The sequence below is a fragment of the Phyllobates terribilis genome, unplaced genomic scaffold (assembly GCF_046119375.1).
Source record: "Phyllobates terribilis strain yellow unplaced genomic scaffold, ASM4611937v1 Scaffold_4166__1_contigs__length_64352, whole genome shotgun sequence".
Classification (NCBI taxonomy): Eukaryota; Metazoa; Chordata; class Amphibia; order Anura; family Dendrobatidae; genus Phyllobates; species Phyllobates terribilis.
Genome location: NW_027366918.1, coordinates 1 through 64,353, shown reverse-complemented (window position 1 = coordinate 64,353; position 64,353 = coordinate 1). Strand labels below are relative to the sequence as shown.

General features: G+C 40.2%; 1 pseudogene; it reads right to left on the bottom strand.

The window, feature by feature from the left end:
* Positions 1-9,964: 9,964 nt before the first annotated feature.
* LOC141248940 (uncharacterized) lies at positions 9,965-20,457 on the bottom strand (annotated as a pseudogene).
* Between the last annotated feature and the right edge of the window lie 43,896 nt (positions 20,458-64,353).

Below are 64,353 nucleotides of genomic sequence, written 5' to 3'. Positions count from 1 at the left end.
AAGTGCAAGAATGTGAGATTAAAGGGCTCTTAACGAGAAATCTCATGCTAAATAAATATCTAAGCCCATCAGGTTTTTTATTTGAATGAATCTTCTTTTTATCAATCTATTACACCTTCTAATAAAGCTAGACCTAGAAAATCTATCTTAGGTGGAGCTTCCACTAATCCTTCCATGAAGCCTAAGCTTCGATGGATTCCCAAAAATTGACTCTTCTTGATTGCAAGTTGAAGCGAAGAGCAAGTTGTACATAGACAGTGGTTGCTCGTGTCACATGACGGGTGACCCACAGTATTTGCTCTCTTTTAAAGACATCGAAGGAGGTATTTATCTCCTTTGGCGACATGAAACAAGGAAGGATTAAGGCCACTAGAAGTTTACAACTCACACCGGATATACACGTCAAAAACGCAAGATTGATGGATAGCTTGAAGTTTAATCTATTAACCATATCTCAAATATTTTCCTAGGGAGAAATGATGTTACATTTACTACAATAAACTGTGTGGTCTAAGATTCACCCCAAGAAGTTATTATGAAGGGTAAGAGGGTTGACAACACTTATGACATTGATCACTCATTTACTCTTCCAACAACCTCCGTCTAGCAACCATACAAGAGTAGTCAAACCTCTGGCATCAGTGGTTAGGATACGCCAGCTTGCATCTCCTACATAAGCTTCAAAGAAGGGAGCTCGTTTGAGGACTCCTAGAGATCAAGCAAGATTCCATGAAGTACTTCTCAGAGTGCGCTCGCTCCAAGATCACTTGCCAGTATTTAGCTCACCTAAAGAATGTAGTCACCGCCGAGCGACCCCTTGAACTACTTCATATGGACCTTTGTGGTCCCCTTCCAATTCAAAGCACTGGAGGTAATTGATATATCTATGTGCTAGTTGATGACTTCTCTCAGTTAACATGGACGCTTTTCCTTAGAACTAAAGATGAAGCTTTTGAATAGTTCTCATCTTTAGTCCTACTTCTTGAAAAGTCTCTAGATCTCCCTCTCCGTTCCATTCGGTGAGATCATGGGCTAGAATTCGAGAATGGAAAGTTTCTAACATTTTGCAATGAAAAGGGCATCAATCATTACTTGTCAGCTCCAATAACACCTCAACAAATGGAGTGATGGAAAAGAAAAATAGGACGCTGGAAGATATGGCACGAACTATGCTTCTAGCTAGTAGGCTCCCTCAACATATTGGGCTCAAGCTGTAAGCACAGCTTGTTATCAAATCAATCGAGCCATGCTAAGGCTGATTCTGGAGAAGACACCATATGATTTACTCAGGGCACGGACACTAAATCTGTCACATTTGTGTGTATTTGGGTGTAAATTCTATGTGCATAATAATGGTAAGGATAACATGGGTAAGTTTGATGCACGTAACGATAAGGCTGTTTTTCTTGGTTGTTCTCCCCGCTACAAGGCGTATAGGGTGCTGATCAAAAGGACCAAGAGAGCTGAGGAAATCATACGCGTGACATTTGATGAGCTTCCATTCCTGAGGATGATGACAATGAAGCTGATCCAAGTGAGGCCCTTACTAAACATTGTCCTCTTCATTATACCTCCTCAGCTACTCTTTCTGAAACTTAGAGTGATGATGATGAGGACAACCACCAAGTTCCCACATCCCACCATGATGGCGCTCAAGAAGACGGCCCACCAATGATCCAGATCAAGTCGACGTTCACGAAGATCTAGAGGAAGAGACCCTTGAAGAAAAGCTACGATGTACCAGAGTTCTAGTCATGCTAAATTTGAGGCGGGACTCCCCATTGCTGACGCGGGCTCTCAACCGGTTGAAGCGACCACCTACTCTTCTTCAGCGCCCCCTCTGGAAGATCCGGTGAAAACCAAGCGAGGTCCTTGGAAACCTCCAAAGGGCAAAGCGTATTCTCCCAAGGTTCCAGCGACCTTGAAGTTGGCTTCAGCGACCCCTAACAATGATGCTACACCATCTTCAACATCCTTAGCTACCCTCTCTAAGACTTCAGCAAGCTCCTCAGTGGCCTCCTCTTCTCAGACTACTTCAGATTCGCTTGATCATTTCCCGGAAGCCAGTACCATGGTAATGAGAAATTATCAGCAAAAGGGTTCTCATCCACCAGACCAGATTCTCAATCCCTTCTCCGACAAGGTCTTCAAGTGTTTACATCTCAAAAATATAGATGTATTCCATTCCTTTGTTTCCCTCATCGAGCCAAAGAACGTCCAGCAAGCCATCTTGGATTCAGACTGGATAGCGGCGATGCAAGAAGAGCTTTTGGAGTTCAAGAGACATAAGGTTTGGATATTTGTCCCCAGGCCTCTCAAAAAGACAGTAATTGGCACGCGATGGGTGTTTCAGAACAAGCTTGATGACTCAGGGAACGCTGTTAGGAACAAAGCAAGGTTGGTGGCTCAGGGTTATAGTCAACAAGAGGGGATATATTACGACGAGGCCTACACTTCAGTAGCTCTTTTGGAAGCTATTTGCTTGTTGATTGCCTTAGCCGCTCTCAAGAATTTCAAGCTAAAACAGATGGACATCAAGACAACATTTTTAAGTGGTAGCTTGAATGAAGAGGTGTACGTGAAGCAGCCTCCATGATTTGAATACAAAGCTTACCCAGACCATGTGTTCTACCTAGACAAAGCACTCTATGGTTTGAAAAAACACCTAGAGCGTAGTATGATTGTCTATCTGACTTCCTCACCAAGCACAACTATAGGCGTGAGATAGTTGACAAGACACTCTTCATAAGGGAGCTTAAGGGTGATATCATCATCGTACAAGTGTACATTGATGACATTATCTTTGGGTCAACTAATGAAGGTCTGGTTCGCGAGTTCATGGAAACTGTGAGCTCAGGATTCAATATAAGCGTCATAGGTGAGCTTACCTACTTTCTCTATTTGCAAGTTGTACAGAAAGTAGATGGGATACAAATCCACCAGCAGAAGTACCTAGGGTAGATACTTAAGAAGTATTCCACGGATTCAATCAAACCCTTCCCAACTCCCATCTCAATGACAACCAAGCTTGATGCTGACTTAAATGGAGAAAAGGTAGATGAGACTACCTATAGAGGAATAGTTGGCTCCCTTATGTACCTTAAAGCGTCTCGTCTAGATATTATCTTCGCAACGAGCTTATGTGCCAGAGCTCAAAGTGACCGTCGAGCAAGCCACCTCGTCAATATTAAAAGGATAATGTGTTACCTTAAGGTCTCACATAATCTTTGTCTATGGTACCCTAAAGGTAGCTCAGTCTCGCTCGTTGGGTACACAAACGTAGACTATGTAGGCTACCTAGTTTATCGCAAAAGTACATGTGTGATGGCTCTGTTCGTAGGTCCCTCACTTGTATCATGGGGATCTAGGAAGCAAAATTCTACAACGACCTCAACTACAGAAGTCTAATACATTGCAGCGGTCTTATGTGCATCTCAGGTAGTCTGGCTAAAGCAACAACTTGTAGATTATGGAGTCAAACTGGGAACTATAAAGATCAGGTGCGAGAACACTACTGTGATTAATGTGTCCGAGAATCCAGTACATCATGCAAGGACCAAGCACATCGACTTATGGCACCATTTCCTGAGAGATCATGTTGAAAAGAAGAACATCAAGATCACTTTTTGTAGAACAGAGGAACACGTAGCCGACATATTCACAAAGCCTCTAAATAGGTTGCCCTGCTTACACTTGAGATTATTACTGTGGATGCTACCCCTTGACTGAGGTAACCTTGTTAAGCACGATAAGCTCCCCTAACTTTGACTAATTCATGCACAATTTTACTCATTGGGGAACTTAGGAATGAGGATTAGTACTTTCTTCTTTCCATTCATTATCTACTCCGAAAGGGTCATTATAAGAATGGGTTTCATTTATCTATCTTCATGATTAGGTGATTATCCATTTACATGCTTATTCATTTCTATCCCATAGTAGGAACATGATGATAGCTTCTAGCTCATATGTAAGCCAAAACGAGAAATAATTCATGCTTACGCTTCCCACACTTTAGCTTACTCCTATATAATGCTTCCTAACCCTATTAGCCACACATGGAAGTATTCATAAGTGAGATTATATATTAAGCCTACCATGTATGTGTGCTTATGTGTTCACTTTTTGTCCCTTGCGTGCAAATCATGTTACATTGTATGTACATTTTATGCTCCATATTTTTGTTACACATTTTGTGGTATATTAGACACATTTTATGCTCCACTTTATGATACTCATTATACATTATTTTATCTTCCTTATTACCCAAGTCACACACTTCTAATTTCTTCACTCGTAAAACATGGAAGTAATTAGTCATGCTTAACGTTTCACTCTCCAAGGGATGCTAAAGGCATGTGGCGCTTCAGATCTCCACGCGTCAGATTTATTGTGGTACGCGTCAAAGTTAAGAGACCGTTCAACTAGCCATTGTACAAGCATATCAGATTACGCTGAAGCAAGCACGTTTGTGCAAGAAAAGAGCCATTTGAGTGTCAAATGTATCCATTGGAATTGTGACCATTGCTAATAGAGCCGTTTGGGTGATCAGAGGTTGGGCAAGCCTATATATAGGTAATATCACCATTCATAGTGACATTATCCTATCTTCCTTACTCTCTAATCTCTGAATCTACTATCCCTCACTCTCTATTCATATTCCCTAATTCATACGCTTAATCACTCTCCCTTTCACAAATGGCCTCGTCCGACCTTTCACTTCATCCGGTGTTGAGCAAGCTATCTCCACAAGAGCGCGAAAAGTACCTAAACACAACTCCCTCTCCACAAACATAGGCCGTACCCACAACGCCCTCTGATCAACCTCAATTCACCCAGGATAAGCTCTCCCAGGCTCAGTCGGTTGATAAGGAAGCTGAGAAGACGGGGAAGACAGAGAAGACAGAATCCCTTAAGAAGAATCCTCATCCACCTTCTTCAGAGACTCCACCCAAGCTATACTAGGTAATTGATGAGTCACCAAATAAGCCCAAGAGCAAGGTAGCTTTCTCTGGCTCCGGCGAGTCCAGTCCTAGTAAAAGAGGAAAAGAGATCGTTGTGCACAAGCTAGACTTTGCCACAAAGTTTGATCCGATCTTTCACGAGTTAACCAAACAGATGAAAACTCTACCTATTCTTCAACCGGGCGAACACTAGAGTGCCTCAAAGAAGCGATCCTACCACATGATTGAGGTGTCACCTAGAGAAGAAGATGATGAATAAGAGGCATAAGATGAGTTCAAAGAAGAGGAAGAAGAAATAGATTCCCCGAAGAAAAATCGACCGCATCACCACCGAAAAAGACAGTTGTGAAATATCCTAAACGGGTGATGACAACTACTTCTCTCTCAACTTCATCTCAGCTCCTCCTTATCTCTTTAGCCATGGCCTAGGACCAAATGCTCCCTCCAGTAATCATAAATCCCGAGACTTGGAAAGGTCTCCAGGCCAAGTTTTAGATTAAATACGCCTTCGACGTGCTCAATCTACAAGGTTAGGATAAACTAGAGGTCGATCCACCTCAAGCAAACCCAGACATGATCAAGGCATTGTACAACAACATGAAACCATACGGGCCAGTTGATCCTCACAACCCAAGCGAGATGGTAGTCCTCAAATGGAAAAAGAAGCCGATTTTCATCCCAATCACAGAGTTTGCCGATGCAATCAATATGAACACTGGTGATGAAAGATTCAATTATGTTGCTAAGAAGAATTGGCGAAGAGGAGCGAGGCAGATTAAAGATAACCTATTCGGATCAAGATAGAATGAGAAAGAGCTTAAGGTAGACTTGGTTCCCTATTCTCTGAGAGTTATTCACTACATCATATTACGCAATATCATGCCAAGAATGGACCGGCACGACGTAGTAACTATCGTTGATGGAGTCCTGTCGCACAAGTGCATGAAGAGCGAGTTGATAGATACGCCTCAGATTATGTACACTCATATGTACACATGCATGGAGAACACCAAGGATGACATGCCCTTCCCTCACATAGTGAAGAAGTTGATGATGAAGCATGTTATCTGTTCAGCTGACATTGAAGAAGTTTTTGATGAAGTCTTATCTGAAAGCGTACATGAAGAGTTGGAAGATATGGATGATTCTGATGCATATGAAGAAGAAAAGCTTGAAGCGAAGAAATAGCCGCAAAAAGAAGCACATGCAAGCTCGAGTATAGGTAACTTTGCAATAACTCAAGCTTTAAACATAATTGAGACCACGATTAGAGAAAGATCAAAGCAACAAGCCAACATATTAGTGTTGATAGCATACCCTCACTAAGATAGTGAAGGTAGTTGGTGAAATGTTGAAGATTGAGCGCAAGCTCACTGAAAGAGAAGAAAGATCATCCTTAAGCCAGTCTTGCCAAGTGTATTTTTTTGCTTTCCTTTTGTCTAAGCCAGCCTATGTTTTCTTAGCCTATTTTTCTTGTGTGATGAAAAGCTTTATATGAATATAAATTTATACTTATTTTTCTCTCTCTGATTGTGATTGATTGCCTACTTGATTTTTGTGCTTAACTTGACTTTACTGACATTCATGCATGTTTAAGGAGTTAGTATACTAGTAGTTCTGATAGTTCCCTATATGATGTTATTCTCACTGCATTTTTGATGATGTCAAAAGGGGGAATTTTGAAGTGTTCATGTAGGCATGCTTAAAACATTCACCAAAGTCAAGGATTCATACCCACATCATGATCTCAATGGGAATGAGAGGTATACTTAACTTAAAGGTAAAGTGAAGTGTAATTGAAAGTTCAGCTGTCTAATATTTTCAGCGATATATGATTCAATTCGTAATGATTTTTTTGTGAATGGCTCAAATAAGTTTGAAATCATCATCAAAAAGGGAAAATTGTTAGTTCAGCTAAGGTAGCTTAACTCAGTTTCTTAAGTTTTATGTATTGAAAACGTGGTAGCTAATGGTTTCACAAGCGTACACAGTTTACAAGATGTGAATGGCTATATTAAAATTCCATCTTGTAGCATACAAGTCTCGCTTCAACGTTTATACAACCATTATATGTCACTAAACACTTATAAGGGTACCTGAATCAACAAGAGTGTTGTGCTGAATATTACAGAGTAAGAAGAAGCCTGATATTGAGCTGAAGAATATTCAGAGCCAGAAAACGACAAAGAACGCACTTTGGCAGCTTTTATCATTAGTGCATGTTTTAAATATGAAAAATGTGGCAGAGCAAGTGGCAACGCAAGCTAAAATATCCACCATACACTTGGAGTCATTTACGCAAGTTGGAAGCGCGCTACCAAATTCTGTTAGGAAGCTTGTGTACGTGTCGCTTCGTAGTTCAATGGCGAATTCCGTTCAACAGAATCAACAAGGGGATTCTTGATAGTCAATTAGAATTTAGGCACGTTGCTTAATTGTTTTGTATGTTAAGCTAGCTTGTAGCTTTATCTATATATAAGAAGAATTAGAACTAGGAAATAGTTACTGATTTTCTATTGATATAAAGTGTTGAGGTTTATTGTAAAGGTAGCTTTTAGAGGGGTTTGTACGAGAGAAGTGAGATCACAAGTTCTAGAGAGAATTGTGAGTGTCATTTTTGTAAAACACAAGTGTAAAGCGACCTTGATCAATAAAAGTAGTAGTGAGTTTTATCCTAGATTCATTAGGAATAGAAGGTTCTCACTGATTCGAGTATTTATTGTTCTTTTTCGTTAAGCTTCTTTATTCCGCAATTGATCAAATTACAAGTTCTAGAAACTTGATTTGTGAAGAAGCTCCCTCGATCCAACATTACCGTCTACACCCAACTCAATAAACATTTAAAATATTAACTGACTTTAAAAATATTTTTTTATTCGGTACTTTAAAACGGTTAACAGTTAAATCATTTTAAGTATTTTTTAAAATATTTTACACCCATTTTAAATATATATAATATATATTACAAGCATCTTGAATGAGCATAAAAATTTACTATGTTCATTCTAATAAATATAAGGGTTTTCTACACGAATATTAGTTGCGTACTTGTTATATGATTAACCAGTATAAAATTCAAATTTTATTTTTATTTATTTAAAACAATTTTCTAACAGATTTTTAAATCCTTATAGAAAAAATGGTAGGAGGGTTAAACAAAGTTGAGTTTGTATGCCAGATCCCTTCTTTTGTAAAGGATTGTTATATTTATCTTTGTTCATCTCTTAAGACGTCTCCTACATAGCTATAATATTTTTTAAAGTAAAAATTCAATCCTATAATCTAAATATAGCATATTGGGAAATAATCAAAATATACATCTGGAGATTCTTTAATTTTCAAGAATTTGATTCAAATTTAACAACTCAAATAGCATTAATCGCTGACTTGTATGAGTCTACGAGTCAAGGTGTGGGCATGGAGTCGACTTGGATAGAAAAATGATTTTCTATCAGACTCGCAATAGACTCGGTTAGATTCATAGACTCGAATCAGACTCGAATCATTATGCTAAATCGTTCAATTTTATCAATTCCGACTCATATATGGATCTCATATTTGGGTCTAAAAGCCCAATTTTTATCTCATTAAGCTTTGGGACGAAAATTTTCATAATTAATTCATTAACAAATCAGATATAATTGACAAATTTACTATAATAGTTTATTTACTAATCAAGTATTAAGTTTTATTAACATAATTAGTCTAGAAAGATTTTCTAAATTTCATCAAAAATATCAAATAAATTTTTTTAGGTTTTCATTATATATTTTTATATCGTATATTTTATATTTTATATTTTGTATTTATATTTTGTATTTATTTATTTATTATTTTAATATTTTAGTAGACACTTACGAGTCAACGAGTCGAGTTAGGGACCCCTCTCAGTCAACAATAGACTCTCGAATTTAATAACCTTGGTCCAAAGCATAATATTTTCATAAGAATAATTTTATTAATGTACATTTGTTGCCATTTATAGATGAGAAAAAGACAAATAATATAATTGGATTCTAGATGATTCACATGGTATTGTTACGTAATAAGTTTTCAAGCTCAGTACTTCACCAAAAACTTAAATATTAGTCCAATAATTTTAAACTTGAGGACCAAAAATATGAAGTGAATTTCTAGTGAGATTTTAAAGAATTAGTTGGTTAGTAATTCATGTCATTATAATTAAACATGATTTAGTTAAAAATATTATTATTATTTTAATAAAATTCCACTATTAATATTATTTTATTCCTATAAAAATAATTAAAAAATATAATCTTGATCAGTTGATTCAACTCAGTCCGACTGAACCCAAATCCGATCTACCGACCTTTGTGACAGGTATATGAATCATTATGGAAAAATAGTTATTGATATGCATATATTAGTATTTTTTTATGGAAGAGGCAGTGCAGAGAGCACTACCTAGATATATTTCCTGAATCAAGCTCCACAACGTAAGCTACAATGGAAGATAGAGACGACCCCAACTATGGTTATTATATTCTCTCCTTGGAAAAACCGAGTTAACTCATGAGCAACACAATTCCCTTTCCTAGGAATAAAATACCATATTTCATTCACGGAGTCAAATATTAGCAAATATAAGGACAATTAAGCTAGGCCAACGAGCTTTGTCTCCATTAAGGGCGTTGAAGACGGAAACTGAATCAGACTCAATTTCCACAGCTTCCACATCTCTAAAGAGGCATTGTAGGGAAGGAACTCAAAAAATCAGCAAGAATAAAAGAGGAAGATGAACGAGCAGAGGATGAAAACAATGCAACAACAACTTTCATTGAAAAATAAACTGCTCAAATATAGAGCTTACAAACCTCAAATGACTCCCACTAACCACGTTCCTCTAATGGACTAAATCATGTCTTAATTAATCAAAGAAAATAATAAACTAAATGCTTAACAAACTCTTTAACAATAGCTGAATTAATCTGATTCAATTAACCGAACAGTTCTTAATGACACATAGAGTAAGTTTGTAATCATATTTCAACACCTTCCATTGATTCCAACTTGCACATACCGATCATCCGTAAGAAGAACTTGTGCTTCACTTGACACAGAGTCTTAGTAAACAAGTCTGCATCCTGATCATTTGTTCCACAGAATTTGAGCACAATTACCTCATCCATCACTAGCTTCCTGGTGTAGTGATACTTGATTTATATATGGTTTGTTCGAGTATGGAATGCGGGGTTCTTTTCCATTGCTATGGTAGATTGATTGTAACACCAGATCATGGTTGACTCCTTTTGATCACAACACAAATCAACTAGCATCTTCCTCTACCAAACAACCTGTCTTGCAGTAGCACAAGAAGCTACATATTCTGCCTCACTCAATGACAAAGTAATAGTTTCTTGCTTCTTCGAACTCCAAGTAACTGCCCATGATCCCAAGCCAAACACTGAGCCTGAATTGCTCTTGCTGTCATCAAGACTTCATGTCCAGTCAGTATCTGTATGCCCTTCAAGCTTCAACTCATTCTTGGCAATGTACATAATTCCATACTCAGATGTTCGAGAGACATACCTGAGTATTATTCTTGCAGCTCCATAATGCTTCTTTGAAGGAGAATACATAAACCTTGACACCACACTCACACAATAGGCTATGTGAGGTCTAGTTTGAGTGAGATAATTCAGACCTCCAACTAAGCTCTTAAAGAGCTTGTCATCTCCTTTCTCAGTTCCGTCAGATCTTTGCAGCTTCTCATTAGTGTTCATAGGTGTGATTTCTTTGTCACAATTCCCCATATCAAACTTCTTAGACATATCCCTCGCATACTTCTCTTGACATAGAAATATTCCTTCTTCTCTTTGCTTTACTTCCAAGCCTAAGAATTATTGAAGTAATCCAAGATCTATCATCTCAAATTTAGCAACAGGTGAGTAGGTTTCCTCATAGTCTAAACCCTCCTTTTTTGCATACCACTTTGCTACAAGCCTTGCCTTGTGTTTTAGAACACTCCCATCTGTGTTGAACTTAGTTCTGAACACCCATTTGAGTCGAATAACATTCTTCCCATCCGGATGTTCAGTAAGTTTCCATGTTTCATTCTTTTGAATTGAAACCATTTTTTCATTCATGGCTTGTTTCCATTCCTTCTTGCAGCCTCTTCATATGAGCAAGGTTATGTTGCACTTACAGCAAAGTCACAATTTTTATAAATCTCAGTGAGTGACCTATACCTCCTTGGTGTAGAACCACTCGATGAACTAGAAGATGAGATGCTTCCTCCAGAACTAGGACTTGAACTCTCTAAGCTTGATGAATTATTGGTTGCAGATGTTGATGGAGATTGACAGGCGTTAAACGGTCATTGGCCCTATCAAAAATAAATCCAACTAACTTCCACTAGTAAAGTGGCAAGTCGGAGTCGAGTCCCAAGGGAGCCACAACGATAGTCTAGTTCAATTTGTGTTATCAGCAGTAAATGGGGGGTTTTTGGTTTGGAAAACTATTGAAATCAATAATAACTGAATGCGTTGGATTTTTTAAAACTTATAATAATGAAAAGCTCACTCTTTCGGTCTCAGCACATTATTGTTATGAAAAGTTGATCATCGAATTCTAATAAAGTTATTTTCTTTTAAATAAATAATCTAGTTGTCCTACTCTTTATTTGTAAATAGCAACTAGTCCAAATAGTCCTAGAAACCCTTGTTGTATGCAATAACCAAAGAAATTCTAAGGTTCAACTACTCAACAGCATAAAGATGAAAGATATGTAGGCATATGTAATACCATTGGCAAATCACCGATACTCGACATAGGTTTATAATCTCTACAAAATAAGCACTCGCAAATAGTCTATGCTAATTCTGATTGCTACCTAAAAGACAAGACTTTTCAAATCGAATTATCAAGCCTAGCGATATGAATGAATAATAATCAACCTAGTTTCGAACCTAGATAAAATCAATATCAATCAATGACAATAACTTCAAGAGAAAATAAAACAATGATGAAATTATTATTAGAACATAAACAATAGAATTCTCACAAACAATTCGTAGAATAATGGTCTCAACCTAAGAGTGAACTCGTAGGAACATAGCCAGACATAGCCAAGAGAAAGCTATACAAAATTATGAATGAACTAACCAGGGATGAAGGTAGAAGATGGCACAAAGGTGGGAGCTTTCTTCTTGGCTGTTGAATCTCTAAGAACTAATTGTGAAAAGTAGCAAAAAGAATAACTAACTAATTCTAACCTAAAAACTTAAGGTTTATATAGTATCTATCCTCTAGGAAATAAAATAACCGAAAATAAAAGATAAAAAAGGGAAAAACTGATAAATTCTCGGGCTTGGATCTGCAATTGGACCGGGTATAACGCCGAGTCGCGATCGAGACGTTATAGTCTCGACCGAGACATTTTCCCAGTCACTCAGAAACGGCTCTAGACTCGATCGCTACTTTGGGGTCATGATCGCTACTTTCAATTCGAGGCAAAGTCTCGATCGAGACATTATAGTCTCGACCGCGACATCTTCTTCGAGGGCAAATCTTGATCGAGACACCAAAGTCTCGACAGAGACATCTTCTCCGTAGCTCTTCTTCGTCTCAAAACCTTCTCTCGGACTGGTCTTCGGTCTTCTGTAAGCTTGCGAGGCTGCTCGGCTTCGCCTCTCAGCTCCTCCATGGGTGTAGGTGTGGTAGTCTTCTCTCTAGCTCCGTCCCAAATGCACTAAAGGTGAGTACAAATAGGATCTCCATAATAAATACCACAAAATAACGCTTATGAGCATCCCGCAAATCTATAAGTGAACAATCATACCAGATTCCGGAATACCACTCAATAAGTACCTAAACATCACTAATCCTAAGCTAATAGTCGCTAGTTACACCATATAATAAGTTCCTATCAAACCTCCCCACACTTAAACCTTGCTCGTCCTCGAGTAAGCAAATTAAAACTCACTCCTCCGAAAAAGCACAAAGGTCTACAGTAAGTGTAGAGAAAGCCTGCTAGCGACTATACTTCAAACTCCAAAGTGTAAATAAGCACTAACCTACTCCGATATATCTCCTTATGTCTCCGAGATGTCCTACCCAAAACCCTCCTTATTTCTCCACCTTCATATGTCACCACTCCAATACAATAGTAATAATCGAACCAAGTGGTGTGCTTTTAAGCACATATGGGATCCTAATCTCCTCTAAGGGTAAGGGTACATAAATATGACATAATAAGGATAAAATCGAGTCTCCCACTCGCTTATACACTTCTTATTCCTCCTTTTCGAGTAATGTCCTAAACCACTAGATAATATGATAAATCCACACATCACAACCACCAATCCTAATTTAAAATTCTGCATAATACAACCACAACAATATGCATCAAACTACAAGAAACAGAAATCTAATCCTAGGATCTAAAACAACCGCCAATAATATGTAGCAAAACTAATAAACTAATGGAATGGTAGCATGCAAAGTGTGGATAACAATAAGCTCATAAATAGAGATAAAAGGCTAAAACTAACTCCTTATCCCTCCTTGGTGAATCCTAAAACCCGAGACATCCTTCAACTCCCTTCTTATGTCTCCTGCGCCATTAGATATGCAATCAATAAAATCAATCACAAAACAAAGTAAATCTGGCGCCCTTTCGGGTTTTCACCAAATTATAAGTGGTAGGATCTTTTTCTATTTTATTCTTTAATTTTCAGGCATCAACCTTTTCCTTTTTATCCATTTTTGATTGCCTGGTTTTTATTCTTTTATTTTTCGTATTTTTTTCGATTTTTTCGTTTCTTTTTCGAATTATTTTCGATTTTTCTTAAAACAAACAAATGCAATTGTTCAAGACGCAAACATAAGTTAGTACAGACTCGATCCAAATACGACACAAACAGTTCATCAAAAAATAAGCAAGAAAGAATAAAAGAACACATAAAACTCCTCCTCGGTACGGTAATTCCTCGCCCCACACTTAAACAGCGCATTGTCCTCAATGCAGCAAAAGAGGACCTCATAAAAATAGGGAAGAGGGGGAATTACCGCAATCACTCCACAACGTCGATGCCCCGGTCGCGGTCGAGATATAAAGTCGCGGTCAAGACCTTTTTCGGAAATTTTTCGCAAAGTGAGGTACCGTCGTCTCGGTTGAGACATTTATAGTCGCGGTCAAGACTTCTTCTCGGGGATGAATTCTCGATCAAGACCCTGTAGTCGCGATCACAACTTGAGTGATTTCGGTTGATTTCGTCTGTTTTACTCCTCCAATAACTTCCTTCTTGCTTACTCTTTAGACTTCCTAATGAAAATAACAAAAACAAAACAAACAAATGGGATTAAAGTTAGTAAAAATCCCTCGGGTTGCCTCCCGATCAGCGCCTTTGTTTAACGTCTTTGGCTCGACGTACGATCTGTCATTCATTGTTTTTCCAATCCTTTCCGGATCGCATCGTCCAACAATAATTTCTTAAACCATGGATGGAAAGGTTTGAACCTTAGACCATTTTCCTCCTTCACTATCCATACTTGCTTGGGCTTCTTCTCCTTTTTGTTCTCCCCACTCTTATTTTTGGCTTTACCTTTCGCCTTTGCTTTTGCTTTCTTGGGGACCTGCACAATAGCTTTAGCAGGTTTCTTTTCATGTTTGGTTAGCGAGGTGGGGCCAATGCCCAAAACAGCATTAGAGCCTAGCTCGGAAATTTTAATAACATCAATTATGCAGAATACTGAGCTATCATCTAGGGGTTGAGTCTTACTCCCAAATATATTAAAGTTGACAACTTCCCCATTAAATTCGAGCGTAAGCGCCCCGTTATCTAGATCTATCTTAGTCTTAGATGTCAGCATAAACAGTCTACCTAGAAGGACAGGTGTAGAATGCGTCTCATATTTATCATCTAGCACATAGAAATCGGCAGGAAATATAAGGTTTTCTACTTTAACCAACACATCTTCGACCAACCCTCTCGGGTAAATCGTGGATCTGTCAGCTAATTGCAAAACAATCCCTGTTTTATTCATGCGCCCTAGACTTAATGATTCATAAACCGAGTAAGGTAAGACATTGATAGAAGCTCCTAAGTCCAGCATAGCCCTGTCTATCCTAGTTTTACCTATAGTACACGTGATACTTACCATACTTGGGTCCACGCACTTTGTAGCCATCTTCGGCTGGATGGCTACAGAGACCCTTCCACTTACCTGTACCTTCTGCCTCCCTTGCAGCTTCTCGTTTGCTTTCGTAGTGCACATCTCCTTTAATCGCGTAGCAAAACGGGGCACCTTCTGGACGAGTTGGAGTAGATAGCTATTCCCCTGGCATTTCCCGAACCTCTTGAGGATCTTGTCGTCATCCCGAACATCATCTTCGAGAAGTCGCGGTCGAGAGTCAGTATCGCGGTCGAGACTTTTTTCGGAAAAATTTTCGAAGTCTAGATCACCGTCATCTCGATCGAGACTTTGGAGTCGCGATCGAGATTTCTCCTCGAAACCAATGTTGCGGTCGAGAGTTTCATGCCGCGGTCTCGAGTTTCTCTCGGGGTTAAAGTCTCGGTCGAGACTTTCATGTCTCGATCGAGACATCTCTGCAGATTCGTCCTCCTTGTCTTTTTCATGACCCTTCTCTTCTCCCACAGTCGAGAGTACACTTACATTCTCTCGCGGTGCTGCTACAGCCTGAGATGGTAGCTTTCCCGAGCCTTGCTATTGAAGATTGTTGACCGCCTCCACTAACTGAGCAGCCTTCTTCTCTAAACTCCTTATGCTCGACTCCGTCGTTTGCACGTGTGCTGTAAAATGTTTGGACAAGGATTCGAGCATCTCCCTCAGCAATGGTTCATCGTTCTTCGGTTGGTATGGCGCATGGTACTGATTATTGTATTGGTATGGCCTATTCTGCGCTCCAGATGAATCTCCCCACCTAACTCCGGGATGATCATTGCCTCTCAGATTATAGTTGTTCTCTCGCTGGTTATAATTGTTGTTATTGTTTTCAAAGCGAGGTCGGGGAGGTCCGAATCCTCCTACATAGTGCACTTCAGCGATAGTCTGGTCCTGGAGCTGTGGGCACATGTCGGTGGGATCAGTCTCGTCCGCACAAATGCCACAAACTCTCGCAGGCTTCGCATTTCCGACGGCGAGATTCTTTATCATACTTTTGAGCTCGGCTATCTCGTTCTTCCACCCAGCCTCTCCGGAGCTTACCACATTGGCTCCCTTTCTTGCGTACGTCCTCTCGAAGCTCCTCGTTCCTTCCGCGATCTCGTTCAATCGTGCTATAGCTTCGATGGGAGTCAAATTCAGCACACTCCCATTACACGCAGCGTCTACTAATCTCCTCTCATTGTCTAGCAACCCATTATAGAGGTGGGTCACCAAGTCCTTCACCTCAAACCCGTGAAACAGGCAGCTCGCACACAGTCTCGCGAACGTTTCAACATAATCATACAGCATCTCAGCGTCCTGCTGTTCCACCATAGTTATCGCCCTTTACAATGCAACCACCTTCTTGGACGGAAAATACTTATTGAGGAAGGCTTTGTGAAGGTTCTCCCATGTGTCGATACTCCCGGTGGGCAGCAAGTAATACCACTGGCGCGCGGTATCTTTCAGCGTGAGACCGAAAGCTCTCATCTTGATTTGCTCATCTGTGACGTTACTCGGCTTGCTGCAGCTGCAGATGTATGATCGGGTCCTCCCCAACCAAGCCATGAAATTTAGGTAGCAAATTGATGAAACCGGTCTTTAGTTCGAAAGTGACACGGACATTCAGGGCAGGCAGCGTCACTCCTAGATGTTGTTGCGTCAGATCAGGGTCTGTATGCTCGCGCAACGTTCTTGTCGCCGTTGATTCGATTACTAGATTCTGTAGAGATTTTCGTAGAATGCGTAGATGCGTCCGCTCTATCTCTGGGATAAAATCAAGCAAATCGGAATTAGTAGCGCGGGTGTGGACCATAAGATAGGTCCACACCAAGATAACACAAATAGTAACAAACTATAATAGTTGGCTCCCCGGCAACGGCGCCAAAATTTGACAGGTGTTAAATGGTCGTTTCCCTATATAAAAAAATCCAACTAACTTCCACTAGTAAAGTGGCAACTCAGAGTCGAGTCCCAAGGGAGCCACAACGATAGTATAGTTCAATTTGTGTTATCAACAGTAAATGGGGGGTTTTTGATTCGGAAAACTATTGAAATCAATAATAACTGAATGGTTGGCATTTTGAAAACTTATAATAATGAAAAGCTCACTCTTTCGGTCTCAGCACATTATTCTAATAGAAAGTTGATCATCGAATTCTAATAAAGTTATGTTCTTTTAAAAAATAATCTAGTTGTCCTACTCTTTGTTTGTAAATAGCAACTAGTCCAAATAGTCCTAGAAACCCTTGTTGTATGCCATAACAAAAGAAATCCTAAGGTTCAACTACTCAACATCATAAAGATCAAAGATATGTAGGCCTATGCAATACCATTGGAAAATCACCGATACTCGACACAGGTTTATAATCTCTACAAAATAAGCACTCGCAAATAGTCTATGCTAATTCTGATTGCTACCTAAAAGACAAGACTTTTCAAATCGAATTATCAAGCCTAGCGATATGAATGAATAATAATCAACCTAGTTTTGAACCTAGATAAAATCAATATCAATCAATGACAATAATCTCAAGGGAAAATAAAACAATGCTGAAATTATTATTAGAACATAAACAATAGAATTCTCACAAACAATTCCTAGAATAATGGCCTCAACCTAAGTGTGAACTCGTAGGAACTTAGCCAGACATAGCCAAGAGAAAGCTATACAAAATTATGGATGAACTAACCAGGGATGAAGGTAGAAGTTGACACAAAGGTGGGAGCTTTCTTCTTGGTTGCTGAATCTCAAAGAACTAATTGTGAAAAGTGGCAAAAAGAATAACTAACTAATTCTAACCAAAAAACTAAAGGTTTATATATTATCTATCGTCTAGGAAATAAAAAAATAGAAAATAAAAGATAAAAAAGGGAAAAACTGATTCCCGGGCTTGGATCTGCAATTGGGTCGGGTATAACTCCGAGTCGCGATCGAGACTTTATAATCTCGACCGAGACATTTTCCCAGTCACTCAGGAACGGCTCTAGACTCGATCGCTACTTCGGGGTCGCGATCGCTACTTTCAATTCGAGGCAAAGTCTCGATCGAGACATTATAGTCTTGACCGCGACATCTTCTTCGAGGGAAAATCTCGACCGAGACACCAAAGTCTCGACCGAGACATCTTCTCCGTAGCTCTTCTTCGTCTTGAAACCTTCTCTCGGACTGGTCTTTGGTCTTTTGTAAGCTTCCGAGGCTGCTCGGGTTCACTTCTCAGCTCCTCCATGGGTGTAGGTGTGGTAGTGTTCTCTCTAGCTCCGTCCCAAATGCACTAAAGGTGAGTACAAATAGGATCTCCATAATAAATACCACAAAATAAAGCTTATGAGCATCCGGCAAATCTATAAGTGAACAATCATACCAGATTCCGGGAATACCACTCAATAAGCACATAAACACCACTAATCCTAAGCTAATAGTCGCTAGTTAGACCATATAATAAGCTCCTATCAGAGATAGTCTGATTACATTCTGCCTTTGATCAAACCCGCGCACTTGAACATCATCATGTGTCTCACATTCTTCATTTCCATCTATCACAACAACTTATCTCTGAACTGTCACAAATTGCTTCAACTTCCAGTGCCACTTAGAGTTTTCATCAAACTCAATATTTCTTCTTATAATCACCTTCTTCTCTAAAGGATCATAGAGCATGTATGCCTTTGACTCAGTAGCATAGCCAATAAAGACACACTTCACACTTTTGTCATCTAGCTTTGTTCTTACATTCACCATTACCTAAGCTATACTCCCAAACACCCTGAGATGTTTCACACAAGGCTTCTTCTTGCTCCAAACCTCATATGGAGTTTGATTCTCAACTGCCTAGGTAGGACAAATATTCAGAATATAGACTGATGTGGCAACAACTTCACTCCAAAATTCATTTGGCATTTTCCTTGCTTTCAACATACTTCTGGTCATTTCAACCACAGTTATGTTCTTTCTTTCTGCCAACCCTTTTTGCTCAGGTGTATAAGTTGTTGTAAACTAACTTTTGATGCCAAACTCATCACAAAACTCAGCAAATTTCTTAGACAGAAAGTCACCTCCTCTATATGTCCTTAAAGCTTTTATTTTATGGTTGCTTTGATTTTCTATAAGCAGCTTGAACTTTCTGAACTAATCAAATGCCTCAGACTTTGCCTTGATGAATTACACCCAGATCATCCTATTGTAGTTGTCTGTTCTCATGAAGAAGTACTTGCTTCCTCCTAGTGATTCTATCTGCATAGGGCCACACAAGTCATCATGAAGAAGCTCTAAGACATTTCTTTCTCTCCATGCTTTTCCACTTGGAAACTATTCTATTGACTGTTTACCAAACATATAACCTTCACACACTTCAAGATCACCAATCATTGGCAATCCTGAAACCATTTCCTTGGACTGTAACAGCTTCAGACTTTTCACATTCACATGCCCATATCTTAGATGCAAAATTCTGGTTTCATCAATACCTTTTGCTATCATAACCTTCCCTTCATTCAATGGCAGGACAAGTGGAAACACTTTATTTCTTACCCATAGCAACACTCACAACTAGTTCATCAGACTTCTTGACTCTTATGAAACAAGACATATCATCAAAAAGAACATAATAACCAGTACAAAGAGGTTGACCAACATTGAGTAGCTTCTGAGTTAAGTCATGCAAAAACTAAACATCATAGATTAGTTTAATTATACCTCTTTCGGCCATCATTGCCACAGTTCCTCTCCCTTCCACCGAGAGATGTTTTCCATTGCCGAGTCTGACTATTTTCTTTCTTGACAGATCAAGATCCTTGAGCAGCTCCTTCTCTCCTGTGATGTGGTTTGAACAACCACTATCCACATACCACACACCACATGTGTGTTTGGTTGTTTACTACATTATGAGCACCTTCTTTTCGTCCTCCATAAGTTCAGCAAGAAATAACTTTTCTGCTCAGGTTTCTTTTCTCCTTCATCTTTTTCTTTCTTCCAGCACTGAGCTTCTTTGTGCCCTGATTTCTTGTCGTAATAGCATTTGAACACCTTCTTTTGATGATCGATTTCTTTGCTTTCACTTCTCTGATAAGATCTTCCTCGACCTCTACCTTTGAAGCCTCCTCTGCCTCTTCCTCAATTTCCTTAGCTAGATTCCTCTCTGTCTTCATTCTTTCCAAAGAAAGCTTTCTTCTCTATTTGTTCAGTTGACCGACTCAACCTTTCTTCATGAGCTTGCAGTGATCCCATTAGCTCATCAAATGTATAGGTTTCCATGTCTTTGGATTCCTCAATTGTTGTCACAATTTTATCATATCTACCGGTGAGACTCCTCAAAACTTTACTAATAACATGTTGGTATGTTATCTCTTCTCCATATGATCTCATTTATTGAACTGTGCCAGAGATTCTTGACACGTAATCCTGCACCTTCTCCTTGTCTTTCATTAGATAGGTCTCAAACTCTCTCCTTAGAGATTGCAACTTCACAGTGATGAACTTCTTTTCACCGAGGTATTCTTGCTTGAGAATGTCCCAAGCCTCCTTGACAGTTGCAACAAAAGCAATTCCCAGAAAGATCTCTTCATCAAGAGCATGTTGGATCATGAACAACGCTTTTGCATCTTTCTTTCTCTTCTCTTTCAATGCCTGATTTGGTTATTCAGTACCATCATCCTTGAACCCTTCTTCTACAAGTTTCACAGCTCATGTGATCTGAACAATGTCTTCATCTTCAACCCCCATAATTAATACTTCAGGCCCTTGATGATTGGCAACTGAGACGAGAAGTTGTTGCTTCTTGTATTGTTTTGCATCTCTCCCTCTCTGTGTTTCACTCGTGTTTGATCAGCTCAATATCTCAATGTGTTTCCTAGGATCCAATCCCAGTATAGCTCTGATACCAATTTGTTGGAAACGAACTCAGAAAATAAGCAAGAATAAAAGAGGAAGATGAACAAGCAGAAGATGAAGACAATGCAACAACAACTTTCATTGAAAAACAAACTGCTCAAATATAGAGCTTAAAAACCTCAACTGACTCCCACTAACCACGTTCCTCTAATGGACTAAATCATGGCTTAATTAATCAAAGAAAACATTAAACTAAATGCTTAACAAACTCCTTAACAATAGCTGAATTAATTTGAGTCAATTAACCGAACAATTCTTAATGACACATAGACTAAGTTGGTAATCATATTTCAACACGCATCAAAGCAACCCATGAAACATAACCTTCGCTTCAACCAGCTGCGGATCAAGGACCGTCATAGAACTCTTTGACATCGCCGCAATAACTCCTTCGTTAAGGTACCTTATACAGAATCACAGGCTCGTACTCTAGCCATTAAACGCACCAGCATCTGAAATAAACATACCTAGCTAAGGACGGAGCTTTCCACTTGATGCTCTCGGCCTTTGGACTCTTCACCAAATGTTTTCCATTGTTGATATTGTCCATTGTCCCTCTCCATTGCTCACCAGGTTCTGTGGGCTGTTGAAGATGTTTCGAAATACCCAAGTATTCTAACAGTCCCATAAACGAGATAACATGAGAAGAATCAGATTAAAATTTCCTTGCAATTTGATTAGTAGATGTTGTCCATCCAATCCACCATATCCCTCTTTCTCTTGTCAGCCTTGATTCTCGCCTCTTTCCGAACCTTATTAGCTTCCAAATAGTCCCTAAAAATGTGCAGATGATTCTCGTTTTCCCTACAATAGATTGAACATAATATATCTTTACCATTGATCCTTTTTGTAAGTGCAGCGCGTCGTCGCATATTGTCAAACCAATCATCTTTGCTCTCTGTGTTATGGTAGACGACCAGATTCTCCCCCTTGTTTTATTAATTTCCACGCTAATGCCAATCATTGGTTCCTCAGGTTCTTCATTTGCGATCCTTTTTTATGTCGATTGCACCGAGTAATCCCCCTACTTGGTCCAGCCCAAATTATTTTATCATGCGGAAGGCTCATTGTTGGTTATAGGAACTAGCTACTAGTATCTATAAATTATGATTTCTTAATGTTAATGATAACAAACATCTTTATATACTAATGTCTACCTTGAGTGAGTTATTACAGGATAGTAATAGGCCTTCGAGCAAATTAGGTAATTTGAGCAAAGGAATTAACGAGTTTAAGTTAGGAAGCTGAAGTGACTGAAGCGGGTCGAGAATAGAAATAAAGCGCTCAAAACGCTTCACCGGAATAAAGGGAACCAAGTACCAAAGTTAGGGAACCGACCAAATAGAGTTCAAAACAATAGAAGGGAGTGACGCACTAAAGGGAACCAAGTGAAAGGATGGGAACCGAGCGCGCAAAAGAGGAAAGATATCTTTAAGATACATTAAAAGGAAAGATAGATTTTAAAGTGATCTCCTAGATTCGTAACCTCGGTTGTTAGAGATACTTTGTTATCTTTGAGTTTCTGTTACGATATGTAGTTTTATTTAATTATTTTATCTAGATTTTAGTAGATTAGTTCTCGGCGATTATGCCTTTAGTATAAATAGTCTAGTTTATCGATTTAGAAGAGGTTGTTCATTCTAAGAGGTTGTCTTTGTTGAATTAGAGTTTAGGCAATATCTAGTAATGTTTAGGAGACGAACTAAGAAATGTGTGTTCGCCTTGAAGTTGTAAACTCTAAGAGAATCAATAAAGAAGATCATTTTGGAAATAATTGTTCATAAAGTTTTAATCTTTTCCACACAAAAGAAACATTCTTTTCTTAGATTAAGATACTCAAATCACACAATACACAATTGATATCAAAGCAGGATCCGATTCTACAACGATGACGATGAACGGAGAATTCAACCTAGGGATGTCCTTGAATAAACCGCATTAGATTCTTGAAGGGGAGCTTCACTGGTTGCTAGGAGTTCATACAACTTTCATCCAAACCCAGGACTACCAGTGCTGGAAGATAATCGATTTCAGCGATGAAGTGCTTCCAGAATTGAAAGAAAGGAAAGATTGGCAGCCTGAGCACTATGCCAAGATGGAGAAGAACTCAAAAGCTCGACAACTCATCCTATGTGGACTCACTTGAATAGAAATCGACAAGGTCATTGGCATATATCTCCATTCATAGAGGCAATGAAGATCAGAAAGACACCAGAAAATTTACTCTTCAAAGAGGGTTCCAAGCATTCAAGCAACTCCCTTGTGAAAGCGTGTCCGCGTGCCAATCCCGGTTCACTATCTTGGTGAACAAATTAAGCGCTATTGTTGTAAGGATTGCTCCTTGATAGAAAACACTAGCAATCATCTATGCAATGAGTGACAAGTTCGAGCTCACCCGAAGAATCGCTCTAATGTCTCCAGACTACAAGAATCTCTCAGTGGTCGACATCTTTGGCAAGTTTTCGACCAAGAAAACGTTGTTATGAGGAAGGTCTTACATACAAAAGAAGCCACCGGAACCGCTTTGAAGCTTACAAAGGTTCTAGAAAAGATGGACATTAACGATGGTGAAGAGGAAATGGACGCTGACATGGAAGTCGCCCTCATGACAAACATTGTCAAGGAATGGTTCAAGAAGAAAGCTGGACAAGGAGAGACATCAACTTCAGCAAAGAGAGATCTCAAAGAGTACACATGATACACTTTCCAAGAAAAGGGGCATCTTTCTAAGACATGCACTAACCCTAAGGTCGAACCATCTGAAAAGAAGGCACTTTTCTCGGCATGGGGAGAAGAAGATGATGAAGCTGACCTCCATAAAGGCTACTAAAGCCACTGTCTTATGGCTGACACAGAGGGCCTTGCTCCTGAGGTAAAATCTTCGGACCCTTTCCATATTCATCTCAATTTGCTAGAAATAAAAAGAGCTTATCAGTATAGTTAAAGGCTTGTTAGAAGATACTGAAACTTTAGAGTCACAAATCAATGAATATGAATGGGAAGTCAAAGATCTACGTAGTGAGTGTATGGATTTGTCTACTAGGTTAGCTAACAAGGAAAAGGCCCTTGTAAAGTCTAGCTAACTAATTTTAATTGCTAAGACCTACAATAGATGCAGTGGTAAGAAACCTCAAGGGTATTATCTAAGGACATGTACTCAAAGGTATAAAGCGACTTAGGAATCATACTTAATAAAATCACCGATGTAACTGACTCTATTAATAACAACACATTGAATCAAATAGTACTTTTTAGATCTAAAACTGGACTAGGATATGACACAGATGAGGATTCTTATAAGTTCTCTAGTGCCAATGAGAATCTTTCTAGAGAATTAACTGAAAAGGTTGAGACCTTATCTAAAGCCCTTTAACTTGTAGAAGCAAAAATGAATTTCTAGAGAAAAAGGTAAAGGCACATTAACAAATGTCAAGGGACAATAATTACTGGTTTCAAGGGGGAAAGGCTCATAATATGTATGTGAGCAAAACCCAAGGTAATGCGGTAAACACTATACATCCTAAGTTTAAGGGTAAGAAGCCCCTTCAAACCTGGAAAGGGAAAGTACGGTTATGTCAAATATAACGATTGGTCTAGGTTATATGGTAATAATGGTCATACTATACATAGTTGCAAGAAAAATCATGCTCTAAGTAACAAGCCATACAAGTCACCCACTCACAATACACATGAAGTGCTTGATTTGAATGACCCTTCTTATTGTTAGCATGTTCCTTCAACTAAAGGCCAAAAGCATGTCAATAATCATTCTCCTCATGCTAACAAGAAAGCTAATCCCCCCCAGAAAAGCTAAGCTTCGGTGGGTTCCAATGGTTTGATTGTTTCGTTGTAGGTAAAATTTATCAGCGAGAACAAATGGTACATCGATAGTGGCTGCTCATGTCACATGACCAGAGATAAGGAAAGATTGCAAAAGTTTCATAACTATGACGGTGGAAGCGTATCATTTGGTAACAAAAGGGCTAGAGAGATAACATGGCATGCAAAGGTGCATCGCAATGATAAAATAGAGATTCAGAGGGTGAATTTTTTGGAGAGCCTTCAATATAAACTATTAAGGGTCGCTCAGCTTCGTGATGAGGGACCAAACGAGGTCATATTTACTAACTCAAAGTGTGTTGTGAGAAATTCTGCAAATGAAGTCATCTTAAAGGGAAAGTGAGTTAATAGAACTTAAATATTCGACCTCAGCTACATCCCTATGAGACATTTTCTTGATAATATAGAAGATCAAACCTCTTTGTGGCATCAAAGACTTGGGCACGTCAATATACATGTTCGACACAAGCTCCGTGCGTAAGAGTTGGTTCGTGGATTACGTTCTATCAAGATAGAGAATATGACACACTATGCTAATTGTGTCAAAGGCAAGCAAGTTAGAAGCTCATTCAAGCCAAAGGCAGACGTCACAACCAAGAAGCCCTTTGAGTTCCTTCACATGGACCTCTGTGGACCTATGCATGTTCAAAGCCCTGGTGGAGCATATTACATATTTATGATCGTTGATGACTACTCTAGATTCACATGGACACTCTTCTTGCTTTCTAAAGATCAAGTCTTCACTCGCTTCACTGAGCTCATCACTTTGCTTGAGAACTCCTTATCATTACAAGTGTCCTCTATCCGCTCATACCATGGAACTGAGTTTGAGAATGGCGAGATGCTTAGCTACTGCATTGAAAGAGGAATAAGCTATAACTTATCAACCCCTATGACTCCACAACAAAATGGGGTCGTTGAAAAGAAGAACAAAACATTAGTGGAGATGGAAAGAACAATGCTACTTGGAACTGGAGTTTCTTTCACATTTTGGGATGAAGCGATAAACACAGCTTGCTACATCACCAATAGGGATCTTCTACATCCTGCACTTGCTAAGACACCATTTGAGATGATCAAAGGTTGTCCTCCCAGGATCTCTCATTTCAAGATCTTTGGATTATGGAAAGGACAACTTGGACAAATTTGATGCAAGAAGTGATGAAGCCATTTTCCTTGGCTATGTTCCGACAGGTAAGGCATATAACGTTCTTAATCAAAGAACAAAAACTTATGAGGAGAGCATACACGTGGTGATAGATGAAGGAAATTTCCATTCTCAGATGTCTAACACTACCCATCCATTTCCCGAAGTCGCTCTCTTAGAAGCACCATTAGAAAGCCCTCAAGCACCTCCTTCTAGAGTCTTAATCCACTCACCCCTCCATTTACCTCCTCAATTCCCATAGACTGTGACTCAGACAGTTAGAGTGATGTGCCCTCTCACTCCGACACAATACCCATCACTTCCCCTCCTACTAGAGGCTTCCAGCAACAAGACGTTCATAGTCTAGGGAACATGATCACTCCCCTACACTCCAGAGTGCAAACTCACTCAAGAGCCGGTTTAGAAGATCGCCAGAGGCAATCACCAAAGCACTTGAAGAAGCCACTTCTGAGACTAATCTATGTGCCCTCAGTGATTTGTCTCCCTCACCGATCCTAAGAACATCAACGAAGCCATCCTTGATCCAGATCGGGTGGCCTCTATGAAAGAAGAGCATCATGAGTTCAAACGAAATAAAGAATGTCGTCTAGTTCCTATGCCCTCTAATTGTACTATCATTGGAACTTGTTGGATCTTTAGAAACAATTTCGATGACTTAGGTGTCGTGGTAAGGAACAAAGCTCGTCTTGTTGCTCAAGTGTATAACCAGCAAGAGGGAATTGACAATGATGAGACCTATGCTCCAGTTGCTCGTCTAGAGGCCATTCATTTGTTGATAGCCTTCGCCTCTCACAAGTGTTTCAAGGTATTCCAAATGGATGTAAAGACAACCTTTCTCAATGGACTTCTCAACGAGGAAGTATATGTCAAACAACCTCTAGGATTGGAGGACCCAAAGTACGCAGAGCATGTGTTTTTTTCTAGACAAGGCACTATATGGCTTGAAGCAAACACCAAGGGCTTGGTATAATTTTCTCTCCAAGTAACTCCTTGCAAACAATTACGAAACGGGAATGATCAACAAGATGCTCTTCATCCAAGAACACAAGGGCGGCATTCTCGTGGTTCAAGCGTACGTAGATGATATCATTTTTTTCTCCACCAACTTGTTGCTTGTAGATAAATTCAAGAATGTGATGAGTAGCAAGTTCAACATGAGCATGATTGGAGAACTGAACTTCTTTTTAGGCCTTCAAGTGGTGCAAAAGGCTGAAGGTATACAAATTCATCAACAAAAGTACTTAAGGGAGATAATCTAGAAGTTTGGGATGGGTAATAGTAAGCCCCTTCACACCCCATTGTCCAGAAGAACTAAGCTTGATGCAGATCTCAATGGACCGAAGACTAATGACACCCTTTATCAAGGTATGGTTGGCTATTTGGTGTACTTAACTACCTCAAGACATGATATTGTCTTTGCAGTAAGCATGTGTGCAAGATTTCAATCTCATCCAAGGGAGTCGCATGTCGCTATCATCAAGCAAATCTTTCGCTACTTAAAGGGTCTGATAATTTATGTTTTTGGTACCCTAAGAACTGCGATTTTATCCTTGTTGGATATACATACTGACTATGCATGGTATTTAGTTGATCGAAAGAGCCTCTTAGGTATGGCTCAATTTCTAGTCCCCTGCCTTATTTCTTAGGGATCTCGAAAAAAAAATCAGTAGCCGTGTCCCTCAACGAGGCGGAATACATAGCGGATGCTTCATGTTGTGCTCAACTACGATGGCTCAAGCAAGAACTCATGGACTTTGGTATTTCTATGCGCTCTCTCGAGATAAGATATGACAACACAAGTGTTATTAATATCTCAAAGAACCATGTGCACTACTTTCAAACTAAGAACATTAACGTTCGTCATCACTTCCTTCGAGATCATGTGGAGAAGAAGAACATAGAATGTAGGGAACCGAGTGCTTAAGCTAGGGAACCGAGTGTTGAAGTAGGGAACCGGGTGCTGGGGTTAGGGAATCGAGTGATCGATGTACCAAATAACACAACGGGCTGGCGCGCTGAAAGGAACCGAGTGAAGGGAAGGGAACCGAGCGTGTAAAAGAGAAAAGATATCTTTGAAGCTGCTATAAAGGGAATGATAGATCTTCAGGAGATCTCCTAGATTCGTAATCTAGGTTGTTTGAGCTACTCTGTTATTTTGAGTTTCTGTTTAGATTTTCATTATTATTTAATTATTGTATCTAGCTTTTCGTAGATTAGTTCCCGGTAATTATGCCTTTAGTATAAATAGATTAGATTATCATTCTAGAAAAGCAATTTCTTCCTTAGAGGTTCTTGTTAAGTACTGAGAGTTAGTACGATTGATTTAGGACTCATGCAATAGCTAGGAGAGTTTAGAGAGAAACTAAGAACTGTGTGTTCCCCTAGTAGTTGTAAGCCCTATGTGAAATCAATACAAGAATCGTTTCGGAAATCATTGTTTACATTTTTCTTAGCTTTATTCCACATAAAAGTTGTAATCTTTAGTTAAGCTAAGGTCACATGATCCACAATTGGTATCAGAGCATGATCTGATTCCAATACAATGATGAAGAACTCATAATTCAACCATGGTATGTCCTTGAACAACTCTCGTCAGCATCAAGAAGGAGAACTCGATTGGTGGTCGGGAGTGCACACGACGTTCATTCAAACCGAAGACTACCATGGAAGATCATAGAGCTCGGAGACAAAGTGCTTCCAGAACTGAAGGAAAGAAAAGATTGGCAGCCTGAGCGCTGTGCCAAGATGGAGAAGAATTCAAAAGATCGACAGCTTATTCTATGTGAACTCACACGAACCGACATCGAAAAGGTCATTGGTATACCAACTTCCAAGGATATGTGGGAAGTTATCATCTCCATCCACAGAGGGAGTTAAGACCAAAAGGATACTAGGAAATTAACTCTTCAAAGGGAGTTTCAGTCAGTCATTCAAGCAGCTCCCTAGTGAAAGTGTGTCAACATGCCAATCGCGCTTCATAATCCTGATGAACAAACTAACCGCCTCTGGTGTGATGATCGAGCCCTCGGAGAAAACACTAGCGTTCTTCTATGCAATGAGAGAGAATTTGGAGCTCACGTGAAAAATTGCTCTTATATCTCAAGATTGCAAGAAGCTCTCAGTGGTCGACATATTCGGGAAGTTTTTTGACCAAGAAAACGCTGACTTGAGGAAGGGCTTAGCTACAAAAGAAGCCACTAGAACCGCTTTGAAGCTTAAAAAGTCTCTAGAGAAGCTGGACATCAACGATGGTGAAGAGGAAGGGAACGATGACACGGAAGTAGCCCTCATGAAATTATGGTAAAAATATGGTTGAAGAAGAGAGCTGGACATGGAGAACCATCACCTTCAGCAAAGCGATATCTCAAGGAGTACACATGCTACAATTTCCAAGAAAGGGGGAATCTTTCTAAGACGTGCACTAACCATAAGGGGGAAGCATCTGAAAAGAAGGCAATTTTCTTGTAATGGAGATAAGAAGACGATGAAGTTTACCTACATGAAGGATACCAAGGCAAATATCTTATGTAAGACACAGAGGCCCTTGCCTCTAGGGTAAAACCCTATGACCCGTTCCCTACTCGCCTTAATTTGCTAGAAAAGAAGGAGCTTATCGACATGATTAAGGGTTTGTTAGAAATTACTGAAACATTAGAGTCATAAATTAATGAATATGTAGAGGAAGTCAAAGATCTACGTAGTGATTGTATGGATTTATCGACTAGGCTAGTTAAGAAGGAAAATGCCTTAGTAAAGTCTATGGAACTGAGCTAAATGATTAAGACATGCGAGGAATGCAGTGTTAAGAAACCTCAAGGGGGTTTATCTAGGGATTTGTACTCCAAGGTAGAAAGGGACTTAGGGAACATCCTTAAAAAACTCACTGATCTAACTGACTCTATTAATAAGAACACGGTGAACCAAACTGTATTTGTTAGATCTACAACTGGAATAGGATATGGTTCGTATGGCAATTCCACTAATGTCTTTAGTGCCAATTAAAAGCTTACTAGAGAATTGATTGAAAAAACTGAGACCTTATGTAAAGCCCTTCAAACTTGTAGAAGCAAAAATGAATTTCTAGAGAAAAAGGTAAAGGCCCTTGAATAACCGTCAAGGGACTGCAATTACTGGTTTCAAGGGGGAAAGGCTCATAAGGTGTATGTGAGCCAAGCCCAAGGGAACGCATAAAACACCATAGATCCTACGCTTAAGGATAAAATGCCCATTAGACCTGGAAAGGGCAAGTACGGTTACGTCAAATGTAATGAATGGTGCATGTTCTGTGGTAATAATGGTCATACAATACATAGATGCACGAAGAAGCATGCTGTAACTAACAATCCATACAAGTCATCCACTCATAATAAACGTGAAGTGCTTTATTTGAATAACCCTTCTTACTTTGAGCATGTTCTTTCTACCAAAGGACCAAAGCGCGTCAATAATCCTTCTCCTAATGTTAACAAAAAGCCTAATCAACACAGAAAAGGTGAGCCTAGATGGGTTCCAAAGATTTGAGGCCTTTATTGTAGAAACCATGAGCAATGAGAAAGTTATAGGTAACCAAAGGGACTGAAGGATCAAATAGCTGATATTTTCACCAAGGCCCTGAACAAGGAACAATTACGTGGGCGAACCTAGCCTATAGTCTTGGGATTGACCCCCCTTCATTAAGAATCTCCCTCTCATTTCAAGCTTCTTCCTTATTGACTCATTAAAACTAGTGCTTATTTTAAACTGAGAATTTAGGAATATGACGTGCGCGAACCTAGCCTATAGTCTTAGGGGTATTTGTCTCCCGCATGCTTTGTGTGCTGCTTATTTATAAACACTTGTTAGGCCCTTCTAGGATTGTACTATTTCTTGCTAAAATTTGATACATTTGCATGCTCTCTTTTTCAAGCCTTGATAAATAATACACGATGATCGCTTCTTAACCATATCATAAAGCCCCCCCAGATATGATTCGTGTTTAAAAGCTAGTCCCTTAAGCGTTGATCTTTGTGTTACGTTCCCTATGACCACTAGTCCACACCTGGGAATATTCACTTAGATGTCAAAGGGCCTTCCTAATTATGCTTAGTACATTGTTATTTAAAGAGCTATGAAGTCCCTTTGTGTGTTGGAATTTATATAAGTGCTTAAGCTAGTAAATATATCCCGCTGAGAATGGGAAATGAGACACAACTCCTAAGATCATGGGGACCAAGTTTTCTGAGTAAGTAACAAGGTCATATTTGATTTGAACTGAAGATGGGGACCGATAGAGTTATAGGGACAAACCAATAAAACAGTTGTAAATAAAATTATGACCGAGCTCGGCATCTACAAGCCACCAAAAGAAATACCTCATGATTTTATCATCATTGTGAAAGGGATAAGGTGTTAGGTAAAGAAAAATAAATAAAACTACTAGTATGGAAGTCCCTCCTAAAAGCTCAAACAAGAACCTACAAAGGCTGAGAAGCTCCAGAACCCAACCAAGCCCGTTATCCCTCAAAACCTAAAGCCCTTCTGAGATCCAACTCCATACAATCGAGGCAGTGCTTCAACTTAACAAGCACATGGTCGGCCTTCGCAAGATGATTGACAAGCATCTTCACAACATAAGGGCTCTCATGGTAGGCCCTCTAAAGGAAGATCATCTGAGCAACTTTGAATAAGAATACTAGGACTTGAATCAGGGCTCGTTCTTAGCACCTTAGGAATCCTTAGAAATCCAAAAGCTACTCAAATATCTTATATATTTTGTGCTCTTTTTACATGCTTCTTAATATAAAAATTGTGCTTTTTTTATAATTGCTTTCTTCCTCTAGTTCGTACTTTTAAGTGACTTCCTTGTTTGTTTTCTTATGCATCACTTAACCATTCCTCTAGAGGGCACGCACATGCTATACTTATTTTCCCTTGTTTAATATTAAGCATATCCTTTTAAATGATGTCAAAAGGGGTAATATTGAAGGCATTGAGGTTATTTAATTCAGGTAAACTAATACTCATGGTAAGTTCAAAGGGCGATGAGTGCTACTCGTTCATTGGTTACGGCGGAACCAAAGCTACTTCCTACTCAGTTTTATTTTGGCTAAACCCTATAGCTATGCCATGATTCTATGTTTGTCATAATTAAAAAGGGTAACTTGTTGGTTTTATGGACTAGCCCCTTAGTTCATATAACTAATAATGCCTCAATTTTAATTATATAACAAACATCTTCATATACTAATGTCGACCTTGGGTTAGTTATTGCAGGGTAGCAATAGGACTTTGAGCAAAATAAGTCATTTGAGCAAAGAAATTAACGAGCTTAACTTAGGAAGTTGAAATGCCTTAAGGGAGTTAAGAGAGTAAGCCGAAGCGCCTTAAGGGAGTTAAGCGAGTGGAGAAATAAAGCGCTTCACCAGAATGTAGGGATCTGAGTGCTGAAGCTAGGGAACCGAGTGCTGAAGTTAGAGAACCAAGTGTTGAAGTTAGGGAACCGATTATTGAAGTTAGGGAACCGACTGATGGATGTTGCAAAAAACACAACGGAGTGATGCGCTGAAGGGAACCGAGTGAACGGAAGGGAACCGAGCGCAACTTTGAGTAAGAGTAGTAGGAATTGAATCAAGGCTCGTTCTTAGCACCTTAGGACTCCTTAGAAATCCAAAAGCTCCTCAAATATCTTATATATTTTGTGCTCTTTTTACATGCTTCTTAATATAAAAATTGTGCTTTTTTGATAATTGCTTTCTTCCTCTAGTTCGTACTGAGAAGTGACTTCCTTGTTTGTTTTCTTATGCATCACTTAACTATTTCTCTAGAGGGCACGCAAATGCTATACGTATTTTTCCTTGCTTAATATTAAGCATATCCTTTTAAATGATGTAAAAAGGGATAATATTGCAGGCATTGGGGTTATTTAATTCAGGGGAACTAATACTCATGGTAAGTTCAAAGGGCGATGAGTGCTACTCGTTCAATGGTTAAGGCGGAACCAAAGCTACTTCTTACTCAGTTTTATTTTGGCTAAACCCTATAGCTATGCCATGATTCTATGTTTGTCATCATTAAAAAGGTAACTTGTTGGTTATATGGACTATCCCCTTAGTTCATATAACTAATAATGCCTCAATTTTAATTATATAACAAACATCTTTATATACTAATGCCGACCTTGAGTTAGTTATTGCAGGATAGCAATAGGACTTTGAGCAAAATAAGTCATTTGAGCAAACAAATTAATGAGCTTAACTTAGGATGTTGAAATGCCTTAAGGGAGTTAAGAGAGTAAGCCGAAAGGCCTTAAGGGAGTTAAGCGAGTGGAGAAATAAAGCGTTGAAAGCGCTTCACCAGAATGTAAGGAACTGAGTGCTGAAGCTAGGGAAGTCAGTGCTGAAGTTAGAGAACCGAGTGTTGAAGTTAGGGAACCGAGTGTTGGAGTTAGGGAACCGAGTGATGGATGTTCCAAATAACACTACGGAGTGATGCGCTGAAGGGAACCGAGTGAATGGAAGGGAACCGAGCGCGTAAAGAGGCAAGATATCTTTGAAGCTGCTATAAAGGGAAAGATAGATCTTTAAGAGATCTCCTAGATTCGTAATCTAGGTTGTGAGAGATACTTTATTATCTTTGAGATTCTGTTTAGATTTGCATTATTATTTCATTATTTTATCTAGCTTTTTCGTAGATTAGTTCCCGATGATTATGCCTTTAGTATAAATAGATTAGATTATCATTCTAGAAAAGGGAGTTCAACCTTAGAGGTTGTTGTTAATTGCTAAGAGTTAGTACGATTGATTTAGGATATAGGAAATAGCTAGGAGACTTTAGATAGATACTAAGAACTGTGTGTTTCCCTAGTAGTTGTAAGCCCTACAAGAAATCAATACAAGAATCGTTTTGGAAATCATTGTTTACATTGTTCTTAGCTTTATTCCGCACAAAAGTTGTAATCTTTAGTTAAGATAAGGTCACACGATCCACACAAGCCTTTATAAATAACTATGATGATCGCTTCTTAACCATATCGTAAAGCCCCTCAGATATGATTCGTGTTTATAAGCTAGTCCCTTAGCCTTGATCTTTGTGTTCCATTCCGTATGACCATTAGTCCACACCTGGTAATATCAACTCAGATGACAAAGAGCCTTCCTAATTATGCTTAGCACATCTTTATTGAAAGATCTATGAAGTCCCTTTATGTGTTTGAACTTATATAAGTGCTTAAGCTAGTAAATATATCCCGCTGAGAAAGGGAACTGAGACAGAACTCCAAAGATGATGGGGACTGAGTTTTATGAGAAATACCAAGCACAGATTTGATGGGAACTAAACACAAGTACCGACAGATTATGGGGATGGAATATACTGAAATTGGTAGCAAGCGCAGACTTAGAAGGAACTCAATATCGGGACCGGCAGAATTATAGGGACCGAGCGAGACAATGGCCGCCTACTCACTAGGCACTCATTACGCCCAAGTTCCAAAACGGTCACCTGCTTCACCAGAGTTTTGAGGCACTTGGTCTGATCAGAATCGAGCCGTTTCTACCGGACCGTTTCACATCACATATAAAATCCAATTTTATCCAGATCCGTACCCCCTCACCCCAATCTCACTCATCTCAATCTCTTTTTCTCTTATCTCCAACTCACTCTCTCTAAAGCTACTTCACACATCAAAAAAGGCCAACCAAATTAACGTTACTCCAGAACAATGGGAATAGTTCATGAAGTACTAGGCTTCTCTTTAGTCCCTTCCACCCAGCTCTTCCACTCCAACACCACCCCCAACCACAACAGAAAAAGCACCACCCCCGGCGGTTGAAAATCCACAGTCTCAGTTCACCACCGCCTCAGTCCACTCTCCGGGACATTAAACAACGGAGAAAGTCCGTTCACCAACAGCAAAAACAAAAGAGCCTACTCCCTCCCAATAGTCCTCTCTGATTCCAGTGGAGGAAGAAAGCCCCAATAAACCCAGCCCATCATTTCTATCTCATCCACCACTCCTAAGCATCCTCATCCAAAAGTAGTGAGCATACCCTACCATATAAGCTCACGGAGAAAGCAACCCTCTAACCCTCACGCTCACTGCTCCTATCCTCACCATCACAACTCCAGATTCACCACACAACCGCCCTACTCAAAAGGCCACTATCTATAACCCCCTCCTCCACCACATTAAAGAAGTCCAAGGGCTTTGCGTCAAAGGAGGTTATACCAATGGAAGGTGCCACATAAATCCATCTTCCTCCTCATCACGACAACTTCGGCACGCGTTTGGTGATCCAGCCCCTCATAATAGGGCAAGGGTTCTGGAAAACCCTAGATCCGGGAGAGTTCGACGTAACTGCCACCGTCGCCACTCTCAAGCACACCCCATGGTGTGAGCTAGATGAAGAACCATTTGTTGTCGACCTCGACTAAGTAAAAAGTTCTACAGCGCCTTAGTGTCAATGCTTCCAGCCCCAGGCCAGAGCACTCTATGGCGCAGATTCCATGGGGAGATGAGCCCAATAGTGTCAATGTCAAGCTCATCGCCCAAGTGTTTGGCCTCCTAACCGGTGAAGAGTATGCAGCCTTGCCAAAGAAGAATTGGACCTCTGAGAAAGCAAGAACAATAGAGCTCCTTGTTGGGAAGGAGAAGCCCAAAGAGATCAAGACTCATATTCTGCCATTTGGGAAGAAGTTGCTCCACTTCATCCTCATGCACACATTGTCACCCCTAGACAAGAGAAGTGTGACACAATCACGATAGCCGACGCCTGTCTTCTTAGAGCTGCATTAGAGGGGAGTATAATCGACACTCCAAGGTTGATCCTCACTCATATGCTAATAGTGAAGATGCATAAGAATCACGCGCTTCCCTACCCGCACATCGTGAAGAAGCTAATGATCAAGCTAGGCATCTACAAACCGGTGAAGGAAACACCACTTGAGTGCTTCAGTAACTAGACTGCGGTGACTTGTTAAGAGCACCGGTATGGATCCCACTCCAGAGAAGCCGAAGACCAAATCTAAACCTAAAGTTGAGCAGCTCAAGAGCCCAACCAAGCTCCTTGTACCTGATAACCTAACCTCTTCAGAAGTGCAAGTGCGCACCCTCGAGGTCGTGCTTCATCTGAACAAGCACTTGGTTGGCCTCCGTAGGATGATTGATGTATAGAAATCCCTACAAGGCTCGGATCTAGAGTTTAAACCTTTCAAACATCAAGAACAAGTGTTCTAGATGTTATCCTAGCTTGGAAACAAGCTTGGATGCAAAATAGAGATAGAAGTGAGATGAAAGCAAATGGGATAAGTTCTTGAGTGATCCTTATTCACTCTTGCAAGCACCTTGGACTTAACCTCAACACAATGCAAGCCAACAAGAAACAAACAAGCTATAACACAACACAACTAGGGGATATACCACCTAGAGCACCATGAGTTTCCCTAATCAAGCTCATACAATAACAATCACACAAACAAGATATAATTGGGCAAGAGATAATGGTTGTTTTAAGTTGTTCAACCAACAAACCAAGGTGGCCTTCAAATGATAGAAAGGAGTCTATGCTCAACTTACAACTTGTGTGTTTTTAATCAATTCAAAGGCCCGGATAAATGAGCTATCTCTTGGCTTTTATACCAAGTGAGAGCCGGCCCTTTGAACCTCATAAAGTTCACTTACTTAAGACCAAAATACCCTAAGAAATGTTTCATAACAAACATAAGGAAGCTTGTGCAAAATGCACTTGAAAGTGACATAGTCGGCTAGAGGGTCTATCCGGGTATGTCCTAAAGTTAGCTCTTTGTAGCTTGACTTGGTCCAGAAATGACCAAGTGTTCTTCATGGAATTTGTGGAGGAGAGATACCTCTTTGACATATCAAAAGAGTAGAGGCAATGGGCTTCATCTCCTGGTCCATATTGAGGGCTAAAGTGGCATGTATAACTTGATCTTTGATCCTCTTAGCCATGGCTCTTGTGAGTGCTCTTTGAGGAGTTGATGATAGGGATGCTCCTGCATCATTCCCTCCTTCTTTTAAAGGGCCTGACCTCAGGCCATCTTCAGTATTGATGATTGGAGCCTCGTCTTGTTCTTCTCCTTCACTAGCTTCTTCATCAACATTCTTGAAAAGAGTAAGGTCTCCAATGTTGAAAGTGGGATTGACTCCATACTCTTCTGGAAGGTCAATGACATAAGCATTGTCACCAACCACTCTTAGCACTTGGAATGGTCCATCCCCTCTAGGTGAGAGCTTGGAAGTCCTTAAGTTGGGAAATCTGTCCTTCCTTAGGTGCACCCACACTAGATCTCCTTCTTTGAGTATGACCTTCCTCATATGCTTGTTCTTTGCCTCAGCTACACTTGTGGCTAAGCTCTCCAGCCTCTCTCTGGTCCTTTCATGTAGCTCCTTGATGAGTTTAACCTGGTTCCCTGCACTATAGTCACACTTCTCTCTGCTAGGCAAAGGAATAAGATCAAAGGGGGTTAGGGGATTAGTACCATACACACACATAAAAGGACTTACCTTGGTGCTTGAGTGTGTGGCCCTATTGTAGGCAAACTCAAAATGTGGCAGAATGTCTTCCCATGCTTTAAGGTTAGTCTTAATCAAGGCTCTAAGCATGGTCCCTAAAGTCCTATTAGTCACTTCAGTTTGTCCATCAGTTTGGGGGTGACTAGATGTAGAAAATAAGAGCTTGGTTCCTATCTTTCCCCATAATGTTCTCCAAAAATGACTAAGGAACTTAGGATCCCTATCACTAACTATGGTCCTAGGTAGGCCATGTAGTCTAAAAACCTCACTACAGAATAAGTTGGCTACACTAGTTGCATCTTCAGTTTTATGACAAGGTATAAAGTGAGCCATCTTACTAAACCTATCCACCACCACAAAAATAGAATCTCTGCCCTTCCTAGTCCTAGGTAACCCTACAATGAAGTCCATACTAATGTCTAACCATGGGGCACTAGGGATAGGTAGTGGTGAATACAAACCTTGAGGTTTCACTTTGGATTTGGCCTTAAGGCACTCAATGCATCTTTTAAGCATATGTTCTATGTCTTTGAGCATGTGAGGCCAAAAGAAATGGGAACTCAGTATAGCATGGGTCTTGTCCCTACCAAAATGTCCCATTAAACCTCCTTTGTGAGATTCCTCCACAAGAAGAAGTCTAAGAGAACACTTAGGTATGCACACCCTATCAACCTTGAATAGAAATCCTTCAAACAAGTAAAACTTCCCCAAGGGTCCCTTTTCAAGGCAATGAACATATATATCACAAAAGTCAGAATCATTGCTATAAAGCTCTTTGATGTAGGTGAATCCTAACACCTTTGAATCAAGGGTGGTTAGCAAGGTATGCCTCCTAGAGAGTGCATCTGCTACTACATTGTCTTTCCCTCTCTTATACTTGATAATATAAGGGAAAGTCTCAATGAACTCCATCCACCTACCATGTATCCTATCAAGCTTGTCTTGGCTTCTAAAATGCTTTAGTGACTCATGGTCAGTATGCAAGACAAACTCATTAGGCCACAAGTAGTGTTGCCAAGTTTTCAACACCCTAAACAAAGCATACAACTCTTTATCATATGTAGAGTAATTTAGAGTTGCACCTTTGAGTTTTTCACTAAAGAAGGCAATAGGTTTACCTCCTTGCATTAGCACACCTCCAATGCCCACTCCAGAAGCATCACATTCCACTTCAAAAGGCCTTGTGAAATCTGGAAGCACTAGTAGGGGTGCCTTGGTTAGCCTTGCCTTAAGCTCCTGGAATGCCTCTTCTTGGCTGGTTCCCCATTGGAAAACAATGTTCTTCTTTGTGATCTCAGTAAGGGGTGAAGCAATGGTGCTAAAGTCCTTGACAAATCTTCTATAGAAGCTAGCAAGCCCTTGGAAACTTCTCACTTGTGTTGCACTAGTTGGAGTTGGCCATTCTTGTATTGCCTTAATCTTCTCTTTGTCAACCTCCAAACCCTTGGAACTCACTACAAAACCTAAGAATGAAATAGAATCTGAGTAGAAATCACATTTCCTAAGGTTAGCATACAAAGAAACTTGCTTGAGTTTGGATAGTACTTCCCTTAAATGAATGGCATGCTCATGGAGTGACTTTGAGTAGATAAGAATGTCATCAAAGTAAACCACCACAAACTGCCCAACAAAACTGGCACAGCACAAGGGGACATGCTTTCCCTTATGTACCCTTTCTCTAACAACTCTTGGACTTGCGTTTCCACCTCCTTACTTTCCATAGGATTCATTTTGTAGGCTGGCCTATTAGGAAGTACCTGCCCTGGAATGAAATCAATTTGATGTTCAATACCTCTTAGTGGTGGAAGTCCATTGGGTAGCTCTTGTGGAAACACCTCATGGAACTCATCTAGCACTTCTTGGATAGCCTTAGGCAATGTGTGGTTGGGTGCTTCTGATGTCAAAGTGTGAGGCTTGACCAAGCTCATTAGCATAGCATCCTTAGGTAGGAATTCATCCCTTAGGACTTCCTTGAACACTAGCATGGAGTATTGTCCTTGGAACTTGGAGATGTGCAAAACCAGGGGCTTGTCCTTGGTCTTAGGCCTCTCTTGTGCTACCTTCTTGCCCCTTTCCTTGGCTCTCTTAGCCTCAGCTGCGTCCACAATCTGAAGGGGTGTCATAGGTTTCAAGGTAATCAACTTACCATTAACCATGAAGGAGTACTTGTTAGAAAAGCCATCATGTGTAACCCTATTGTCAAATTGCCATGGTCTCCCTAAGAGTAAATGGCAAGCCTGCATGGGTAAGACATCACAAAGAATAGTGTCCACATATGAGCCTAGCTTAAAGGTCACATTACATTGCTTGTGAACCTTGAGTTCTCCACAATCATTCATCCAATGTAGTTTGTAAGGTCTAGGATGCAATATGGATGGCAAGTCTAACTTTTCTATCAATTCACTACTAGCTATATTGCAACAACTACCTCCATCAATAATCACATCAAAAACCTTGTCTTTTATCATGCATCTACTATGGAAAATGTTCTCCTTTTGGTTATCTTCAACCAATTCAGTTTGGACACTTAGAACTCTTCTACAAACTAGCACTTCACCATGTTCATAACCTATCTCCTCTGATCCTTCCCCTAAGTCCACATCTAGGTCATTACTAGGTTCATTATCTTCATGCTCACTTTCTGATTCATATTGTCCCATAGCATTAATAAACATAACTCTCTTGTTAGGACAATCTCTCATGAAATGGCCTTTACCCTTGAATTTGAAGCACTCTAAACTACGAGATCTAGGGTAAGGAGTATTAGACACATTGGGAGGTTTAGAAGTACTCCCTGAATTGCCCATGGCTTGGCCTTGGGGCTTAGGTGGATCCCTTTGTTGATAGGTTCCCTTGGGTGCTTGAGTAGGGGTGGTGCTTGGCTTGTTAGCCCATGGGGTGCTTGATCCCATTGGCCTAGAAGTGGACCTTGTTGTTTGCACCATCCTAGCCTTCATCTTCCTTTCAACCTTGATAGCATTATGAAATAATTGTTCACTAGTTTCATAAGGATACATGTCTACCTCATTGGAGATGGAAGGGTTCAACACCCTTAGAAACCTTGCATTGGTGGCCATTGGGTCCTCTCTGATGTTGGCCTTGATCATGGCCATATGTATTGCATTATATACCTCCTCCACACTCTGACTTCCTTGCCTCAAGGTCTCTAACTTGTACCTTAGCTCCCTTGCATGGTGCTCAGGTACAAATCTTCCTCTCATGACCCTCTTCATTTCATCCCAATTCTGGATGGGAGGCTCTTGTCTTTCTCTTCTCTCCTGGACCAAGTTGTCCCACCACAACATAGCATAATCTTGGAATTCAAGGATAGCAAGTTGTACCTTCTTTTCTTCATTGAAGTTGTGGCATGATCAGATTTGGTCCATCTTTCTTTCCCATGCCATGTAGGTGTCCGGATCACACTTGCCCTCAAATGGTGGGATCTTCACCTTTATCTTGCCAATGCCATCCTCTTCTCTTGGCCTAGGCACTTGCTCAAACCCTTGATCATGTCTTGGTTGCCTTGGAGCTGGTTCTAGATGGTGTACTGGGGCATGTCTAGGAGCTTGCTCAAAAGGTTGCTCATGTCTAAATTCCCTAGGAACATACCCATAAGGGTGCTCATTCCTTTGGAACCTTACCCTCCTTCCTCTGTTTCCTCTTCCTCCAAATCTCATGTTCCTATCACCCTGAAACTCATCAACAAAATCATCACTATATCTATTCACATTAGGAGAATCAAAGTTAGGAAACTCCCTTGAGTATTGCATTGGTGATGGTCTTGCCAAGGGTGAGACATGTTCTCTAGTTGGTATCCTAATAGGCTCAGGTCTGTTTATGGGTGAGATGGAGCTTATCCTCACATCTTGTCTAGGAATAGGAGCATGGGAGTGTGCATGAGAGGGTTCCCCAGGTTCATACTGGTTCCTTAAGATTCTAGGGGAACTCCTTGGTGATTTCTGTTTTGACTCCAATGTTGCCATTCTACTAGAAAGCTCTTGATGATTTCTAGCTATGGTCTCATTAAGAGTCCTTATGAGTGAGGCTAGGTCTGGTTGAGGGTTGGTGATACTTTGTTCTGAGTTGATCAAAGGGTTCACCTCCTCTTGTTGAGAATGATGGGGTGAACTAGACATTGTCACACAAACAACAAGCAAAGATGTTAAGTTAGAGTAATAACTTGTGTTTGATTTGTGTCTTCCCTCACACTCAAAGATAATCTCACAATCTCTGCTCAATACAGTACCTTATAAGTGTGAAATGATTTGAGTGAAGCTAGATTAAGTACACATAAGGATGCCAAAGAAACAATAGTTATAGCATGCAGTTTAGGTACTTAGGCAAACAGAATGTTTAAGTGTGTTTAGCTCAAGAGGGGCGAAAGACTATTACCTTAGTCTGAGGTGAACAAGAAGCCCTTGGAGTCCCTTTGTAATTGCCTTCAAAAGTTCCTTGGAAAAGGCTGAGGATTGTGTTTAGGAAAAGAAGTTAAGTGAACCACCTTAGGTGTACTACTTTTCTTAAGGCTAAAAGGTGGGGTATGGCTTAAGTTGTGAAGGGCACATGGCAATCCCTTCTCACCGTCTTCACTTAGTATTGTGACCACTTGGTCACGTTCCAAATGTTGCACTTGGAGTACACAACAAAAGGTACAAGGTTTAAGTAAGAATAGGCAAGCTAGCACGTTACCCGGGTACAAAAGTGTGTTGCAAGCAACTTTGGGTGTGTGTTTCAAGAGGTCAATGAGCTGCAATGGATGTGACTTTTCTTGATCCTTGTAGTGGAGGTTTTTCTAGGTAGAAGGCTCAGGTCACATCCAAAAAGGCACGACCCAATGACGCTGCAATGTCTTGTGAATAGGCTAGGTCAACACTTTTGAAAAGGAGAAATGACACTTTACCGCTTTGGGAAAGGTTTTTGGCTTTAGTGTTTGGACAATCTACTCGTGCCCTTGGTCTGATTTTTGTTGCCCTCAACAGATCAAATGTTGTTCTTCATGGGGCTCATAAGTTTTCTTCGTTTGGTTGTGTTTGGATTGAGGGGTGAAGCTTCAAAGTTGGGTTCTTGACCACTTTTGTGCGTGAAATCAAGCACCCGGTTTACTACTTCTGGAACGATTTTCTTTGCCTTGGTCAGAACGATCTACTCGGTGGAATTGGATGATTTTTGTTGCTGTAGAAAGATCAAGACCTGTACTTTAAACTTTGTTCATATTGTTCTTGAAGATGGTTGTGTTTGGTAGGGCTAAAAAGGCTTGGCTTCCGGTATCTTGCTCGGCGCTGGTTCCCGGAACAAGGCACCGGTCTGGGTGAATGGTTGGTTTTTCCTTGGAACTTCCGAAGCGTAACTTAGGGAATTCCTTAGGCAACTTCCTCACCTTCAACCTTGGTTTTAGTCCTGCAAAAACTTCAAGCAATCATCTTGGTTAGACCAAAGAAACAAGGTAAAGAAAAGGCTAGCTTTTGTGGGTTTTCAACAATGTTTTTGTCAAGTGTTCTTGCAAGAACTTTGCAAGGCACTTGGTTTTGGGTTTTCTAAGGTGAAAAAAGGATGAACTCACTGAGCTCTGATACCACTTGATGTAGAGAAATCCCTACAAGGCTCGGATCTAGAGTTCAAACCTTTCAAACATCAAGAACAAGTGTTCTAGATGTTATCCTAGCTTGGAAACAAGCTTGGATGCAAAATAGAGATAGAAGTGAGATGAAAGCAAATGGGATAAGTTCTTGAGTGATCCTTATTCACTCTTGCAAGCACCTTGGACTTAACCTCAACACAATGCAAGCCAACAAGAAACAAACAAGCTATAACACAACACAACTAGGGGATATACCACCTAGAGCACCATGAGTTTCCCTAATCAAGCTCATACAATAACAATCACACAAACAAGATATAATTGGGCAAGAGATAATGGTTGTTTTCAGTTGTTCAACCAACAAACCAAGGTGGCCTTCAAATGATAGAAAGGAGTCTATGCTCAACTTACAACTTGTGTGTTTTTAATCAATTCAAAGGCCCGGATAAATGAGCTATCTCTTGGCTTTTATACCAAGTGAGAGCCGGCCCTTTGAACCTCATAAAGTTCACTTACGTAAGACCAAAATACCCTAAGAAATGTTTCATAACAAACATAAGGAAGCTTGTGCAAAATGCACTTGAAAGTAACATAGCCGGCTAGAGGGTCTATCCGGGTATGTCCTAAAGTTTGCTCTTTGTAGCTTGACTTGGTCCAGAAATGACCAAGTGTTCTTCATGGAATTTGTGGAGGAGAGATACCTCTTTGACATATCAAAAGAGTAGAGGTAATGGGCTTCATCTCCTGGTCCATATTGAGGGCTAAAGTGGCATGTATAACTTGATCTTTGATCCTCTTAGCCATGACTCTTGTGAGTGCTCTTTGAGGAGTTGATGATAGGGATGCTCCTGCATCAATGATCGATTGACACCTTCACCACAACAAGGCCCTTATTGTATGCCCTCTGAAAGAAGATCATTTGAGCGACTTTGAAGAAGAATAGTGAAACTTGAATCAGGGATCATTCTTAGTACCTTAGGGCTCCTTAAAAATCCAAAAACTCCTAAAAAATCATAGTGTACTTTTTGCTCTTATTACTTGTTTTTATGTGCCTATTAATATATCAAGTGTGCTTTTGATCAAACAACTGTTTGCTCTAGTTCGTACGGACAAGTGACTTACTTGACTGTTTTCTTATGCATCACTTAATCATTCCTCTAGAGAGCACGCACATGCTATACTTATTTTCCCTTGTTTAAGAGCATGACCTTTTAAATAATGTCAAAATGGGGAATATCACAGGCATAAGAGTTATTTAATTAAATGGGAACTAACCCCCGTGGTAAGTTCAAAGGGCGATAAGTACTAATTGTTCACATATTAAGGGGGAATCAAAAATTATAGCTTTCTCAGTTCCTTTGGCTAAACTTATATATCTATGTCAGGATTCTATGTTTGTCATCATTAAAAAGGAGGAAATTGTTGCTTATAGGAACTAGCTACTAGTATCTATAACTTATTATCTCTTAATTTAATGATAACATATACTAATGTCTACCTTGAGTGAGTTATTGCAGGATAGCAATAGGCCATCGAGGAAATTCGGTAATTGGAGCAAAGGAATTAACGAGTTTAAGTTAGGAAGTAGAAGCGACTGAAGCGAGTCGAGAAGAGAAACAAAGCGCTTCACCAGAATAAATGGAACCGAGTACCAAAGTTAGGGAACATAGAAAATAAACAATAGAAGGGAGTGACGTGCTAAAGAGAATCGAGTGAAAGGATGAGAAACGAGTGCGTAAAAGAGGAAAGATCTCTTTAAGCTGCTATAAAGGGAAAGATAGATTTTCAAGAGATCTCCTAGATTCATAATCTAGGTTGTTAGAGCTAAATTTTTTATCTTTGAGTTTCTCTTACGATTTATAGTTTTATTTAATTATTTTATCTAACTTTTAGTAGATTAGTTCCCAACAATTATGCCTTTAGTATAAATAGTCTAGTTTACCGATTTAGAAGAGGTTGTTCATTCTAAAAGGTTATCTTTGTTGATTTAGAGTTTAGGCAATATCTAAGAGAGTTTAGGGGACGAACTAAGAACTGTGTGTTCGCCTTGAAGTTGTAAACTCTCAGAGAATCAATAAAGAAGATCGTTTTGGAAATCATTGTTCTTTAATTCTTAATCTTTTCCGCACAAAAAAATATTATTTAATTAGATTAATATACCCATATCACATGATCCACACTCATGCTAATTGGTATGGATTTGGTTCTGGCTGTTTCATGGGAACAAAGATCGAATAGTTAATCTACTCATTTCATATGTGCTACTCCAGTATCATTAGGTTAATCATCAACAGTTTCGGGTTGTGATGGTTTTGAGTGATCAAAACAGTACAGGTCGCATTGACGCTCACCAACAGATATTTCCACACTTTTATGGATCTTCCATTGCCCAGTTGACATAACATACCTTTCTTGATTACCCATCTCGACTCCCATATAGACTGCCACATGTAGATAGGTCTAAATCCTAGATAACAATTAATGAACTCTTCAGTGGGGAAATATATACCTTTTACCACCATACACATCAACGATTTTGGGATCCACAAAACCTTCCGCAATTGCCTACTCAAGAGTGCCCAGTTGAAAAGTATTATATCTTTGTAGCCTAACGGACCTTTGCTCTTATGCTTGACCAGCTTGTCCGCAATAGACCAATGAATTCTTCTCTAGGCGCTCCGTTGTCCCCATTATAACCTATTAATTAAAACTTGATGTGCCTCTTAATAGGTGCTCGTGATTTTAAAGAGTCACATTGAGTATTTCAGGATGGCTTGTGCAAAGGCCTTGATAATAATTTATCGGCCGGTTTAAAAAGGAAACCATTTTCCAGCTTGAAACCTTTGCCTTAATTCTTCTCTAAATTACATTGAAGATATCTGTCTTTGATTGGCCAATGTATGTCGAAAGCTCAGGGTCCTTGTCAAGTCCTTGTCCGGCATCTCAAAAATGTTCAAACAGTCTCGTCTCTCTATTGTGTACCCAAGCTCCAGAAAGGACCTCCTTTTTGCCCCGGTTAATGAGTTATCACAAGCCTCGTTGGTAAGATCAAAATATGTATTTGAAATCCATTCATTTAGCACAGTTAGCCTTTGAAAAGATTAAAATATCATTAGTATATAAGAGGTTTACCACTCTTGGGGAGACCTGCGCGATCCCAAGACCGTTGATCAGACCTTGTTACTCTGCTTTCCGGATCAGACAAGAAAGATCTTGACTATAGTGTATGAAAAGGTAAAGGGATAGCGGATCTCCTTGTCTTATACCACTCTCTGGAACGAACCATTCGGTTGGCTTCCCATTAACGAGAATGGAGAATTTCGTTGATGAGACACACTTCGTTGTACACTCAACTCATCTATCTTTGAAGCATAATTTTTAAGAAGTTCCAATTGACTCGATTATAAGCTTTCGAAGCTTAAGAGCAATATGCATAACATGCATATAATCATTTGTAAGCAGCTCAATTTGAAGTAAAAAAAAGTGCACACGGTCATTTAAGATATGATTTGTAATATTTTAAACACATGGAAGGATTTAGGGGGTATGGGAGATTTTGTGCCCCTTACCGGTAATTATATTTAGCATGAAAAATAAAAATTAAAATGATATACTTTTAAAAAAAAATTATAACAAGAAAAACTCTGTAATTTATTTAGTATATGAGTAATTGTCATTTTTTTAAAATAATTGTATTTTTTCTAGTAAATATATTTTATTAATTATAATTACTAAATGTGTAATAAATTTAACTAAAATTATTGAAATAATATAATATTATATTATATAAATAGAATATTGTTATAACTCCTTTTAAAAATTTCCTAGATCTGCTTCTAAAAAAATGCTTAGATATTTAACAAGTTTTATTGTGACCAATGATGATAATGCATGCTAAATCTAGATATTGTTGCAAAATGAATAAGGAGACTCTGAATTGTGTTGAAGCTACTTTTCACCAGTTTTCGTTGGTCCATATAATACATTTTCTAACTCATTATTTAAAAACTTAATTTATCAATTAATATTGGATTATATCATTGTGATTAGGGGATTGGAAAAGGGTCAATGAAGGGGACATAAAATTTACACCATTAATGAATGTGCACGGGAAGACGTTCAAATAGCAAGAAATAAGCGCACAAGATTCTTTCTAGCATATATAAAATATTAATTCTTAAATATTTTATTATTTTATTATTAAGTAGTATGGTCTTTGTTATATCTTATTCGAAAAATTCAGAATTTTTAAAATCTCCCATTTCATATTTAACAAATGTACAAAAATATTAAAATAATTATAAACTTAAAATATCTTATCCAAGTTTTATTTTATATTTAAAATACGATAGATTATTTTTTTAGGAGCAATATATGGAGATACAAATCTATTTAATTTAGAGAATTCTGAAATATAGAAATCAATAAATATACATCTAGTTTATTAAAAAAAATTAAATTTGAATTTAAAGATAATTATAGGAACACAGTAAAGAGGGAGAATACAAAGATTTGGATTATATATGTATAAAAACTAATTGGGAAGTAGATTATGCAGATCGTGTGATTTTAGAGGGATTTCTATTACTCAGATTTTTCTTATTTGTTTGTTGTATATTGTCATAACCATATGCATCACTTATGACTTCGTACCGACCAGAGTTACAGAGTAATAATGACTGGATGGAAAAATGACAGTTGCGATCGAGATGCTCGTAGGCCGGAGTAGAAGAAGTGTCATGTTAGTGATTCTGTTCCATAAAGAAATCTGACAGCTTTCCAGCAAGTAAGCAAGCCTCGGATAAAATGTCAGGAGTGTACTTATGCTGAGAAAGAAATAGCCCGGAGAACTATACATAGTTACAAGAAAAAGTATGCTTTAAGTAATAAGTCATACAAGTCCCCCACTCACAATACACGTGAAGTGCTTGATTTAAATGACCCTTCTTATTGTGGACATGTTCCTTCAACTAAAGACCAAAAGCGTGTCAATAATCATTCTCCTCCTGCTAACAAGAAAGCTAATCCCCCCAGAAAAGTTAAGCTTTGGTGGGTTCCAATGGTTCGATTGTTTCATTGTGGGTAAAATTTATCAACGAGAACAAATGGTACATCGATAGTGGCTGCTCATGTCACATGACCGGAGATAAGGAAAGATTGCGAAAGTTTAAGAATTATGACGGTGGAAGCGTATCATTTGGTGACAAAAGGGCTAGAGAGATAACATGACATGGAAAGGTGCATCTAAATGATAAAATAGAGATTCAATAGGTGAATTTTTTGGAGAGCCTTCAATATAATCTATTGAGGGTCGCTCAGCTCCGCGATGAGGGACCAAACGAGGTCATATTTACTAACTCAAAGTGTGTTGTGAGAAATTCTGCAAATGAAGTCATCTTAAAGGGAAAGCGAGTCAATAGCACTTAAATATTCGACATCAGCTACATCCCTATGAGACCTTTTCCTTGCTACTATAGAAGATCAAACCTCTTTGTGGCATCAAAGACTTGGGCACGTCAATATACATGTTCTACACAAGCTCCGTGCCTAAGAGTTGGTTCTTGGATTACCTTCTATCAAGATAGAGAATATGACACACTATGCTAATTGTGTCAAAGGAAAGCAAGTTAAAAGCTCATTCAAGCCAAAGGCTGACATCACAAGAAGCCCCTTGAGTTCCTTCACATGGACCTCTGTGGACCTATGCATGTTCAAATCCCTGGTGGAGCACGATAAATATTTATGATCATTGATGACTACTCTAGATTCACATGGACACTCTTCTTGCGTTCTAAAGATCAAGTCTTCACTCGCTTCACTAAGCTCATCACTTTGCTTGAGAACTCCTTATCATTACAAGTCTGCTCTATCCGCTCAGACCATGGAACTAAGTTTGAGAACGGCGAGATGCTTAGCTACTGCATTGAAAGAGGAATAAGCTATAACTTATCAACCCCTATGACTCCACAACAAAATGGGGTCGTTGAAAGGAAGAACAAAACTTTAGTGGAGATGGCAAGAACAATGCTACTTGGAACTGGAGTTTCTTTCACATTTTGGGATGAAGCGGTAAGCACAGCTTGCTACATCACGAATAGGGATATTCTACATCCTACACTTGCTAAGACGCCATTGGAGATGATCAAAGGCTATCCTCCCAGGATCTCTCATTTCAAGATCTTTGTATTATGGAAAGGACAACTTAGGCAAATTTGATACAAGAAGTGATGAAACCATTTTCCTTGGCTATGTTCCGACAAGTAATGCATATAACGTTCTTAATCAAAGAACAAGAACTTATGATGAGAGCATACATGTGGTGATAGATGAAGGAAATTTCCATTCTCAGACATCTAACACTACCCATCCATTCCCCGAAGTCGCTCTCTTAGAAGCACCATTAGAAAGCCCTCAAGCACCTCCTTCTAGAGCCTTAATCCACTCACCCCTCCATTTACCTCCTCAATTCCCATAGACTGTGACTCAGACAGTTAGAGTGATGTGCCCTCTCACTCCGACACAATACCCATCACTTCTCCTCCTACTAGCGGCTTCCAGCAACAAGAAGTTCATACTCTAGGGAACATGATCACTCCCCTACACTCCAGAGTGCAAACTCACTTAAGAGCCGCTTTAGAAGATCTCTAGAGGTAATCACCGAAGCACTTGAACAAGCCACTTTTGAGACTAATCTATGTGCCCTCAGCGACTTTGTCTCCCTCACCGAGTCTAAGAACATCAACGAAGCCATCCTTGATCCAGATCGGGTGTCCGCTATGAAAGAAGAGCATCATGAGTTCGAACGGAATAAAGAATGCCGTCTAGTTCCTAAGACCTCTAATCGTACTATCATTGGAACTTGCTGGGTCTTTAGAAACAATTTCGATGACTTAGGTGTCGTGGTAAGGAACAAAGCTCGTCTTGTTCCTCAAGTGTATAACCAGCAAGAGGGAAATGACAATGATGAGACCTATGCTCCAGTTGCTCGTCTAGAGGCCATTCATTTTTTGATAGCCTTCGCCTCTCACAAGTGTTCCAAGCTATTCCAAATGGATGTAATGTTAGTTGAGCTTTAATCGTCTTGTTAAAGCTTAATCTATTTCTCTTTGTTTTGATGATAACAAACTAATATGTTTAATCTCTTAGTGTTTTTAAGCCTTCCAGGTCATTGCCATATTCGTAAGGATGCGCTTAAGTCACTTAGAGATGCGCTTGACTGGTCACAGTCGCGCTTAACACCAAGCAGAGAAAGTAAGTTTCGCAAACGGTGTTTAATAAATCCATTCAAGACCAAGAAGTAAGAGTGATCGAGCTTCGAGGGCGTAGAGACGCGCTTGAATGAAGTTGAAGATAGTTGACCACGAGGTTCCACTGAAGCTTAGGGTGCGCCAGAGCGCAGAAGAACAAATCCACACGCTATGAAGGCTGGTAAAGCGGGAGAGTGCAAGTTGTGTGCACAGGAAGGTGCGAGAAGAACTTTACACTCTTTGGGACGCTACTCCAGGGATCGCCAGCGTGGCAGGAGTTTGTTAGAGCTTGAAGCACACGGATTGCTTATGTGGCGTGGATCAACACATGAAGAACAAAACCAATTCACTCCAAGTCGTTGATTAATTCTGGTGAAGTGATCAAGGCACACGGATTGATGAGGTGGCATTCTGCTTAGTCTTTGTTTGTTACACAAATTGAGTTATAGGTTTAGCTTAAGGTTTGTGTATAAATAGAGTACTATTGCATTCACTCTAGGTATTGCAAACCGAGAGAATATAGGAAGCTAGGGAGAGCTTAAGAGATATTTCGTTTATAATCAGAGAGTGTTGAGAGTGCCTTCTTGTTCTTCAGAGCTGAACTCAGAGTATTGTAAAGAGAGTGCTTACGAGTGAGCTTCAAGTGTTGAAGCGAGAGATTGTAATCCTTTCTTAATCAATACAAGTGTAGTGGTGAGTTTTATCCCGAGTCAGCTAGTGACTTAGGGTTCTCACCGTTTGGAAATTCTTGTGTGTGCAAATATAGGTGCGCTTTAACAACTCAAAGCGCGCTTTATTGTCTGTCTAACCTTTTCCGCACTTAAGGACTTTAGTAAATTCATTACTAATAGTTCGTCATAGGTTAAGCGCAAGCCAAGTATTCAAAGCGCAATTGAATCCTTGTTAAGCGCAACTAAGGCTTAATGAACCTTAGTGACAGCGAACAATAGCTGATCAAACACGTGTTTGTTTACAATTGGTATCAGAGCTACAGGTTAGCTATTTGCACTATTCCTTTTACAGGTTAGTCTCGAACAATGGCTAGTTTCAACCTCGGCATTTCTCTCGCCAAGCCCCATGTCCTTGTTGAAGGCGAACTTGAATGGTGGCTCACAATGACAAAGAATTACATTCAGCAGACGGGCTATCAGTGCTGGAAGATTATTGAAAAGGGCGATGAGAAAATCTCCGAAACGGATGACTCAAAATGGGAAGCAAAAGAATACCAACTGATGGAGAAGAATGCTAAAGCGCGACAGCTCATTCTTAATGCTCTTTCAAGGAAAGACATAGACAAGGTAATGTCCCTCCCCACTGCCCAAGCCATGTGGAAAGCCATCATAAACATGCACTCAGGTAGTGATGACATGAAGGACAATCGTATCTTTGAGCTTAATCGCGAATTTTGCTCCATTCGAATGGGGGAAAATGAGCTCGTTTCTGATTATCATTCTCGGTGTCAAATCCTCTATGACCAGATGCTTTCTGCTGGAATGGAGAAGAACGCTTGGGAATATTCTATGGCGTTCATTCATGGAGTGAACTCAAAGTATACAACCCTCAAGCAAATTCTTCTTCAGTCCAAGGAAACTCGAGAATTGCCTATCTCTGTTCTTGCAGGAAAATTCAAAGTGCAGGAAATCAAGAACAACGAGGAAAAGCACTCAGAACGAGAGAAAAAGGAATGGCGGTCAAGTTATCTCGTGTTCTACAAAAGCTTGAAAATGATGATGAAGGAGAAGACGACGATGATAGGGACGTTGCTATGATGACCAAGCTCATGAAAAAGTTTTTCAAGAAACAAGGCGGTCTCAAGCGCGACTCTTCCTATAAGCAGCGCAACGTCAGGGATTTCACTTATTACAACTGCAACGAAAAAGGTCACCTTGCTAAAGCGTGTCCTCATCCAAAAGCGAATCCAGGCTCAAGCTCAAAACAGCCCCCCAAACAAGCGTTTGTCACGCTTTGGGGAGAATCTGATGACGATTCGGAAGATGGAGAGCAACCTGACTTGTGCTTAATGGCTGGCGCCGCATCTGACTCAGACTCTGGCTCTGAGATTGAGGTAGGGATGAAATGTAGGTGGTATATCGACAGCGGTTGCTCGTGCCACATGACGGGTGATCCACAGTTACTACTTTCATTCCAAGCTAAGGAAGGAGGCAGCGTCTCCTTCGGTGACAAAAAGCAAGGGAAGATCATTGCTAAAGGACAAGCGCATCTCAACAAAGCCATTCAGATAGGAGATGTAGACTTAGTAGAGAACCTTCGGTTCAATCTACTGAGTGTAGCACAACTATGCGATCAAGGAGGTAATAAGGTATGGTTTAGTACAACTGAGTGTGCAGTGGTCAGTCCTGAACAAGAGGTGCTTCTAAAGGGCAAGCGCATAGACAACACTTACCTCTTCGACCACTCCTTCTCTCCTAAGCGCAACCTTTGTCTAGCTATACTCACTGAAACGACAAATCTTTGGCACAAGAGAATGGGACACGCAAGTCTACATCCACTAAACAAGCTTCAGTCCAAAGATCTTGTTCGTGGTCTTCCTCGCATCAAGGTGGAATCCATGACTTCATGCTCATACTGCTCAAAAGCTAAAGCGACTCGTAGCTCCTTTCCCTCTATCAAGGTAGTGCAGACTAAAGCTCCCCTTGAGCTTCTCCACATGGACTTATGTGGACCACTACGAACGCAGAGTAAAGGAGGTAATCGCTATATTTTTGTAATAATTGATGATTATTCTCGCTATACCTGGACTCTTTTCTTGAAACACAAGAGCGAAACCTTTGCAAAGTTTCAAGCTCTTGCGCTTTTACTGGAAAAGAAGCTAGGGCTCCCCATTTGTTCAATTCGTTCTGACAATGGAACTGAATTCAAGAATGGTGAGTTCCTATCATTTTGTGAGGATAGGGGTATAGATCATAATTTCTCTACTCCTAGAACCCCTGAGCAAAATGGTGTGGTTGAGCGCAAGAATAGGACACTTCAAGAGATGGCACGTACAATGCTACTCTCTAGTGGTGTCGCTTCACACTATTGGGCTCAAGCTGTGAGCACTGCATGTTATATATCTAACCGTGCCTTCTTAAGGCCTATTCTTGAGAAAACTCCCTATGAACTGCTTAAAGGGCGTACACCGAATATCTCTCACCTAAGGGTGTTTGGTTGCAAGTGCTACGTCCATAACAATGGGAGAGATCTTTTGGGTAAATTTGATGCTAGGAATGACGAGGCTGTCTTCCTTGGATATGCACCTACTAGTCAAGGATATAGAGTACTCAACCTGAGAACTCAGAGGGAAGAAGATAGCATCCATGTGAAATTCAATGAAGGAGAGCTTGAAAGTGTTCCAGAAATCAACGATGATCCATTTTCCAGTCATGATCTACTTCCAGCTTCTCTTCCCAGTCCTCAAGCGCAACCTTCTATCCCTTCTTCAGGTATGGAAAGTGACGATGATGATGGTGGAAGATGCGCTTCTCAGCCCTTGGCCACAGAAGCATGCATTCCTAGTGAAGAAGAACCTCCAGAGGACAACACTCAGAATAAAGATCATGAAAGTGGCTCATCCATTGACGTTCTTGCTCCTCCTTCATCTCTTTCTCCAGGTCAGGTAACTCCCTCTGTTACTTCTTCTACCCCTTCTAGCTCTCAAGCGGGACCTAGCAATGGTGAAGCGCAACCTGGAAGTCCTCAAGAGGGACCCAGTGGCCTTTCTGGTGGTAGTGAATGCTTGTCCAAAACCACAACGATGAAGCTACCAGACAATACAGAGGTCACCGTGCGCGATTATCAACAGATGAACTCTCATCCAGTTTCTGCGATCATATCTCAGTATGAAAAAGGTACCCAGACTCGCTCTAATGTTCGTAACATGCTTGCTTGTATTGCTTTTGCTTCTTTACAGGAACCCAAGTCCATACAAGTTGCGCTTCAAGATCCAAATTGGATAATAGCCATGCAAGAAGAGTTAGAGGAGTTCAAGCGCAACCAAGTTTGGCGTCTAGTACCCCGGCCAGGTGATAGAAGCATTATTGGTACGCGCTAGGTATACAGAAACAAGCTGGATGATAGTGGAGTGGTGGTACAAAACAAAGCGCGTCTTGTTGCACAAGGTTACAATCAACAAGAGGGCATTGACTACGATGAAACGTACGCACCAGTAGCTCGTCTAGAGGCAATTCGACTGTTGATAGGTTACGCAGCGCACAAAGGATTCAAGCTTTTTCAAATGGATGTGAAGACAACCTTCCTTAATGGTAAGCTTAATGAGGAGGTCTATGTCAAGCAACCACCAGGATTTGAAGATCCAGCTTATCCAGACCACGTGTGCTTTCTTGACAAAGTGCTATATGGACTAAAACAAGCCCCTCGCGCTTGGTATGACTGTCTATCTAAGTACTTGTTGGCAAATGACTACAAGAGAGGTTTGGTGGACAAAACCCTCTTCATAAGGGAAGTGAAAGGTGATATTCTCATTGTTCAAATCTACGTTGATGATATTATATTTGGTTCTACTAACTTGCAGCTTGTAGAAGATTTTAAGAACACCATGAGCCTCAAGTTCAGTATGAGCATGATTGGTGAGCTCAAGTATTTTCTAGGGCTTTAAGTAAACCAAATGGATGAAGGCATTGAGATTCACCAGCAGAAATACATCAAGGAGCTGCTTAAGAAGTATCAAATGGAGAACTCTAAACCTTGCCCTACTCCCCTTTCAACTACTACAAAACTGGACAAAGATTTAATGGCTGAGAAGGTAGATGAAACCATGTATCGAGGTATGATAGGTTCTCTAATGTATTTAACTGCTTCACGTCCTGATATTGTTTTTGCCGTTAGTGTATGCGCTCGATCACAGTCAGACCCTCGCGCTTCTCACCTTTCTCACGTAAAGCGCATCTTCAGGTATTTGAAAGGGTCTGACGATCTTTTCCTTTGGTATTCCAAAGGGGGCGGTCTTTCTCTTGTTGGCTATACCGATGCAGATTATGCAGGTTACTTGGCTGATAGAAAGAGCACTAGTGGTATGGCACAGTTCCTTGGCCCTTGCTTAGTCTCCTGGCAATCCAAGAAACAAAACTGTACAGCGCTTTCAACGACTGAGGTTGATACATAGCTGCAGCGCAATGTTGCACTCAAGTGTTGTGGATAAAGCAACAGCTCGTTGACTATGGTATTACTCTTGACACTATATCTATATTTTGTGATAATACTAGCGCTATATGTGTTTCGAAGAACCCTGTCCATCATACAAGAACGAAGCACATTGACGTAAGACATCACTTTCTACGAGACCATGTGGAGCGCAAGCATATTGAGCTTATTCACGTATCTTCAGAAGGGTAATTGGCAGATATCTTCACTAAGGCGCTTAATCGTCAGGTATTCCTAAAACTCAGGGTTCAGCTTGGCCTTATTCGACTCCATTAGCTTCGAGGCAATGGAACTGTAAGTATTCCTCTATTTGACTAGAACTAGCAAGCTTAGTATCAAGGTACGAACTATGGTCGCTTGCGCTTGATAGCTTTGAGTCTTTCATGCTTTTAGTTGATCATTGAAATGAATTAGTATGGAACTTGTCTGACTTGTTTGGCTCGATTTGATATAATTCTAGTCCATGCATGCTCTTCTTTTCCAAAAACGTGACAATGGTGATCGTCTTCTACCCATATTACATGCCTAAGAAATGATCCATTGCATAGGTGTCCTTAGACTGACTAGATGTAACGCTTCTCTCGTCCTTTATTGAGCTCTACATTAGAGAAGTATTCATTTGGTGACATAAAGCCCAAATTACCATGCTACATGTATATGCACATACTTCCACATCAACTTGAGTGATTGAATGCTCTAATGTCCCTTATATGAAATGTGCATCTTCCTATTCATAAATTTCTTTACATTGTTGTTTGAGAATTGAACTGGACATCACACTCTTACATCTACTCATCTCAATCATTGTTGTGCTTCTTCGATTTTAGTATTCAGGGGTGATTCATCATGCGCTTCAGTGTTCATCGCATTTCAGTCTTACAGTGTATCGCGCTTTGCAGCACATCTGGGTGGTATTCCTTCCGACTTGAGTTTGTTTAACTTTGAAGAAATGCTTTTACGGTCAAATCAGCATGTCGCTTGTGTGATGTAATGGCTCCTTTTGCAGTGCAACGGTCATAGCCGTTGGGAGCTATGCGCAGGCCTAACGCAGAATTCGTGATCTCATTGGACCATTGGATGGTGCAACGGCTCTATTTTTTTATTGGTGTTTGAAGCGGCTACGGAGTTGTTGAGTGAGCTATATATATGAGGTATTCATCGCACTATCCTACCTTACCTCCTCTTATCTCCTACCTTTACTCTCTTCTCTTACCCTCTTTCTCCATTTTCACACTTACAATCACTACCATGGACAAAGTTCTCAGCGCCCTTCATGAGCTTGACCCTGAGACACGGGCCAAGATCGAATCCATTGTCCAGGCCTCCTCCTCAACACAGCCTGCCTCTCAACATACCCCAGCATCTCATGAAGTCACTTCTCCCTCCACTAAACCAGCCTCTCCACCACCAACTACAACGTCCCCAGCCACTAAAGCAGCCTCTCCTCCAATTGACCTGATCGGCAATGATGACCCATCTCCTCACCCTGATAGCCCTTTAAAACCCCTCTTCTCTCATGATCCCCTAGTTGATATGGATTTGCTCGCTTCAGACTTAGAGCTCGCTGGCTACGATCCAGTTAAAGAGCTTGGAAGACCTCAGGCCGAGACGTCGCACACGACACCAGCCAGAGGTAAAGGAGTTCTCAGTATAGACACTCCCTCTCGTTCTGGCTCTAAAATCCGGACTCCAGCGCAATCCTTACAGTCTCCTAAAGAGATTCTGGCGTGTATACCATCCGACTCTGACGCAGATGATAAGTTTCAACTCCTTCCTAGAACTGGTGCTCAGTCTCCTCTTCCTCTCTAGTCTCAGAAGCTTGATAGGCAGAGTGACGCGCTTCGCCGTAAGGGTAAAAAGCGCAAGGCCGTAGCTCCTCCACCACCTGTTTCATAGGATGTTGAGTCCTCAGATGGTTCCGAGCATGAGTCCCCTCCTCCTGAGCAGAAACCGGTTGGCGCTTCAACCAGATCCAAGCGCACCAAGGTAATGGGCTTAACTGACTTTCCTCCCATTCCTCAGGTTGTACAGAAGCGCTCCTTCTTGTTTCCGGAGATAGTGACTCCTGACCTGCTAACCGGCCTTCAAGATTCCTCCCATGTCGCTCGCTTTGCCACCTGGTTGAGCTTTCAAGGATGGGATACGCTTGAGACAGAACCAGCGCGCTGCAACAACGCCATGGTTTACCAGTTCTATGCTACTCTGGAGTACTCAGCGCCTAATCCTGAATACGGCTCGGTTAATTTCACATGGAAAGGTAATGCTAAGGAATGTTTTCGTGTTAAAGATCTTGCAAAGGCTATTGGGCTGATGGAACAGTCTAGTGGGTTCGGCCGGCTCTACAAGAAAAATTGGCCAGCTGGTGCTACTGCGCTGAAGAGGACGGTGTTTGGACCAAATGTGACTAAGGGTGCGCTTACAGTTGATCTACTTCGCCCCGCCAAGCGCTTGCTCCACCACTTCATCATCACCAACATCACACCAAGAGATTATGATCGTGACAAGGTGACTATAGCTGACTGTTGCATTATGGCCACTGTTATTTCTAATCAGGTCGTCAACACTGCTCAGCTCATGATGAGCCATTTGGTGTTGTGTCGCGCTGCCACATCCGGTCCTCTGCCCTTCCCACACCTTATTGGCAAGATGCTTCGAGCAGACGGTTTGTACGACAATTCTCTTCCCGATTATGCTTGTTCTACTTTCCTTACCACGGATGCCATCATCGCTATTCTCTTACCCAACTCTAAGGAGAAACCGCATTCTAGCTCGCGCTCGAGTCTCCTCTAGCTCTGCTGATCTGTCAGTTATAGTGACTTCGATGGAAGCGCATCAAGAGCGGGTTCAGAAGCGTCTGAGCGAGATGGTTGAGATTATGTCGTCTATGCTGAAGCTGGTTCAGGAGATGTTTGACGCTGAACGGGGTGGTAGTTCTTAAGCTGTTGTGATGGTTGCGCTTTTAAGCGCTTTTGCTGACTCTCTTTTCTCTCTACTTTGTTTATTTTTTTCTGAATTAGCTCGCTAGGGTTCCTACCTCTTTTGTGCCACTTTGTGAACGATATTAATGAAGTATGCGTTTGATTTTTATATCTCTGAGAGCCTTACTGACGTGACTATTCTTTACTTAAGTTGCTTAATGTTTCTCTATTGAGCTTTGTCTGACGTCTTAGCTAGCAAGCGCACTCTACTATTTTTCTTACCGTATGACTTTGCGTTGATTTTTTTGATGATATCAAAAGGGGGAAAAACACAGGTACATTCCACTTTGATTAAGGGGGAAGTATGAGATCGTGCTTGAATTCAGGGGGAATTGAAAACTGGTATGGTTAAGTACTTTAGTAAGATACTTTGATCCAATTCCGAATCTGAATACTTGATTAAATTGATATTATTGTCTTCATTTTAGTCACTTAAGAAAGGATTCATGAGCTTAACTGTTTATAGTTTGTCATCATCAAAAAGGGGGACATTGTTAGTTGAGCTTTAATCGTCTTGTTAAAGCTTAATCTATTTCTCTTTGTTTTGATGATAACAAACTAATATGTTTAATCTCTTAGTGTTTTTAAGCCTTCCAGGTCATTGCCATATTCGTAAGGATGCGCTTAAGTCACTTAGAGATGCCCTTGACTGGTCACGGTCGCGCTTAACACCAAGCGGAGAAAGTAAGTTTTGCAAACGGTGTTTAATAAATCCATTCAAGACCAAGAAGTAAGAGTGATCGAGCTTCGAGGGCGTAGAGATGCGCTTGAATGAAGTTTAAGATAGTTGACCACGAGGTTCCACTGAAGCTTAGGGTGCGCCAGAGCGTAGAAGAACAAATCCACACGCTATGAAGGCTAGTAAAGAGGGAGAGTGCAAGTTGTGTGCACAGGAAGGTGCGAGAAGAACTTTACACTCTTTGGGACGCTACTCCAGGGATCGCCAGCGTGGCAGGAGTTTGTTAGAGCTTGAAGCACACGGATTGCTTATGTGGCGTGGATCAACACATGAAGAACAAAACCAATTCACTCCAAGCCGTTGATTAATTCTGGTGAAGTGATCAAGGCACACGGATTGATGAGGTGGCATTCTTCTTAGTCTTTGTTTGTTACACAAATTGAGTTATAGGTTTAGCTTAAGGTTTGTGTATAAATAGAGTACTATTGCATTCACTCTAGCTATTGCAAACCGAGAGAATATAGGAAGCTAGAGAGAGCTTAACAGATATTTCGTTTGTAATCAGAGAGTATTGAGAGTGCCTTCTTGTTCTTCAGAGGTGAACTCAGAGTATTGTAAAGAGAGTGCTTACGAGTGAGCTTCAAGTGTTGAAGCCAGAGATTGTAATCCTTTCTTAATCAATACAAGTGTAGTGGTGAGTTTTATCCCGAGTCATCTAGTAACTTAGGGTTCTCACCATTTGGAAATGCTTGTTTGTGCAAATATAGGTGCGCTTTAACAACTTAAAGCGCGCTTTATTGTCTGTCTAACCTTTTCCGCACTTAAGGACGTTAGTAAATTCATTACTAATAGTTCGTCATAGGTTAAGCGCAAGCCAAGTATTCAAAGCGCAATTGAATACTTGTTAAGCACAACTAAGGCTTAATGAACCTTAGTGACAGCGAACAATAGCTGATCAAACACGTGTTTTTTTACATGTAAAGACAGCCTTTCTCAATGGACTTCTCATCGAGGAAGTATATGTCAAACAACCTCTAGGATTGGAGGACCCAAAGTACGCAGAGCACGTGTTTTTTTCTAGACAAGGAACTATATGGCTTGAAGCAAGCACCAAGGGCGTGGTATAATTTCTCTCCAAGTAACTCCTTGCAAACAATTACAAAACGGGAACGATCAACAAGATGCTCTTCATCCAAGAACAGAAGGGCGGCATTCTCGTGGTTCAAGCTTACATAGATGATATCATTTTTTGCTCCACCAACTTGTTGCTTGTAGATAAATTCAAGAATGTGATGAGTAGCAAGTTCAACATGAGTATGATTGCAGAACTGAACTTCTTTTTAGGCCTTCAAGTGGTGCAAAAGGCTGAAGGCATACAAATCCATCAACAAAAGTACTTAAGGGAGATAATTTAGAAGTTTGGGATGGGTAATAGTAAGTCCTTTCACACCCCATTGTCCACAAGAACTAAGCTTGATGAAGATCTCAATGGACCCAAGACTAATGAGACCCTTTATCAAGGTATGGTTGGCTATTTGGTGTACTTAACTGCCTCAAGCATGTGTGCAAGATTTCAACCTCATCCAAGGGAGTCGCATGTCTCTATAATCAAGCAAATCTTTCGCTACTTAAAAGGGTCTGATAATATATGCTTGTGGTACCAAGAACTGCGATTTTATCCTTGTTGGATATACATATACTGATTATGCATGGTATTTAGTTGATCGAAAGAGCCTCTTAGGTATGGCTCAATTTCTAGTCCCCTGCCTTATTTCTTGGGGATCTGGAAAGCAAAAATCAGTAGCCGTGTCCCTCCCCGAGGCGGAATACATAGCGGATGCTTCATGTTGTGCTCAACTACGATGGCTCAAGCAAGAACTCATGGACTTTGGTATTTCTATGGGCTCTCTCAAGATAAGATATGACAACACAAGTGTTATTAATATCTTAAAGAACCATGTGCACCACTATCAAACTAAGCACATTGACGTTCGTCATCACTTCCTTCGAGATCATGTGGAGAAGAAGAATATAGAATGTAGGGAACCAAGTGCTGAAGCTAGGGAACTGAGTGTTGAAGTAGGGAACCGGGTGCTGGAGTTAGGCAACCGAGTGATCGATGTACCAAATAACACAAGGGACACCAAGCGTGTAAAAGAGGAAAGGTATCTTTGAAGCTGCTATAAAGGGAATGATAGATATTCAGGAGATCTCCTAGATTCGTAATTTAGGTTGTTAGAGCTACTTTGTTATCTTTGAGTTTCTATTGAGATTTGCATTATTATATAATTATTGTATCTAGATTTTCGTAGATTAGTTCCCGGCAATTATGCCTTTAGTATAAATAGATTAGATTATCATTCTAGAAAAGCAATTTCTTCCTTAGAGGTTCTTGTTAAGTACTGAGAGTTAGAACGATTGATTTAGTACTCATGCAATAGCTAGGAGAGTTTAGAGAGAAACTAATAATTGTGTGTTCGCCTAGTAGTTGTAAGCCCTACGTGAAATCAATACAAGAATCGTTTTGGAAATCATTGTTTACATTTTTCTTAGCTTTACTCCGCATAAAAGTTGTAATCTTTAGTTAAGCTAAGGTCACATGATCCACAATTGGTATCAGAGCAAGATCTGATTCCAATACGATGATGAAGAACTCACAATTCAACCATGGTATGTCCTTGAACAAGCCTCGTCAACATCAAGAAGGAGAACTCGATTGGTGGTTGGGAGTGCCCACGGCGTTCATTCAAACCAAAGACTACCATGGAAGATCATAGAGCTCGGAGAAAAAGTGCTTCCAGAACTGAAGGAAAGTAAAGATTGGCATCCTGAGCACTATGCCAAGATGGAGAATAATTCAAAAAATCGACAGCTTATTCTATGTGAACTCACACGAACCGACATCGAAAAGGTCATTGGCACACCAACTGCCAAGGATATGTGGGAAGCTATCATCTCCATCGACAGAGGGAGTTATGACCAAAAGGATACCAGGAAATTAACTCTTCAAAGGGAGTTTCAATCATTCAAGCAGCTCCCTAGTAAAAGTGTGTCAACATGCCAATCGCGCTTCATAATCCTGATGAACAAACTAACCGCCTCTGGTGTGAGGATCGAGCCCTCGGAGAAAACACTAGCGGTCATCTATGCAATGAGCAAGAAGTTGGATCTCACGTGAAGAATTGTCCTTATATCTCAAGATTGCAAGACTCTCGCAGTGGTCGACATATTCGGGAAGTTTTTTGACCAAGAAAACGCTGACTTGAGGAAGGGCTTAGCTACAAAAGAAGCCACTAGAACCGCTTTGAAGCTTAAAAGTCTCTAGAGAAGTTGGACATCAACGATGGTGAAGAGGAAGGGAACGATGAAATGGAAGTAGCCCTCATGACAATTATGGTCAAAAAATGGTTGAAGAAGAGAGCTGAACATGGAGAACCATCACCTTCAGCAAAGCGATATCTCAAGGAGTACACATGCTACAATTTCCAAGAAAGGGGATATCTTGCTAAGACGTGCACTAACCATAAGGGGGAAGCATCTGAAAAGAAGGCAATTTTCTCGTCATGGAGAGAAGAAGACGATGAAGTTTACGTACATGAAGGATACCGAGGACAATGTCTTACGGAAGACACAGAGGCCCTTGCCTCTAGGGTAAAACCCTTTGACCCCTTCCCTACTCACATTAATTTGCTAGAAAAGAAGGAGCTTATCAACATGATTAAGGGGTTGTTAGAAGATACTGAAACCTTAGAGTCATAAATTAATGAATATGAAGAGGAAGTCAAAGATCTACGTAGTGATTGTCTGGATTTATCGACTAGGCTAGTTAAGAAGGAAAATGCCTTAGTAAAGTCTAGGGAACTGAGCTAAATGATTAAGACATGCGAGGAATGAAGTGGTAAGAAACCTCAAGGGGGTTTATCTAGGGATTTGTACTCCAAGGTAGAAAGCGACTTAGGAAACATCCTTACAAAAGTCACTGATCTAACTGACTCTATTAATAAGAACACGGTGAACCAAACTGTATTTGTTAGATCTACAACTGGAATAGGATATGATTCGTATGGGGATTCCACTAATGGCTTTAGTGCCAATTAAAAGCTTACTAGAGAACTGATTGAAAAAGCTGAGACCTTAGATAAAGCCCTTCAAACTTGTAGATCAAAAATGAATTTCTAGAGAAAAAAGGTAAAGGCACTTGAATAACCGTCAAGGGACTGCAATTACTGGTTTCGAGGGGGGAAGGCTCATAAGATGTATGTGAGCCAAGCCCAAGGGAACGCAGTAAACACCATAGATCCTACGCTTAAGGATAAAATGCCCATCAAACCTTGAAAGGGCAAGTACGGTTACGTCAAATATAATGAATGGTACATGTTCTGTGGTAACAATGGTCATACAATACATAGATGCACGAAGAAGCATGTTGTAACTAACAAGCCATACAAGTCATCCACTCATAATACACGTGAAGTGCTTGATTTGAATGACCCTTCTTACTATGAGCATGTTCTTTCTACCAAAGGACAAAAGCGCATCAGTAATCCTTCTCTGAATGTTAACAAAAAGCCTAATCAACACAGAAAAGGTGAGCCTAGATGGGTTCCAAAGCTTTGAGGCCAATATTGTAGAAACCGTGAGCAATGAGAACGTTATAGGTAACCAAAGGGACCGAAGGATCAAATAGCTGATATTTTCACCAAGGCCCTGAGCAAGGAACAATTTATCAAACTAAGGCTACACTTGGGATTGACCCCCCTTCATTAAGCATCTCCCTCTCATTTCAAGCTTCTTCCTTATTGACTCATTAAAACTAGTGCTTATTTTAAACTAAGAATTTAGGAATATTACGTGCGCGAACCTAGCCTATATTCTTAGGGGTATTTGTCTCCCGCATGCTTTGTGTGATGCTTATTTATAAACACTTGTTAGGCCCTTCTAGGATTGTACTATTGCTTGCTAAAATTTGATACCTTTGCATGCTCTTTTTTTCAAGCCTTGATAAATAACACACGATGATCGCTTCTTAACCATATCATAGAGCCCCCAGATATGATTCGTGTTTAAGAGCTAGTCCCTTAAGAATTGATCTTTGTGTTACGTTCCCTATGACCACTAGTCCACACTTGGGAATATTCAGTTAGATGTCAAATGGCCTTCCTAATTATGCTTAGTACATTGTTATTTAAAGAGCTATGAAGTCCCTTTGTGT